Here is a 72,089-nt window from a genome sequence, read left to right on the forward strand (position 1 = left end):
TAACTGATGGCAAGACCCAACATTAAAATGTCATTCCTCTAGCTTATTGTGTGACCAATAATACTAAGCACTTATAGCAGGGTTTTCCATACTTTCACTCAGCTGTCATTTGAGTCTCCAAATGACAGTGTTAGGCAGGGCAGAAAGCAGCACACACACACACACGTGCACACACATGCACAACATAGTCTATAAGAAAGTGAAATGATTTGCCCAAGGCATGAGCAAATATCAATATTGTCAGACCCAGCTATATGGGAAGGAGCCTAGCTACTACCCCCAAGTGAAAGCACATAGATCTGGGAAATTCCAAATTCAAGCCCAAGGTGATCAGATAATCCTTTACCATCAAGACAAACTCTCTCTCAGGAGTGAGGCTGAAAGACACAGAGAAGGAAATGGGGAACGAGTCCAGAGAGTCAAACAAATACATTGCCCAGAAGTAGCATGAAGGGCAGGTGTCTCAGGTTGAGAGTATCTATCAAGATTTCCAATGTCCATAAACTCTAATTTAGCATTCCATATCTCAGAATCTATTCTACACTATAAAGTATGTCTCATGAGTGAAAAAAATTGTATATATACAAAAGATATCTGTTACAACACTGCCAGTGGGGGAAAAATCATTATGGGTAATATGAATCCATTCCTGTACATAGTATATGCTCAGATCTATGCACAGAAGAAAACTTTAAAACACACATGCAATGCTAGTTCTCCAAGAAGTGGTTTTTAGGGAATTTAACATTTTTAATTATAAAATTAATACCGATAAGCCTATGTCCATTATTTTTAAATATAAACAATTTAAAATAAAGTTAAATAAAGTTAAATAAGTTAAATATGGAAGTTACTCCATCCCTCTCATCTCATTTCACAAGGCAACCAGATACACATCACACACATAACACAACACAACATATAAAAGAAATACTTTTCTTACAAAAATGGGATTATTCTATATGCACTATTCTGCAACTTATTTTTGTCACTTAACAGATTGTCATAGACAGTGCTTTCACAGAGACAACATAGCTTAGCAACTAATAGCTCCCACTCTGCCATCAGACTGCCTGAATTCGAATCCCAGCTCTATCACTTACTGACTGTGGGACCTGGTAAGTTACTTAGCTTTGCTAAACTCTATTTTTTGTCTTTAAAATTAGAATAATTATAGTGCCTACTTTTTAGGATTTGGAGAACATAAAATGATGAAAAACATGCAAAGCAACTAACTCAGTATGTTGTATCTATTGAGTGCTAAAAAATATTGGCTAATATTAACCATCTTTTTTCTATTTCTTTAGAAACTGCATGATATTGAGCAATAACAATGCACTATAAATTGTTTAATAATTTACCTATTTGTGAATATTTAGGTTCCTCTGTGGTTGTTTTGTTACTTGTTGGTTTTGTCATGTTATGTTTGATAATGTAAACAATGCTATAATAAAAATGTTTCTACACATTTTTTGTTACACAAATATGACTATTTCCAAAGGAAAGAATTTTTTTAACTGAAATTACTGATTCAAGAGATGCAGAATATCAATTGTAATAGAGACTTCAAAAAGGCCTATAGTGAGGGTCTATTTCATTTTGGATATTGTCCAAAAAATGTAGTACAAATCTGATGGATAAAAATTGTATTTTGGTTCTTATTTTCTAATTACCAATTAGGCTAACTACCTTGTCATATGTTTTCGTTGGTACCTGTATTGCAGATATTTTCTATGAGTTAGTAGTTTGTAGTTTAGCTTTGTTTATGATCTCTTTTGGTGTAATTTTCAAATTTTTGAGTACAGTATTTTATCATTCTTGCTTATACATTTCATTAATTGCTTGGATGACATTCCCATCTTGAGAGCTAAAACTTATTTTATACTTACAATTTACTTTTAGATTTTGCATTCAACTGGGTTTTATTTCTATGTTTATTTATGTGGGTTACATAGAAATCTAGTCTATACTTTCCAATTATTCAACCAATTGTCACAAATATCATTAATTTCATACTCCATCCTTTCTCCTAAACTCTGAAATAAATCTTTATTATATATGCAGTTGCAGATAGATCACAATCTATATACATATATAAATCCAGATATAGAAAATTCTCTATGATGGGTCCATTGATTTGTTTTTCTCAGTTTCTGCCATTAACTGATTGTTTTTAATTATGTGCTTTAATTGGGGTTAGAAAAGTTCTCTGACATTATTCTACTTTTTTTCAAATTTATCTTGTCTGTCCTGAGCCATTTATTCCTCCAGATGAATTTTAGAAAAACCTTCACAGGTTTTATTTAAAATTCCTTTGGGGTCTTATTAGCAGTGCAATGAAATTTATTAACTTGAGAAGAATTGACATTTCAAAATATTGAGTCTTCCTTTATAGGCATATGGCATTTCCATTTATTTACATCTTCATTTTGTGTTTTGCTATAGTTTCTTCAGATAGGTCTTACCCATTCATTTTCCCCTCAGGTTTCCTCTTAAGTAATTTTTAGACTATCTTACCACTTTTTTTTTTTTTTTTTGCTTATTCAATAAGTTTATTGTCTGACATTTCTCAAAAATCCTCCTAAAAGATTACAGTTTGGTTTAGCTTTCAGCAGCCCACTCCTGAGCTCTGAGGAAGCTTGCCTTCTTTTGAGCTACCCAATCTTTCTTCTGGGCAAGGGACATTTTGGGACAGTTCCATCTCTTCTTCTTAACTTCTTTCTTAGGCTTCTTCTCATAGACTGGATTATCTTGTATAGCAGCATGGGCTTTCTTATACATCTCCTACATCATGTCTGGAGTAACGTTGTTCTTTATGTATAGAGAAAACTGTTTCTTGTAAGCATCTTCATCTTCTTCCATTAGATAAGGCATATAATCTGCAACATTCTGACCCATGATGTGCTTCCGACGTACTTCAACATTAAATTCCTTGCTTTCAGAATCATAACCAGGGAATCGTTTGGTACTGTGAGGCATAGACAAGCCTCCATCCACAGGTCCCTTCAGGGCCCCCAAAAATTTATTGCCAGTCGTAGTTCTGGCAAGGCCTGCATCCAAATAGCACGTAAAAGCACCAGGCTGGCAGTCAATGCTTTCCACGTTGTATTCCTCTCCTATCACTTCCACTTGGCCTTCATAGATCTTGTCCATGCCAAACCTATTGAGAAGCCTGCGGGCCAGCAGCAGGCCAGCACAATATGCTGCAGCATAATTTGTCAGGCCAACCTTCACGCCATATTTTGGTAGTTCGTGTGCATAAGCTGCGCAGACTATCACATCCCCTTCTATACAGGCATAAGCAATCTGACAAATGATGTCTGTTAGTTACACGAACTATCATTCTGTATTTGGGTGTGTTGTACTTATTTTTATTCTGTATCACCAAGTGTTTCCGAGCATAGTAATCAGTTTTACCCTCTCATCGACTTCTGAATTTCACTTGGTATCTCTTAAAGTAGGCCTTATTCTCGACAACTTTAACAGACCCCATCCTGCCGAACAGAGACCCACTTTCGCGGCTCCACACTGACTTGCCTATCTTACCACTTTCAATTAAAACTTTCTTCAAATTACATTTTTCTAATACAAGAAAGGTATTAATATTGGTACATTTATCTTTTATCTGGCCATTTTGGTAAAGTCTTCATAGATTTTACATTTTTTCAGATGACTCTGTAGGATTTTATATGTGAACAATCATATCACCTAAAAGTAATGACATTTTCATCCTTTCTGATGTTGATGCCTCCTATCTCTTTAGTTTTCCTTTTTCACTGGTTTAGACCACCATCTCAGCAATGTAGCTTAATAGTGATAACAGAAAGCATCCTTTCTTTATCTTTTCCATGATATTGGTGAACACAGGACTCTTAGACTCTGAGTTTTCTATAATGTTTCTGAATTTCTGAATGTTTAGAATGAGAACTTCATAGTTTATAATCCGAAAAATTCACACATTTAGAGAACTAATCTCAGTAACATAAGCTATTCCTGATAGTATTCCTATTTTGACTAGCATCCCTGGATGAAAACCTATCCAGATCATATTATCCAAACAGGAAGGTTTAAATAGACATTTAAGCATGTTTCTGAAGACTAAAGGAAGTACCATCTGAATTATGTAGCTATCAAGGAGCATTGATTAACTCTGATGTTCATTATTACACTGTCCCAACTATCACCACCACCTCTGCAACTATTAATATGAGCAGGAGAGGACCCTGAGTGAAAGGACCCATTCATGGGGCTGCCTTGTATAAAAGCATCCTGACTCAAGGTAAGATCCATAAACCTCTTCCTCAGGGACAAAAAAAGAGGCTAAAATTTGGTCAAGAGACAACCTAAGAAGAATCTTTAGAAAGAGAAATGAGAACTTAGATAAATTAGGCCACATGGAAGTTCCTAAGAACACATGAAAAACCTTTAGTTTCTAACTTGGAAGGCAGCTTGAAGATTTTCAACTGTCCTTTGTTGAATGTGTTCTGATCCTCAACCAATAAAATTTCAATTACTAAAAAAAATGTATTTATTTATGTATTCATTTGTGTCAATAGATTTAGGGAGTAAAATGGTTATTTTTGTTACATGGGTGAATTGCATAGTGGTGAAGTAGAGATTTTTAGCATACCCATCACCCAAATAGTGTACATTATACTCAAGAAGTTATTTTTCATGGTCACCCCCATACCACCTTCCCCCTTCTGAATCTCAAGTGTCCATTATTACACTCTATACAACCATGCATACCCAGAGTTTAGCTCTCACTCATAAGTGAGAACATGAAGTATTTGTTTTGCCATTCCTGAGATATCCACTTAGGATAATGGCCTCCAGTTCCATTCAAGTAGCTAGAAAAGACATTATTTTATTCTTTTTCTTATGGCCAAGTGGCATTACATGATATGTGTGTGTGTGTGTGTGTGTGTGTGTGTGTGTGCGTGTATGTCACATTTTCTTTTTTTTAATTGATAAAATCAATTTTATTAACTAATAATTAATAAAAATCCTACCCCGCACCAGGCATAAAAATTAATTTCAGGTGAATGGTAGACTTACATGATATCTCACATTTTCTTTATCTACTCATCAGTTGATGGGCACTTTGGTTGATTTCACATCTCTGCAATTGTGAATTCCACTGTGATAAACATTCTCTCTGTAGTTTCTTAAATATTCTTTGAGAAGCATAGCAAATAGCAGTGAGGTGTTTTTAGAGCTTGAGGATAGAGAAGAAGCTGTCTTGATCAAATTTCCCTTTGCATCTCTCCTAGAGCTTCTACAAACCCTGTCCAAAAAGTCCAGGGACATGGAATCAAAGAACTACAGCAGCAGCACCTCAGGCTTCATCCTCCTGGGCCTCTCCTCCAACCCTCAGCTACAGAAGCCCCTGTTTGCCATCTTCCTCATCATGTACCTGGTCACCATAGTGGGGAATGTGCTCATCATCCTGGCCATACACTCTGACTCCAGGCTCCATTCCCCCATGTACTTCTTCCTCAGCAACTTGTCTTTCATGGATATCTGCTTCACAACAGTCATTGTGCCCAAGATGCTGGTGAATTTCCTCTCAGAGACAAAGACCATCTCCTACGTGGGCTGCCTGGTCCAGATGTACTTCTTCATGGCCTTTGGGAACACTGACAGCTACCTTCTGGCATCCATGGCCATTGACAGGCTGGTGGCCATCTGCAAACCCTTCCACTATGATGTGGTTATGGGCCCACGGCGTTGCCTCCTCATGCTGTTGGGTTCTTGCACCATCTCCCACCTACACTCCCTGTTCCGGGTGCTACTCATGTCTCGCCTGTCTTTCTGTGCCTCCCACATCATTAAACACTTTTTCTGTGATACCCAGCCTGTGCTAAAGCTGTCCTGCTCTGACACATCCTCCAGCCAGATTGTGGTCATGACCGAGACCCTGGCTGTCATCGTGACCCCCTTCATGTGCATCATCTTCTCCTACCTGAGAATCATCCTCACTGTGCTCAGAATCCCCTCTGCAGCTGGGAAGTGGAAGGCCTTCTCCACCTGTAGCTCCCACCTCACTGTGGTGGTCCTGTTCTATGGCAGTATCATCTATGTCTATTTCAGGCCCCTGTCCATGTACTCAGTGGTGAAGGACCGGGTAGCCACAGTTATGTACACAGTGGTGACACCCATGCTGAACCCTTTCATCTACAGCCTGAGGAACAAAGACATGAAGAAGGGTTTGAAGAAATTAAGGGACAGAATTCAGTCATAGAATAAACAAATAATGGAATGTCATCATTGGTAGATGACCTAAGACATTATGAGGTTATCCTTCCTTCCTAACCATTTTCCACAGGGCATTCAAAGAGATCAGGACAAGTGGTGTTGGATGACAGTAAGATAATTGACCCAGGAGCCAAACACTTGGTTTCTATCAATGATATTAACCAAATACATATTGAATCCTAGCTAGGTACTGCTACGGATCCAGATTTCAGGAAATTGATTTCTACCATCCTCAATACACTGACAACCATAAAGAAATGTAAAATTATTTCCAAATAATTCTTCTATTAATATAAGCCTGGCAATGCCCAGCAGTCAAGAAGCTATAAACTCTACTAATTTTCAGAGCAAGAAACTAAATGGGTTTTATAGGTAATTGGGTAGGACTTCTTGGAAGATGACCTGAAAAGTCATCTTGAAGAATAAACTGAATTTTAACAGATGAAGTTTCAAGAGGTGAAGAAATGGACTGAGCATTTCAAATAGTGGAAATCATCCAAGCATATAGAGGCAATAAGCACTGCCATGTGATTGAGGGACAGTGAAAAGCCATGCAAGGTTTGTTCAATCTGCAAGTAAGGAAAATGAGGCTGGAAAAATAGAGAATATACAGGGAAGATTTACTCTCCACACCAACCCTCAAGTGTCATAACAGTGTCAATACTCAGTACCCAACTCTTTTCCCCTTCTCTCTTAATTCTTCCTCTCTCCAATAATTCAGCATTCTCACTAAGCTGCCCTTTATATCCTGGAAAAACCAAGTATATCAGTCAGGAAAATCTAGGTGGTTTCGTGGAGAAAAACAACCTTATAATCTCAGGACCCTAAAACCAAAGGTTTATTTCTCATTCACATTGAGGGCCCACCATAGAAAAGTGTAAGGGTGCTGCTCGTTTTCAATACTCAGCAACCCAAGATTATGGAGCGGTCATCCTTGAAAACATTAATTATCACTCGGTCAGAATCTGAGAAATACTCTTAAACATTTTACATTGGCAGTTGAATACCCTGTTCCAGAAGTGACTCACACCACTTATGACCAAAACTTATTGTCCAAAACTAATCTCATGACCCAACCAAACACAGAAATCCAGGAGGCACAATCCAACCATGTGCCTCTAAGATGGAGAGCCAGAGTATTTGGTAAACAGTGCTGGTGAATACTACACAACTATGTTAACATACAAACACTTCAGTGTGGATTAGCTGCTTTAACAATCCTCCCTGATTAAGTTATTGTCAACAGCAATAATAATATAAGACTTCTACTCCCTCTCTGGAATCCTGTGCCTCAATTATTTTATCAGGTTCTCACAACCACCAGCTTTTCTGGGTCAGAAGCTTGTTAATGGCAAAACCTGAAGTTGAATACAAGTCTTTAGGCCTTAAAGATAGAGCATAAGATGTATGAGAGTCTAATGGAACACAGGGGCACCTAGGCTCCAACCTTGAGCTCCATGTCATTGCCTTTACTGAGTCATCCTAATTATAAGGAAGTAATCAGCAAGCCGGAAAAGAAGCCCAATGCAGTAGCCTTCATAGTTTTACAGGCACACCTGGATTTCACCACTATCTCCCACTGATCACCTGGTTTAGGGGATGCTGGCCTAGACTAATGTATGTATTTTTTCCATTTACTCTATTTATGTGCCATAGTTTTCTAATGTTCAACCAAGTACGATAAGCTACTTTAGAATGTGACAGATTCTTTGTATATATTAAATAAATACTTTCATTAATTACAGCTGCCATTCACTTATTAAGCTAATTATGTCCTTTGGTTCTGAGACCACTAACTTTTTTATTTCTGACCTCACAATGTTTTCATCCCCAGACTTCTTTTTCTTAACAAATGCATGAAGAAAAGATTCACAAAAGATCTTTTATGAATAATTCTACAGATATTGTGAAAAGTTCAAACCAAAGGGAATTCTAGGTAACAAATAACGATGAAAGTACACTTTGGAATAAAAGAGTTCCCAGCCAACTCTCAGGTAAGTCCTAACCTACTCAGTCAAAGTGAGAGTGTTTTCTCTGTTAGATTATGGGGCCAGGATTTTTTTGAGAATTTTTGAATATATATTCATAAGAGATATTGGTCTGTAGTTTTTACTTTTTGTTGTGTCCTCTCCTGGTTTTGGCATCAGGGTGATGTTGGCTTCATAAAATGTGTTGGGGAGGATTCCTTCCTTCTTGATGTTGTGGAATAATTTCTGCAGGATAGGTACCAGTTCTTCTTTGTAGGTCTGGTAAAATTCTGGTGTGAAACTATCTGATCCAGGACTTCTCTTTTTAGGAAGCTTTTTAAATTATTAATTAAGCATATTATGGGGTAAAAATGTTTAGGTTACATGTGTTGCCTTATCCCCTCCTTCCCTGCCCCCCCACCCCCCAGAATTAGAGCTTCAAGTGTGCTGCTTCAATTTCAATACTTGATATTGGTCTGTTCAGGAATTCTATTTCTTCCTGATTGAGCCTAGGGAGTCTGTGTGTTTCTAAGATTTTCTCCATTTCCTCCACAGTTTCAAGTTTATGTGCACAGAGGTTTATATAGTATTGATAGATGATATTTTGTATTTCTCAGGCATCAGTTGTAATTTCTCTTTTTCATTCCTGATGGAGCTTATTAGAGTCCTTTCTTTCCTGCTTCTCGTTAATCTAGCAAGAGGTGTGTCAATTCTAGTTTTTTTTTCAAAGAACCAACTTTTTGTTTATTAATCTTCTGTATAGTTTTTTGTTATCAATTTCATTTAGTTCTGCTCTGGTTTTTGTTATTTATTTTCTTCTGCTGGGTTTGCGGTCAGTTTGCTCATCCTTTTCCAGTTCTTTAATATGATTCATTAGATTGCTTATTTGTGATCTTTCTGTCTTTTGTTTTTTTTCTTTTAGCGTATTATGGAGGTACAAGTGTCAAGGTCACGTATATTGCCCATGCCCCCTCCTCGAGTCAGAGCCCCAAGCATGACCATCCCCCAAATGTTGCACATCTCACTCATTGTGTTTGTATATACCCATCCCCTCCTTACCCCCTCCCACCTGCCCAACACCCAATAAATGTTATTCCTATATGTCCACTGAAGTGTTGATCCATTAATACCAATTTGCTGGTGAGTATATGTGGTGCTTGTGTTTCCATTCTTGAGATACTTCACTTAGTAGAATGGGTTCCAGCTGTATCCAGGAAAATATAAGATGTGCTATATCACCATTGTTTCTTAAAGCTGAGTAGTATTCCATGGTATACATATACCACATTTTATTAATCCACTCATGAATTGATGGACACTTGAGTTGTTTCCATAACTTTGCAATTGTGAATTGTGCTTCCATAAACATTTGAGTGCAGGTGTCTTTTTCATAAAGTGACTTTTGATCTTTGGGGTAGATGCCCAGTAGTGGAATTGCTGGATCAAATGGTAGATCTACTAGTTCACTTTAAGGTATCTCCATATTGCTTTCCACAGAGGTTGAACTAGTTTGCAGTCCCACCAGCAGTGGAGGAGTGTTCCTATCTCTTCATATCCACACCAGCATTTATTGTTTGGGGACTTTGATAAAGGCCATTCTCACTGGAGATAAGTGATATCTCACTGTGTTTTTGATTTGCATTTCCCCGATGATTAGAGATATTGAGCATTTTTTCATATGTTTGTTGGCCATTATTCTGTCTTCTTTTGAGAAGTTTCTGTTCATGTCCTTTGCCCATTTTTTGATAGGGTTGTTTGATTTTTTTCTTGCTGATTTTCCTCAGTTCTAAATAGATTCTAGTTATCAGCCCTTTATCGGATGTGTAGCTTGCGAAAATTTTCTCCCACTCTGTGGGTTGTCTGTTTGCTCTCTTGACAATTTCTTTGGCAGTGTAGAAGCTTTTTAATTTGATCAGGTCTCATGTATTTATTTTTGTTGCTGCTGTGATTGCCTTTGGGGTCTTCTTCATAAATTCTTTGCCTAGGCCAATATCTAGAAGAGTATTTCCAACATTTTCCTCTAGAATTATAATAGTTTCACACCTAAGGTTCAAGTCTGTAACCCAGCGTGCATTGATTTTTGTGAGCGGTGAAAAGTTTGGGTCTTGTTTCAGTCTTCTACATGTGGCTATCCAGTTTCCCCAGCACCATTTATTGAATAAGGATTCTTTTCCCCAGTGTATGTTTTGGTCTGCTTTGTCGAAGATTAGTTGGCTTTATGAGGAAAATAATCCATCACAACCAAGTGGCCTTCATCCCAGGAATGCAGGGATGGTTCAACATATGCAAATCTATAAATGTAATTTACCATATAAACAGAAGCAAAAACAAAGACCATATGATCCTCTCAATAGATGCAGAAAAAGCGTTTGACAAAATTCAACACCCTTTTATAATAAGAACACTCAATAAAATAGGCATAGACAGGGCCTCCCTAAAAATGATACAAGCCATATATGACAAACCCACAGCCAATATAATACTGAATGGGGAAAAATTTAAAGCATTCCCACTTAGAACTGGAACAAGACAAGGTTGCCCACTATCTCCACTTCTATTCAACATAGTGCTGGAAGTCCTCGCTACAGCAATCAAACAGGAGAGTGGAATTAAGGGCGTCCAAATGGGAGCAGAGGAGATCAAACTATCACTTTTTGCTGATGACATGATATTATACCTAGAAAACCCCAAGGATTCAACCATGAGACTCCTTGAACTGATAAATGAATTTGGTAAAGTCTTAGGATACAAAATCAATACACAGAAATCAGAGGCATTCATATACGCCAACAACAGTAAAAGCGAGAAACAAATCAAAGACTCAATTCCCTTCAAAATAGCAACAAAGAAAATAAAGTACCTTGGAATATATTTAACTAAGGAGGTAAAAGACCTACAGAGGGAGAACTATGAAACACTGAAGAAGGAAATAGCAGAGGATGTAAACAGGTGGAAGAATATACCATGCTCATGGGTCAGCAGAATCAACATTGTTAAAATGTCTATACCACCCAAAGTGACCTACAGAGTCAATGCAATCCCTATCAAAATGCCACCATCATTTTTCACAGATATAGAAAAAATAATTTTACACTTCGTATGGAACCAGAGAAGACCTCGTATATCAAAATCAATCCTAGGCAATAAAAACAAAATAGGAGATATCAATTTACCAGACTTCAAACTATACTACAATGCTATAGTAATTAAAACAGCTTTTTTACTGGCACAAGAACAGGGACATTGATGAGTGGAACAGAACCGAGAATCCAGATATAAAACCATCCTCTTTCTGTCTTTTGGATGTAGGTACTTACGGATATAAATTTTCCTCTCAAAACTGATTGCGCTGTGTCCCACCAATTTTGATTATTTGTGTCTCCTTTATTATTTAGTTCAAAGAATCTTTTGATTTCCATTTGATTTCTTCCTTAATGCAATACTCATTCAGCAGAAGGTTGTTTAGTTTTCATGACTTTGTTTAAAGATGAGAGTTTCTGTTGGAGTTGATTTTTAATTTTATTCTACTGTGGTCGGAGAAGATGCATGCTATAATATCTATTTTTTTTAAATTTTTTGAGACATGCTTTGTGGCCTAGGATATAGTCAATCTTAGAGAACATCCCATGAGCTGATGAGAAGAACATATATTCAGTGGGTTTTGGGTAAAATGTTCTGTAAATGTCAGTCAGCCCCATTTGTTCTAGAGTTCTATTTAAGTCCATTGTTTCTTTGTTTATTTTCTGTTTGGAGGATCTGTCCTGTTCCATCAGAGGTGTGTTGAAGTCTCTGGCTATTACCGTGTTGCTGTTTGTCATTTTGTTTATATCAAGTAGTATTTGCTTGGACTGTTTTATGCTTTTAGAAAAAAAAAAAAAAGTAGTATTTGCTTTATGAATCTAGGTGCACCTGAGTTAGGTGCAGAAATATTTAGAATTGTTATGTCTTCTTGATGAATTGCACTCCTCACCATTATATAGTGACCATCTTTGTCTTTTATTACTTTTGTTGATTTGAAGATTAAGTTATCTAAATCAGAACTGCCATGCTAGCTTTTTTTTGGCTTCTGTTTGCTTGAAATACTGTTTTCTATCCCTTCACCTTGAGTCTGAATGTATCCTTATGGATTAGATGTGTTTCCTGAAGACAGCAGATACTTGGCTTGTGTATATTTATCCATTCAGCCAGCCTATGCCTCTTTTAGCAGGTGGTTCAAGCCATTCACATTTATTGAGAGAATTGATAGGTAGGGCAGATTTCTGTTCATCCGGTTGAGTTGAACTTTGTTGCTTTGTTTCCTCACTTGAGCCATTGTGGTATCTGGCCTTTGACCTTTAGCTTAGCAAACAAAATTCAGGTGTTTATTAAAAAAAAAATCCATCACAATCAAGTGAGCTTTATCCCATAGGTGCAGGGATGGCTCAACATATGCAAATCTACAAATGTAATTCACCACATAAATAGAAGCAAAACCAAAGATCATATGATTCTCTCAATAGATGCAGAAAAAGCATTTGACAAAATTCAACACCCTTTTATGATAAGAATGCTTAACAAAATAGGCACAGATGGGACTTACCTAAAATTGATACAAGCCACATATGACAAACCCACAGCCAACATCATACTGAATGGGGAAAAATTGAAAGCATTTCCACTTCAAACTGGAACCAGACAAGGTTGTCCTCTATCACTGCTTCTATTCAACATAGTGCTGGAAGTCCTAGATAGAGCAACCAGACAAGAGAAGGAAATCAAATCCAAATCATGGCAGAAGAGGTCAAACCATCTCTCTTTGCTGACAATATGACTTTATACCTAGAAAACCTCAAAGATTCTACCATGAGACTACTGGAATTGATAAACAACTTCAGCAAAGTCTCAGGTTATAAAATCAATGTAGAGAAATCAGGAGCATTGCTATACACAAACAACAGCCAAACTCAGAACCAAATCAAAGACTCAATACTCTTCACAATAGCAACAAAGAGAATACAATACCTAGGAATATATTTAACTAAGGAGGTAAAAACCTCTACAGTGAGAACTAGGAAACACTGAAGAAGGAAATAGCAGAGGACATAAACAGCTAGAAAAACATACCATATTCATGAGTCAGCAGAATCGACATTGTTAAAATGTCTATACTACTCGAAGGGATTTACAAATTCAATGCAATCCCTATTAAAATATCAACATCATTTTTCACAGATCTAGAAAAAATAATTCTACACATCATATGGAACCAGAGAAGACCCCATATAGTAAAAGCAATCTTAAGCAAAAAGAACAAATTGGGAGGCATCAATTTACTAGATACACTTCAAGCCTAGACTACAATAATATAGTAACTAAAACAGCATGTTACTAGCACAAGAACAGGGACATAGACCAATGGAATAGAACTGAAAAACCAGATATAAAGCCATCCTCATATAGCTACCTAATCTTTGACAAAGCAGACAAAAACATACACTGGAGGAAAGAATCCTTATTCAATAAATGGTACTAGGAAAATTGGATAGTCACATGTAGAAAACTGAAACAGAATCCACACCTTTCACCTCTCACAAAAATCAACTAACAGTGGATAACAGACTTAAACATAAGGAGTGAAATTATAAGAATTATAGAAGATGCTGGAAAAACTCTTATGAACATTGGCCTAGGCAAAGAATTTATGAAGAAGACCCCAAAGGCAATCACAACAACATTAATAAATAAATGGGACCAGATCAAATTAAACAGCTTCTGCACAGCCAAGGAAACTATCATGAAGACAGACAACCTACAGAATGGGAGAAAATATTTGCATGTTACACATCTGATAAAGGGCTGATAACTAGAATCTATATAAAACTCAAGAAAATCAGCAAGAAACAATGAAACAACCCTGTCAAAAAGTGGGCAAAGAACATGAACAGAAGACAGACTAATGACCAACTAACAAATGAAAAAATGCTCAACATCTCTAATCATCAAGGAAATGCAAATCAAAACCACAATGAGATATCACTTATCTCCAGTGAGAATGGCCTTTATCACAAAGTCCCAAAACAATAAATGTTCGCATGGATCCTGAGAAATAGGAACACTCCTCCACTGCTGGTGGGACTGCAAACTAGTACAACCTCTGTGGAAAGCAATATGTAGAACCTCAAAGAGATACAAGTAGATCTACCATTTGATCTAGCAATCTCATTACTGGGCATCTACCCAAAAGAATGAAAGACATTCTATAAAAAAGATATCTGCACTAGAATGTTTATAGTAGCACAATTTACAACTGCAAAGATGTGGAAACAACCCAAGTGCCCATGAATACATGAGTGGATTAATAAAATGTGATATATATAAACCATGGAGTTCTACTAAGCCACAAAAAAAGAGTGGTGATCTAGCACCTCTTGTATTATCTCAGATAGAGCTGGAGCCCATTCTACTAAGTGAAGTATCACAAGAAGATAAAAACAAGCACCATATGTATTGACCATCAAATTGGTTTTAACTGATCAACACTTAAGTGCACATATAGTAATAACATTCATCAGGTGTTGGTCAGATGGGAGGGGGGAGAAGGGGATAGGTATATTCACACCTAATGGGTGCAGTGCACACCGTTTGAGGGATAGACACACTTGAAGCTCTGACTCAAGTGGTACAAAGGCAATATACATAACCTAAACATCCATACCCCCATAATATGCTGAAATAAAAAAAAATTTAATCTGAACTTGGAACCAAACCTGTGAATCATTGTAACACAACGTGAATATCCAATTACTTTTCCTTCATTAAAAATATATCAGTCATGATGATGAAATAAATAAATAAATCATGTTCCAATTTAGAATTACTTTGTAAGTTTTACTTCAAAAAGAAATTTAAAAAGAAATTCTGTGTCTGATACTTTACTTATTAATTTATCAAATAATTTTTGAATGCCTACTATGGGCCAGACTCTGTGCTACATGCTGGGGGAATGATCAGTGAACTAAGAAGATGATATGGCCCGACCCACATAGAGATGTTTGACCAGGGAAGAAATAGCTCGGTCAGCATTACCAGAATAAGGAAGGGTATGTAGCTAAATCTGAAGAACATCTAAGGTTGAGCTAGTACCTTGGAGGAGAAAATGAGAGAGAGCCATCCAAGACATTACCCAGTGTAGTCTTTGTGCAACAAAGTAGAATAAGTGCAGAATTTAGAAGCAAGGTCTGGATTTGAGTCTAGCTCCAGCACTTCCATAGCTCCATTCAGAGCAATGTGATTTTGGCAAGTTATTTAATATGACTAAGCCTCATTTCCCTCATCTATAAAAAACAAGGACACCACATTTGAAAAGCTGCATATAAAGTGTTATGTGAGCATTCAATAAATGGTTACTAATGGTTACTATGTGAACATATTCTGATCCTCGAGCCTATTTAATTCTCTAGGCATCCCTTGCTGGCATACCTGTGCTATTAAACCCATGTTGTAGATGAGAAACCTAAAATTCAGAGAGGCTAAGAGTTTGACCAAAATCACAGCTACACAAAGGTGGACTAGAACCCAGGAATCTTCTCTTCCAGAATTCTTTCTATAGCCCTCCTTCAACATTCCAGGGACAGCTCCAGGCCCAAGCCTTCTCTATTTACCTACTTTGATTTCTTTCAAAATCACAGTGATAACAAGCCTCTAATTATCTGAGATTTGAAGAAATTGTCACCCTGGAATCCTGAGGTTCCACCATCTTTACTCCTCCCAAGCCTCCCTTCTTAATGAGCTCCCGAGGGTGGTGGGTGGAAACACTGCCTGTGTCCCTGGGTGAAGTCACATGAAGGGCAGTCACTTCCTTCCAGGTCCCTACTCCTTCCTCATCATTCAATGAAATCTGAGGGGCCCAGTGATGGTAGCTGGAGATGGGAGAAAGCCTCATTTTCCTGATGCCTAGAATTGCACTAAAAGATCACTATAGGAAGAGGGAAGTGGCTGAGATAACAATTGCACACATAACTCCCAGGGTATAGCAAATCCTGCTACCTACCACACAGAGCTTGGGCCCTTTTCTTCCTCTCTTATTGGGAGAACTCTGCCTGCATCCCCATCCCCCATCCCTCCCCTAATCACCAAGGCCAATGAAGCTGAAGACAAGATGCCTGGACCCCTGAATGACCACCCCGGAGGTCACCATCCCTTTTCTGAGTAAGTAGCTATTATCTTCAATCCCATAACTACACCCACTTCCTATACTCCTGGAGTATTAGAAACTGAGAAGTTATTTTGTATAACATTCTCTTTTCATAAGAATGAAATCTGAGGCTCAACACAGCTGAGTCTGTGAACAAGGTCACCTGCCTATACTTCCTAAACTTTAAGCACGCTGACTAAACTTACAATGCCACAGTCTCCACACCCCCTGCTTTCTCCTTCTCCATTCACGTAACATGAGAAGGATTTGTTATTGGTGGGTAAGAGCCCAAAGGAAAGGGCTCTGCCCTTTGGGAGGGACAGGTGTAGCTTCCCTGATGCTGAGAAGCAGAACCCAGCTTCTGTTGGCCCAGCCTGGCTCCTGGTTGGCCCCCAAGCCAGGGCTGCTGAGGGAAAGCTCCAGATTCTGTGGCTTCACCCCAACCTCTGAACATCTTCAGAGCAGCATGGATCATAGCTGACACATGAGAGTATAAGCAGAGAGAAAACTCCTGGTAAGGCTGGGTCATTATACCGCATTCACTGACAACTTATTATAGTTGGTGGTATTGGGTAAATCACAGCCTCAGCTTTTCCCTACATAAAGTGAGTATGTTATCTTCAACCACATCTTCCTACTACTTATTATGCCATTATTCAATGTATAAAACATGTACATAGCAGAATTTCCCTGATTAATGAAGAAGACACCTGGAGACCCTCCCATTCAGCATTCCCCTCAGCCTTCTGACCCCTCTTGGGGTGGGCCCTAAGACCCCCAGGGAAGCATGGTTTGGAAACCTTGGAAATGAATAAATAATAAATGAAACTTTGAAATGAATAAATTCTAAGATTACTTTCATCTCCAACAATTTGGGATTTTACAAGTGTCATTCTGTTCCTCCCTTTTAGAATTTAAATTCTAAAAGGAAATATTATACTTAATTGTGGCACAGGGAGATTAAGCTGTGCTAGGCAGTAGCTTACAAAAGGTGCCTTTAGATTTATAGAGGGTGGGATGAATACCACATTCTGTGGGTAAGGATTGGAGTAGCTGGGGGAATTTCACCAAGAGAAGAGGCCTGAGGGTATAGTCACTGTTTTGAAACACCAGAATGGCTGGCTGTGCTTACTGGGTCTTCAATGCCTGGGTTACCTCCTGGCAGTCAGTGAAAGTTTGTTGAGTGAATTTTAAATCAGTCAGTCATTTATGGATTGACTAATCCATAAAAGAAAAGCATAACTAACATCACTAGCAAAGAGTGAGGTCGCCTAACAGTACTGCTAGGTTTAGTAGCATCCTTGATTGAATCCTCTTGAATTTCAATCCAGGATATATAAACATATCCAATAGTGATTACAAAGGGTCAAAGAGTACAATTTAGGAGACAGTGGACTTCCTTTACTGGCAGTATTTCAGCTAAATAACCTGGCCTCTGTGTTCCTGATGGGTTCATCCTTTGGTAAATGGAATGAAAAAGAAAGCCCCTGTTCTATTTAAGGCCTGAGATTCTTTTTATTATTCCTAGACTCCAAATGCAAAGGGTTGAATTAAGTACATGTCCCAGGCGATGGCATATTGCCAACACTGGGCCACTTTTTCTTTAATTTGTTTGCTTCCTCACTTACTCATCAACTTGTACTCACTCCCCACTCCTGTTACTCTCCCCCATTCTAATATGTTTAATGTTTAACTTTGTATCTGAATACACTTGTTCTGTTGCATTTTTTCTTTTATTTCCTTTTTTTTTTTTACTTCAGGGGGTACAAACATTTTGGTTACATGAAATATATTTGCCTCGCTCAAGCTAGGGCAATAAGCATGTCCTTTGCCCATACAGTGTGCCCCATTTCCATTAGCTGTGGGTTTACACCCCCACCCTCTCTACCTTCCACCCCCCACCCCACCTACCTGACCGGCACCCAGTGAGTATTACTACCATGGGAGCACCTTAGTGTTGATCAATTAGTACCAATTTGATGGCGAGTACATGTGGTGCATGTTTTTCCATCCTTGTGATATCTCACTTCAAAGGATGGGCTCAATCTCTATCCAGGATAATATAAGAGGTGCTAGTTCACCATTGTTTTTTGTAGTTGAGTAGTATTCCATGGTATACATATACCACATTGTATTAATCCACTCATGTATTTTTTTTAATTTCAGGGTATTATGAGGATACGAACATTTTGGTTACATTTTATGTCTTTGCCTCACCATAGTGAGGGTTAGAGCCACACCCTTCCCCTCTACAATGCTTGATGGGCACTTGGGTTTCCCATCAATTTCACATCCTTGCAATTGTGAATTGTGCTGCTATGACTTTTACGTCCCTCTGAGCACTTGTGTGCACATCAGTTAGTTCCAAATGCCCATCAATTCATCAGCAGATTAGCAAAATGTGGTGTTTGTATACTGTGGGGTACCTTTAGAGGTGCATATTTCCTTGCTCCTTCATGTTTGTTGTGTTCCTACATTGAATCTCTGCATGTAATAGAACAGTCACTTTGTCCAATTGTACAAAGTAGCTTTGGAAGAGATCCTAGGTATTGGTTGATTAAGGTGCATTCACTTTGGTTTTGGGTTGACACAGCAGTTTAGTCTTCATACAATTTTATCAGTTATGATCCATGTTAGCAATGTCCGTGAGTGCATCGGTGGCCTAATTTATGGTTTTTGTCAGTAGTGGGGCTTTGCTGAGGGTGGGCTCGCCAGACTGGTTCTCAGTCTGAGGGCACATGCATGCACATGATGGTTCAACTGGCTTGCCAAGGGTGGGGCCGCTGGGCTGCTTCTCTGGCTGGGGGCATGAGCATGCAGTGGTTTAGCTGTGTCAGGGATAGGTCCACTGGGGAAGGGTCCACTAGGCTGTTTCTCCAGCCGAGGACACAGTTGTTCAGCAGCCCAGGTGCAGGACCAGAGTCACAGCCATGCCTGGGCCCAGATTCAGGTAGCCAAGGCTGTGGCCTTGTAGCCACCCACATGAGGGTAGTGGAAATACCATGGAGCCCCAAGGCTGGAGAGACACAGTGGCTATGCACCTTGAGCAGGATGCACTTCGGCAGTGGCTCTGGTTTCAAGATGGTGCTGTGATCCAGCAGCTTGCATCATGGGTTCCAGGGGTAGTGCACAACATGTGTTCCTACTCTGAAGTAATGCAGGCGTGTGAATTCCATGCAGTTCCTCAAACTGGGCTCATGGCTTATTAGGACTGTGAGACTCTTCCTTGTGCTATTTAAGGCAACCACTGTGGTCAGGAGGCCCCTGCAGACATTTAGAGAGAAGCATACCTGCAAATAGAAAGCTCCCTAGGTTGTAATGCATCAGACCTAGGGGTGGAAGAAGTGGAAGAATCTTCACCCCAACAGTGCTTCTGAGCTGCATGACCATTATTCTATAATACGAGCATGGTTAATCTAGGCTGTTGCTGCCAACTTCTATAGTGAGGAATCAGCAGTGATTGTCCTAAGGTGATGATGTGAGAGGAAACGGCAGAACTTTTCTCTAATACATCCTCTTACAGCTGCTGCTCCTGACTACCCTTCATCCCAGTTCAGACTCCTACACATAAAGACCCCCACATAGAGACTCATACAAGTTAGACAGATTTCAGTTCTCTGGGGGATTCTCATATCTTTTCTGTTTTCCCTCAAATCTGTACTTTCCATATCTATAGTTTATCCAGGGTTACTACAACCCTACCGGTTTGACATTTTCACAGGAAAACTTCAAGCATAATTACATATCTTCATTAAAATTATTCAACATTTACAATAGGCACCTTCTTATATATACAAATCCATAAACCAGTTTTGTTATATAAAATATAATAATAGCTAACAGTTATTAAAGGCCTGTCATAGCCACTATACCAAGGGATAGTGCATTGGAAATTTTAAACTGCATAACTGTCCTATGAAGCAGGTAAAATTATCATTTCTGATTTACCAATGAAGAAACTAAAGCTTAAAGTTTCAATAATTTTTCCCAAAATACACTGATAGTGTGAATCAGGGCAGTGAGTTTAAATCAACATCACTGAGCATTAGAAACATACCATTGTTACTTATGGTTGCTTTTGACTCATCATAAAAAGTGCCAGGAAGATTATGAGCACACAGTTCAGAATGTGGACTTTCTCTAAGTCAAAACCCATATCCCCAACTCCACCCTCATTTATCTGGGGTTACTTGACCACTATCCATAGGCTCTTTTTTCTCCAAAGCCAACCTTGTGTCCAGGTAAGAAAGACATGAAGAATACATGTTTTGTTACTCATTGGTCTCATTTTCAACCCAGTTGGTTGCTGGCTTGTTCTGACATTACGCCCTTGTGGTTTTCTGGTCTTGCTCCATTTCAGTTGAGTCCCCACCTTGGTAGATAAATTATTAGGGCCTCAATTCCTGCCAGACTGGAGTCTTGGATTATTCTCCCTGGCTCTAGCCTTTTTAAGGGGGGGAAGTGACCAGTTCTTGAACCTCAGTTCCTTTCTATTCATACCTCTTAGTGGGGTTTTTTTTCTTTTTTTTTTTTTGCCATAATGTTATATCTTCTCACATTTCCATTTCCCACTGTACTCCTTTGACTCTTCTTGCCTGTAAGGGCACCCACCTCTTAGTTCCTCCTGTCAAGATAAGTTCCTCTTATCTTCCTTGATGCCACCCACCTGCCTGAAACATCAAGCCCAATGTTGGGTGAATAGGCTGCCTGAGATTGTTCTTCAACCTCCCACCCACTCAAGAAAGTTCCACACCATGATGGACATGCCAAATTTTCCTAGAACTTTCTTCACATAATAAACTCCCAAATGCATTATAAAAGTATGTTTTTTTCAAGAGGGGTTTGACTCAGGAATACAGAATCTACAATGTTTATGTGATTTCTATAGGGAAAACAGATGCCCCCATTTTTTCTTTCACAGGGGAAGAATAAAGAAAGAAATTATAGGTGGAGGCTGATACTCCACAGTGGAGGAGCAGCTGAGGCCAGACAGAGCAAAAAGATGTATCATATTTACACTACCTTTGGAAATTGATAAAAATTGTGACTTTCTGAATACCTTTTCTATAATCTTTACCATTTATCCTAAGAATATCGGTATTATAAGTTTTGTCTTTTGGGAAAAAAAAAAAGAGATGAAGTGCCTTGTTCAACTTCACAAAATTAATCAATTTCAAAGTGAAAATTGAAACCAAGGTGTGTCAACAACAAACTTATGAAGTTATATACTCTATGCAGTCTACATGCATGGCGACCCTTATGCAGTGCACGAGCTGAAATACCTCATGAGGTATCTCCTCTACCAGACTGCAGACTCCAAGCCAGGGTACACACCAAACATTCCTTCATATTTTTTACTTGCAGGACAGCAATGTCAAGGAGGAACCAGAGCCATGTGACTGAATTCCTTCTTCTGGGACTGACCACTGACCCCAAACAGCAGGCGTGGCTCTTTGCCAGCTTCCTGGCCATGTACCTGGTCAATGTGGTGGGCAACTCAGTCATCATTGCAGCCATCTGGGGGGATGCCCACCTCCACACCCCCATGTACTTCTTCCTCTCCAACCTGTCCCTGGTGGACATCTGCTTTACCACTGTCATCGTGCCACGAATGTTAGTGAACATGCTGACTCAGAGAAAGACCATTCTCTTTGCTCAGTGCCTCACCCAGATGTATTTCTTTGTGGCCTTTGGGATCACGGACAGCTTCCTCCTGGCTGCCATGGCCATCGACCGCTATGTGGCCATCTGTAACCCACTGCATTACACCACAACCATGAGCCCCAGGCGGTGTCTCCTGCTGGTGATGGCCTCCTGGGCAGTGTCCCACCTGCACTCGCTCACCCACACGATTCTCATGGCCCGCCTCTCCTTCTGTGGGCCCAATGTCATCCACCACTTCTTTTGTGATGTCCAGCCACTGCTAACGCTCTCCTGCTCTGACACCTCTGTCAATGAGCTTCTGGCCTTCACAGAGGGCTCCTTGGTCATCATGAGTCCCTTTATCCTCATTATTGTCTCCTATGTCTACATCACCCGTGCTGTCCTGAGGCTCCCCTCAGGGGGAGGCAGGTACAAAGTCTTCTCCACCTGCGGATCCCACCTCATGGTTGTGGCGCTCTTCTATGGGACCATAATATCCGTGTACATTCGCCCCTCATCCACCTACTCAGTGACAAAAGATCGTGTAGTCACTGTCATCTATACAGTAGTCACCCCAATGCTCAACCCTTTCATCTATAGCCTTAGGAATAAGGACATGAAACAGGCCTTGAGAAAGCTAGTTAAAAGAACAGAATAGAACATATATATTTTACTACCTCCAGGAGTTTATGCATCAACTCAACAATCATGTGTTAAGCACATAGTATCTGCAGGCAGTATGCTTAACCCTGTGAGGAAAGCAAAAAAATCATAGCTTCTGTCCTCAAAAGTACTTATATTCTAAGTAGCAGAAAGGAGATTGTCAACAGCTTGCTATAATAAGAATGTCATACTTTCTCATAAAAATTAGATGAGTCATGGTTATAAATATCTTAAATTATAAAGTAAAAATTCCCAACTTCTTCCTTCTTCCTCAGTATCTTTATCCCTTCTCTTTTGAAATATCTAGTTCATATATCTCATGTTGATTACCAATGTAGAGCAATATTTCACCACAAAAAAATTTTAAAAGCTTCCACACCTAGCATTTAGTGACTTTAGGTAATCTACTTAAACTCTCTTAGTTTTAAATCCCTACTCCTGTAGTATAATGCTTGGGCTTGAAGCCCAGATCCAATAATTACCAACCCCATAATCTTACATTAGTCTTTCTGTACCCTGGCTTTTTACATGTCAAGAGGACTGTTGTTAGGATGAAATGATATAAGTGTCCTAAGACATATATGAATTATGTATTAAGTGCTTACAACAGTGTCTCTCAGATAGCAAGCTCATAATAAATGTCAATCATTATGATAATATATGCAAATGTCTCTGTGGTCCCTTTCCAACTAAGATCCCATGTTTTAGAGTGGGGTGGGAAATAGTTATACTTTCATACATCCTCCTACTCCATTCAACCTAAGTGTTTCTGGAAATTCAGTATAATTATTCTATCTTTAGGACCTTATCACTGTGTTGTCAATTTTCTTAGGGTTTCCAGTGAGTATGGAGAAGGCCTCCCCCAATCATTATGACATGATGTCCATTGATCCTCCTTTCCCCATCCCCACTCCTCCATCTCACCCTCATTGTCTTCCAAATAATTTCATCACCAAAGCCTAAATAGGGAGGGAGCACTGTCCAGCACTTCAAACATCTGAAAGACAAACTATGGCTAAATCACATGAAGCAGACAAGTGAAAAAAATTGAGGTGAAACTAGAACTTTACACAGGAGGAACTAAGGGGGCTGGATATAAAAAAGGGGGGAATATAGCAATGTACCTCAATGAGGAAAAGAAAGATGTGGTAGAATATAAAATGAACTTGAACAGATCAAGAATTTTTCCAAGGGTCTGTCTTGAAGCAAGGTGCAAAAGGATGAGACAGCCACGCCAATAGGATAAAAGACTTCATCCAGTGAGCTTGCTCTTTGTTTTAGGTGACATATGCCAATGGAAAGCTATCACATGGTGCAGAAGGATCAGCTAAGGAACACAATGGCTTTGAATTCCAATTCTGGCTGCTACTATTTTTGTAATCATCAACAAATTAACAACCCTGCTAAACCTCGCTTGTCCCACCTATTAAATGTAAATAATAACAGTAGCTAGTTTCATGAAGATTAAGTGAGGTGACAATCTGTGTAAAGCAAGTAGCACACCACATGGCCTATTGTAAATGCTCAATAAAAGTTAGTTTTTATGATTGTGATAGTGTTTGCAACTTTTTAACTTGAGGCAAATAAATTGGTTTTAAGAAGAAATAAAATAAGTTTTTTAGGGAAGATTAGAAGGAACCAGTCAGTGGAGGTAAGTAGACATCAGTCCCAGGAAATCATTTTCCAAGACCAAAGTCAACTCTCAGAGTACGATTGCTTTCACTGGGTGGGAGGCAGGGAGTAATACACAGAACCCAGGTGATCTGCATGAGCACTTCGTGGAACTCCCTTCACAACTATAACTGCAAACGGACAACTACAGCAACCCTGGCCTGAGAAGCATATGCTTACCAAGGTCTCAGACCCCCAGTAGTAAATGTTTGGGTCTTACTACCAAGTAAATCCCCAAGACACCAAGGTGAGAGCTGAGGGTGGACGTGCATCGGGAACACACAGTAGTGAGGAGGAAGGTGAGGATGAGTAGCAGCTGCAGACTCAAGACCAACCGTGGCAAAGGGAGCTGTACTTCATCCTGCTTACCTCCTTCTTCTAAGTTTCCTCCAAAGAAGGGGGGCCCATCAAAACCATTCGCCACACCTGTGTGGGGACTTGCATCTGTGCAGTGCAAAGGGTAGACTATGGCAGCCAGGAAAGCGTGCCACTCGGATCTCCTGAAGAGAGAGCGTGATGGCTCCAGCTACTGCCCCCCATTGGTCCAGCACCACAATGGTGCCAAGGTCATGCTTATACAGGCTGCTCCTAGCCAGCGACCTCGCATGGCAAGTACCAAGACAGGCCCATTCCATAGAAATATGGGACTCTTCTGATGAACAACTTTGAATCCCCTGTTGGCCAAACCTTTCTTGGTATTTTGTTGTAGTTCAAGACTCTCTTCCTATCCCAAAACTCCTTCCTTCCCTCTTTTTTTCCATAGGTCTCAGACTGAGTCTGAAAGATTTATTCCACTCCCTTACAAATAAATCTGTTACACATTGTGATGATTAATTTTATATGTCAACTTGGCTAACAGTTTCCCAGATATCTGATAAAACATTATTTCTGGGTGTGTCTGTGAGGGTGTTTCCAGAAGAGATTATCATTTGAATCAGTGTACTGAGTAAAGAAGATCAACCTCACCAATGTGGGAAGGCATCACCCAGCCCATTAAGGGCCCAAATAGAACAAAAACACAGAGGAAAAGTGAATTCACTCTCTCTCCTTGAGCTGGGACATCCATCTTCTCCTGCCCTTGGCACTCCTGGTTCTCAGAACTTCAGACTCTCATTGAGACTTACACTATAGTATTCCCTGGCTCTCAGGCCTTTGGGCTTGGACTACACTACCAAGCTTCCCTGGGCCTCCAGCTTGCCAAATGGCACATCTTGGGACTTCTCAGCCTCCATAATCTTGTGAGCCAATCCTTCATAGTAAATCTCTTTCTCTATATCTATGTCTATATCTATGTAGCCTATTGGTTCTGTTTCTCTGGAGAACCCTAATACATACAACTAGACTCACCTTGCTTCACAAGACCATCTTGGTTCTCAGAACTAATGCCTGAATCAATGACCCAGTAAACAATTCTACTCCTTTTGACTGATTGTAGAGAATATTGAACAGGTGCACCAGGAGACTGTACAGGAATATTTATGGCAGATGTTCAAAATGGAAGAAAAATGATGTTCTATCTTCATTTATTGTAATTTTACTCTCTCATCTATAAAAATAATCTAACTTGATAAAAGAGAAATAGGAAACAAAATCTTAGTTTCTTAGCCATTTCTACTGAAATAATAAATCTGGGACTATTACTAAAATGTCACTAATAGAACAAAGGAAAGATGAAAGGTTGTTATTGTGAAGATATTCTCTTTAGAGAATGGTAATCTCAAAATGTTTCTCCAACTTGCATGCAGAAGATATTTTTAAGAAGAAATAAACAGTAGGGAAGGTAAGGCACATTTATTTAACTATCATTTATGCATATCAGAATAGGAGGAGTTTCACTTGGTATAATAAACAATTTCTTTTAAAAATAGTGGCAAAAATCTGACAACAAACCCAAATGTCCAGCAACAATAGAATGGAAAAATGCATTATGGTACATCCCACAATGGAAGGTAAGTCCACAATCCTGTAGCTGTAATCCTGAAATATAGAAATCAATGAAAAGCATTTTATGGAGTTTTAGCAAATTTACTGTCCAGCAAAACCTGATCTGGATTGATATGTATGTGGATATTCGTCCCACCTGGTATGAATATTCATACATTTACTTGCCAAAAGATCACCATGTTTTATCACAGTGTGCAATTCCAGAACCTATTGGTGGTATCACATAACAGATTATATATGCACATCTTCTTTTCTAAAATTGGAAACATTCTGAATTCCCAAAGGAAAAGTTCTAAAAGTAATGGGCAGTATAGAGTTAACCTTTACTACACAGTGGTAAAAATAAAAATGACCTGTAGCTACAAATATCAACATGAATATCAAAAACATTATATTGACCGAAAGAAGCTGAATGATTTCATTCATGAGAAGGTCAAAAATAGGCAAATATGAATAATAAATGCTTTATGCATATATTCATAGATAAGACTACAAGAAAACTATTCTTATATGTTTTAGACACATAGATAGTATGCATTTCACAATTTAAAAAAATTTAAAGTAGTGGGGGTCCAATATTAAAATTAATTGATCTCATGGAGACAGAGAGTAGAATGACAGTTACCAGAGACTGGGAGGATTCACAGGGAGGGGGGGCCAAAGTGGGTATGGTTAATGGGTGCAAAAAAATGATTAGATAGATAGAATGAACAATATTTGACAGCACAATGAAGTGACTATAATCAACAATAAGTTAGGGTATACTTGAAAATAACTCAAAGGGCAGAATTGCAGTGTCCCTGCCACAAAGAAATGATAAATGCCTGAGGTAATGGATACCCCAATTAGCCTGATTTGATTAATCCACATTGTATGCCTGTATCAAAACATCACATGTGCCCTATACAGATATACAGCTGGTATGTACCCATAATTTAAAAAAAGAAAAGAAAAAAATTTAAAGTAATCTTGTGTGCGGAAGTGAGTGTCACTTCTGCAGATTTTATATATAAGTCATATCTCTGCCCTCTGGAGTTACAGGGAACAAGTCTGATCACTTTTTCTACATGACAGAACGGTAGGAATTGGAAGGCAATGATTGTGTTGCCCATTCCACACCAAATTTGTTCTATTTGCTTATTACGATTTATTTTCCGGGAGGTGATGGGTTTTCTTCATGAGGATTGGAATCTGATTAGAATGTGTGGACTCCAGCGCAGGTTAGGGCAGGGGGAGAAGGAGCCCTCCCGCTCCCGTGCCCGGGGGAGGGATATGAGGAGGCGTGGTCTCAGGATCCCCAGACCTGGTCACTCTGAAACAAAGGTGTTCCTGATACCGCTGGGGACAGCTGGGTCCTGAGGGGGGTTGGACATTTACGCCATCTTGTCTTGAACTAGGAGGTCTGGGATTGGGTCCCGGGAGACACCGCATGTGAAAAGCCCGCAGTTTTCCCTGACTCCCGTGCCCAAGGACAGGCTGCTTCAGCCTGTGTCTTCAGCCTGTGCTGCTGCTAGGAAAGGAAGAGCACTGAGGATCCCGCCAGTGCGCTTGAGGAGGAGGAGGAGAGGCAGACCAAAGAGCGGAGGTGTGCCCAACACCCACTGATGGTGACAGGATCTCAGCATGGTCAAAATTTCCAGGTAAGAGTGGAGGGGGCCGAAATGGGAGCATTAGTCACACACACACACACACACACACACACACACACACACACACACACAGCTTCTCCCCATTCCTTCCTCCTTTTTTGCCCCTTTCTCCCTCTCAGCCAAATACAATCTGACTCTCCTGATGAGGAAGGACTCAATTTAAAATTCATGAACTCCCTGAGAATCCAGCCTGAAATCAACGTAGACCAGCCATTCCTAAGCTCCTAGCAGTGGCCAAGATATGGTAACCGAGTAGTGACATGCCCAGGATGCCTGCACTATGCATGGACAATTCACCGTCAGGCCACTAGATCGTGAGGGCCGTTCAGAATCATCCTATGTCACTATTAAAGCACAGTAAGAGTCTATAACAACTGATATACTTCAACAAGCCCTTTTTTTTTTTTATCTTTTCTTTTTTTTTCTTTTTTTTGAGACAGGGTCACTCTCTGTCAACCCAGGTAGAGTGCAGTGGTGCAATCACAGCTCACAGCAACCTCAAACTCCTGGGCTCAAGTGATCCTCCTGCCTCAGCCTCCCAAGTAGCTGGGACTACAGGTGTGTACCACCACATCCAGCTAATTTTTTTTCATTTTTGTTGAGATGGGAGTCTTGCTATGTATGTCCGTGTCTTAAAATGAGCAAGGCAAAAGCATTATATGTAACCAAAATGTTTGTACCCTCATAATATTCTGAAATAAAAAAATTAAAAAATGAAGAAAATGTGAGGCTCAGAGGAAATAAATAATTTACACAAAATATAAAATGTTATTGAGGGTTACAGCAGGGAGGTATGTCATCTAATATTTTTTAGCACATCAGAAACTCCAGGTTTCATTTGATCTACTACTACTGGCAACATTAATAACTATTATCACAACTTATTGAAAGCCTACCCTATACTAGCACTTTAGATATGTGATCTCACTGATTATCTACAATTTTATGAATTATGTACATCAATTACAGACCAGGAAAGTGAAGCTCAGAGAGGATACCGGGATGTATAAATTGCGGAGGATTACACAGCTAGGAAAGACAGAGAAAGGATTTCCATCTAGTCTATAAGATACCAAACCCAACAATCCTAATGATTGATGACATTGATAATGTTGTTGATGACAATGATGATGGAATCTTGTATTTGTAACACAATTTTGACTTTATAAAGTTAATTTATCCACATTACCTCATGTGAAGTGTCTTCAAAAGGAAAAGAGGGTAGATATTCCCATTATACCAAGAACTTGAGTTCCCTTGTCACCCCAACACACACACACACAACAGCATAATAATTTTCTAGTAAATGCATATACCCAAGGTATTTTATTCAAACTTCACAAGCCTATGACATTGATAACTTTCCTATTTAAAAAAAAGAAACAAGATGAAGAGGGGAAACTAAGATATAGGAAAGTCTTCCCAGCTGTTCTCCGGCTCAACTTCATCTAAGAGGTTGCCAGCACAACTTAATAGATAGCGAAAATGCAAAATGCAACACCAACAAGATCTCCCATTATCATTGTCCAGGATCTAGCATGCATATTCTCGTGTTTACAAGCCTACCAGCAAGACACACCAGTGAATCTTTGTGACCTTTAGGAAGATTGCAGAAAATAGACAAAATGCCTTGAATTATATAATGTTTTGGAGTTGATCTATATTAAAGCAAGATTTTCCTTCAATAGTTCTACTTTAAATGGGAATTAGAAACCAAACCACCATCTCAGACTTCCTACTCCTGGGCTTTTCTCACACCCCGGAACAGCAGCCTCTCCTTTTCAGGCTCTTCCTGGCCATGTACCTGGTCACTGCGTTGGGAAACCTGCTCATCATCCTGACCATTGCTTCTGACCAGCACCTCCACACCCCCATGTACTTCTTCCTGGCCAACCTGTCTCTCACTGAGATCTGCTTCACCTGCACCATAGTCCCCAAGGTGCTGGTGAACATGCACACACAACATTACACCATCTCCTATTCAGGGTGCCTCATGCAGATGTACTTCTTCATGGCTCTAACCCTGCTGGATGACTTCTTGCTGGCCGTGATGGCATATGATCGCTACGTGGCCATCTGCCTTCCTCTGCACTACACCATGGTCATGCATCCCAGACGCTGCCTGATGCTAGGGGCCATTTCCTTGCTCTGCTCCAACCTCCTGGCTTCCTCACTCACTTTTCTAATGACCCAATTCTCATTCTGTGCCTCCCATTCCATCCCACACTTTTTTTGTGATCTTCTCCCCCTGCTTAAACTTGCCTGTTCAGATACCCATATCTTTGAGGTCATGATGTTTGCTGAAGCAGCACTCTCAGGTGTGATCCCATTCACCTGTGTCCTGGTCTCTTATGCCCACATCATGCGCACCATCCTCAGGATCCCTTCTGCCGGGGGCAAGCACAAAGTCTTCTCTACCTGTGGCTCTCACCTGTCAGTGGTCACTCTCTTCTATGGGACCCTCTTTCTGGTGTATTTCCAGCCCTCATCCTCCTACTCAGCACATACTGGAATGGTGGCATCTGTAGTATACACAATGGTCACCCCCATGCTGAACCCTTTTATCTATAGCCTGAGGAACAAGGACATGCAGGGGGCCTTGTGGAGACTCCTCGGCTTAAGAAAATATTCTACTCAGTAAAGGTACTTCCCCAGAGGAGAAGCCCTGGCTCTCCTGTATGCCTTCCTAATTGGACTTCTCTATTACAATTTTGAAAACTCAAATTTAAAGAAGGATGGAAGCTCAGCATCATTAGCAGGTTTTACAAATGGAGAATGCCTGACTTTGGCAAGACAGGAGTAGGACCAACTGTCAAAGGACAGAGCTGCAGCCTGGAGAGAGGGAATGGCCAGTAACCCTCATAGGGTGACTGACTTACTTGGTACAGGTATCCACGTGGATTCAGCCAAAGAATGGAACCACCAAAAGACAACATCATATAGAACTTAGGGTCTAGAATGAAGCTCAGTTAGCATCTTGGTCTATGACTAAAAGGTCCCACCAATGACAAGGAATTCTGACAAGATCTAGGAAAGGTCACTTACTCTGAGTTCCAGGGACCATTTCCAAGCTGAGATTTGGAAGCAGCTCACTTATAGGAATAAACCTGCACATGCAGAAAGCTGAACCAAGCAGACACAGTTTTTGCCAGGACTAAGTAGACAAGCATAATTCTAGAAGAGGAAACTAGGCACAGGTAAATTAGGGGACTGATACAAGATCATCCCTCTGGGATTAGACTTAAGATTCTGACTGTGAGTCATTATTAGTTATTGGGACAAGTCCTTGATTGCTTAGTTTTTAAATGGTGGTGTATTTTGCTTCCCCATATTGCAATACATGTACATTACAGTAAATTTATAAAACATAAACAAGTAGGAAAAAGAAGAAAACTAAAACTCACCATCCCTCCATTTAAAAGTAACCACTGATAATATTTTACATCACTTCCCATCCATCTTTTTTGTTTCAGAATATGATGGAAGTACAAATATTTTGCCTACATAAATTGCTTTTGTACAGTTAGAGTCAAAGTTATAAGTGTGCCCATCACCAGATAGTGTGGTTTGTACGTGTTCGGTGTGGTTTTACCCATCCCCTCCCCACACCACCCATCTGCCTGATTTCCACAGAGTTTTACTTCCATATGTGCACTTGAGTGTTGATAAATTAGCTCCAATTTAATAGTGAGTACATGTGGTGTTTCTTTTTCCATTATTGTGATACTTCATCTTAGGAGAATGGTCCTCAGTCTACCCAGGTTGTTATAAAAGGTACTATTTCACCATTTTTTATGGCTCAGTAGTACTCCACAACATATATATACCATGTTTTATTAATCCACTCATGTACTAATGGGCACTTGGGTTGATTCCACATATTTGCAACTGTGAATTGCGCTTTTCACTTTTGCAGCCATCACTGGAGTGGCAGCAGGCAAAGTGAAGTTTAATCCCTTTGTTACTTCTGACTGAAGCAAGAACAGCTAAAGGCATTTCAATGCACCTTCCCACACTCCCCTCTTTGCAAACAGCTGAGACAGCAGTACAACGTTCCATCCATGCCCATCCGAAAGGATCATAAAGTTCAGGTGGTTCAGAGACACTATAAAGGTCAGCAACTAGACAAAGCCGTCCGCTTTTACAGGAAGAAATATGCCATCTACATTGAACGGTGTAGCGGCAAAAGGCCAAGGGCACAATTGTCCATGTGGGCACTCGCCCCAGCAAGGTGGTTATTACTAGGCTGAAACTGGACAAAGACTACAAAAAGATCCTTGAACGGAAAGCCAAATCTCACCAAGTAGGAAAGGAAAAGGGCAACACAAGGAAGAAACACTTGAGAAGATATAGGAATGCAGCAATCTTACGTACGACTTTGAGTAACAGTGTTTAAAAAAAAAAAAAAGAAACACCCAAGTGCAAGTGTCTTTCTCATTAAATGGCTTTTTCTCCTTTGAGTAAATACCCAATAGTGGGATTGCTGGATCAAATGGTGCATCTACTTTTCGTTCTTTGAGTTCTCTCCATATTGCTTTCCATGGAGGTTGTACTACTTTACAGTCCCACCAGCAGTGTATGAGTGTTCCTATCTCTCTGCATTGACACCAACATTTGTTGTGGTGGGACTTTTTAATAAAAAACTCCATTCCCACTGGAGTTAAGTCATATCTCATGGTGGTTTTGATTTGCATTTTCCTGATAATTACAGATGTTGAGCATTTTTTCATGTTTCTTGGCCATAAGTCTATCTTCTTTTGAAAAGTTTCTGTTCATGTCCTTTGCCCAGTTATTAATGGGATTGTTTGATTTTTTTCTTGCTGAATTTCCTGAATTCTATATAGATTCCAATTATTAGCCCTTTGTCAGATGTCTAGTATGCAAATATTTTCTCCCGTTCAGAAGGTTGTCTAGTGACATTTTCACTGAATTGTGTAGGCCTTTCTATATAAAGATGTTATATCATTCTCTTCCTTGCCTTACTAATATACATTCTCATTAATTCTTTATCTCATTATGATTTTTTATGTCAGGAGGTTTTTACTTTATCAAGTCAAGAGGTCTTCCTCTTTGTAACTTATTTTCCTGGAGTTAGAACTAGAAAATCCTTCCCTATGCAGAATTCATGCAAATAGTCAACACATACTTTTTTCATTTCTTGTAGAATACATTATTTTTAAAGTGATCATGTATTGCTTTAAATGAAATCTTGTGGTTGAAGCGGTTGTCTCTGAACATCTCTCTCTCACCTTCTGTAAGTTCTCTCTCTCCATTTCATGATATACAATTACTATCAATTATAAATGCTGACTGTCTCTAAACGGGAACCCCAAGAGGGATTCCAGATGCCGGTTGGATTCTGCCTTCCGATCTCGGTGCTGGTGGTGTGAGTGTGTTCTCTGTGTGAAAATTCATAACCTTATACATGTATGGTTTTTTGCATTTTCTGTATAGCTCAATAAATACATCTTCAATAAGATGGTTACTCAACAAATGTAGAATACAGATACAGAAGGATTGAGAATAAAAGTTGAAAATAATATACCATAGAAATGTTGGCATGGCTCTATTATTATCAAATAAATGGACAGTAAGGCATTTTTATAAATATAAAGGTTCGTGTCATAACAATGAAAGTTTTCATTCACCAGGAAAATATAACACCTCTAAATTATTTCAAAATGAAAAAACCACAAATATACATAAAGAAAAATTAATAGAACAGCAGGAAAACTACACAAATCCATTCTCCATGGGAGATTTCAACATGCTAGGTAACTGATAGGACAAATAGGTTTTTTAAATTCAGTAAAGATACAGAATATTTCAAAATCACAACTAATAACCTCATCTAAGGGATATATTAAATACATAGAACATCACACTTAATCCTTGCAGAGAACACATCCTTTGCAAGAACTCAAAGAAATTTTACAAAACATGCTCATCTAGTGAGCCTTAAAACAAACCTCCATAATGGCCAAGGGTTAAAATCATACAGACCACATGCAATTAAGCTAAAAACCAGAAAAAAATATAACTAGAAATGCCCACATATTTAGGAATTGGGAACTCCACTAGGAAGAATCTAGAAGTAAAAAGAAAAATCACAATGTCCATTAGAAAATATTGTATCTGAGTAAGAACCACTATAAACCATTATTTACAGAAAACGTATCCCCGTACATGCAAATGTTACAAAAGAAGAAGAAAAGATTGCAAAATAATAACTAAGTATCAATCTCCAGAAATTGTCAAAAGAAGCTAGGTGCAGTGGCTCACACCTATAATCCTAGCACCCTGGGAGGCTGGGCTGGGAGGATCCCCTGAGCTCTAGACCAGCCTGAGCAAGAGTGAGATCCTGGATCTACTAAAAATAGAAAAAATAGCCAGGCATGGTGGTGTGCACCTGTAATTCCACTACCTGATAGGCTAAAGCAGGAGGGTTTCTGGAGCCCCAGAGTTTGAGGTTGCAGTGAGCTATGATGACACTACTATACTCCAGCCTAGGCAACAGGGCAAGACTGATAAAAAAAATGCTAATCAGTATCTAAAAGCTACTTGATCTCATTATTAATCATTGAAATATAAACTCAAACCAGCACAAGATGCCCCAACACACCCACACAAACACACACACACTCACACACACACACCAGAATGACTATAATAAAAAGAATTCACACCAACTGCATCAAGGGTATGGTGCAAGCAGAGTCCTCACATATATTGCTGGTAGAAGTGTACTTTGGTACACTCTCTTTGGAAAACAGTCCGACATTGTGTGCCAAAACTGAAGATATGAATTCGAGAATCCAGCTATTATATTCTAGGTATGTGTGCAATAGAAAGGGATATACATGTATACCAAACAATATGCACAAGAATGATCATGCCAGCATTATGCCAAATAGCTCCCCCAAAACACCTGTTCCTTCAACAATAGATTGCATAGGTAATATGTGTCTTTATCATACAATGGAGCAGCTCACAGCAATGAACGTCAACAAACCATTGCTATAGACAGTATCTGGATATTCTCACCAATGTAGACTATTGAACATAGGAAGCCAGGAAAAATAAAGAATACATAATGTATGGTTGCATGAATGCAAAGTTCAAAAGGAGACAAGACTAATATAAAATGTTAGAAAGAGTATGGTGATTCTTGGCCTTCAAGGAGGAATAGTAATGATTAGCAGGGCGCACACAAGCTGTTCCCACATGCCAGCAGCGTTCCACTCCTTGATCTGTGTCTACTCTGTGACACACAGGTGATTAGTTTCTAATAGTTTCTTGGGTGGTATATTTCTAGTTTGTGTAGTGTTCTGTATGTATTTTACTTCCCTATTTAACCTTTAATATGCACACAAGAGAAAAATACTAAACATACTCACCAGAATATGTCTACATTTCTCTCATTCAAATGCTCTGACAGGAGAAAATTTTGTTAACGTTTTCAGTGAACTCACAGAGCTGCAAAACATGATCTGAACTTGCACGAGGCTATTTATACTCTTTACTAGGTATATTTACAGGGAATACTCATTTATTCCCTTATAGAAATACAATGTGCTTGATTATGAGGCATTACCCTAGAACCTGCTGAGAGAATCCTAGCTGACATACAAATAATTCCCAATCCAAAAGTTATGAGTTCTGCAAGTCCGAAGGCCAAAAATTTATAATAAGGGATTATCAACCTGTACAAAATAGCAACACATGTGAACATCCTTCGGCTACACGCATTCACATGAATGAATCTAAAAGAACATTGTTGAACAACATAAGCAACAGAAAAATGTAAAAAAGTATAATTCCATTTACAAAAAGGACATAAAAATCCCAAGCATGCTATATATTAAACATACATGCATATGTGCAAAACTACAAAGAAAAGTAAGAAAATGGTACACAACACACATGATACATCTTTTTTCAAAAAGGGATGAAAAGAATGCTATGGGAAAGAGGCACACATGAGACCTCAAAAGGATAGAGCCAATTGCTATTTACAGCAAATAGTGGGAGAATGGGCATTAATTTTACTAGCATTATTTAAACACCACATATGTATTCTATACATTCCTTAATATATAAGATACACTTATGACATAAATAAATACATAGATATACCAGTGCCCAATACACAGTCTAAATATCAGTCTTATCTCTGCTTTCTGTGGTCAGAGAGAAGAAGAATGTTCCTTCTATATAGCATTTGAAGGTAAAGATTTTGACATCTAATATACTTTATTCTCTACTTTTTCTTATTTTCTGGAACATACTGTATTTCATCCATGAAGACTGGGCTCTATTAGAAAGTGTGGGCTCCATGACTAAGTCATGAAAAGGGGATGGAAGATGATGAATCCAGCCTGCAGCTCACCTAAGGGAGAAACCACGGTCAGTGGCTCTCTGGATCCCAGCCCTGGTCACCCTGAATGGAGGCATCACTGACACTGCAGGGACTCAGGGGACCACAGTCCAGAGGGGACAGCTGGGAGGTTGGACAATTGCCCCATCTTGTGTCTAACTAAGAGGTCTGTGATTGGGTCCCAGGAGACTCCACATGTGAGAGTCAGAACCTCCTCTGGCTCCTGGGCCTGAGTTGTCATTAAAGATCTCGTTCAGTCTGTGCTGCTCCTAAGACAGGGACAGGCTCTCTGACTCCAGCCATGATTTCCTGGGGAGACAACAGGGCAACGAGCAGAATCTCCCTGGTGGTAGTGGCAGAGTCTGAGGTTGGCCGGCATCTCCAGGTAAGAACTGAGGCATAAGGTGGGGACAGTGAATACAATCTACCTAAGGCCATGTGCACCTGCACACACACACACACACACACACACACACACACACACACACACACACGGAGCCCATAGAGCCTCTCCTGTTTTCCTTCTTCCCATTCCTTTCTGTTCTCCCCCTCCACTAATCATTTTCTGCCTCTTTTCATCACCATGAGGGGTGCCGGGCTCTGCTGCTCATCGGGTCTCTGATGGTGCCACCTGAGGTCATTGTACAGCATGAGCCTCACGCCCTTCTTCTCTAACCCTCATTTCTCTAAGCTGCATCAGTGACCTTCACACAGCACCTGAGCAATAACAAGACCGAATTCACTCACAGTGAACAGGGACAGGTGTGGCTCCCAGAATCTCTCTCAACCACCGCACCAGGTCAATACCAGTAATTTACACTCTACATCCATTTACACTTTACCAACCTCATTCACATCATTTCTTCTTCTTAAAATTTTTACTGGTGGATAACTATTTAAGATGGTCTATTTATTCCCATTATAAAATTACTAACAATCATACTCTACTGATTAATTTACCAGGTTTCCACCTGGTCCCCAGATGCCAAAAGAGATGCTTTGCATTGATAGTTTGGAGTGTTCTGAACTGTTCAAGGTGGTTCTGATGATGATGATGACTTGCAATATAAATAGTTCACAGTATATAAGGCCAACATGCAGGCAAGAATCAGGACACAAAGACAAGGACAAAGCACCCTCGATTCATTAAAAACAGCAATAACCAAAATACATAATTTTATTGAGCACTTATTATGTGTCAGCCCTCTTGGAAACATTTCACAATTATCAGGCATGGTGGCTCATGCCTGTAATCCCACCACTTTGGAAGCCCAAGGAGAGAGGATCGCTTAGCCCAGGAGTTCAACGTCAGTCTGGCCAACTTAGCAAGACCCCATTTCTACAAAAAATTTAAAAAGTTACCCTGACATGGTGGTGTGTTCCTGTAGTCCCAGATACTTGGGAGGCTAAGGCACGTGGATCACCTATACCCAGGAATCCAAGAATACAGGGAGCCATGATTCCACCACTGCACTTCAGCCTGGGCAACAGAGGGCAACAGAGCAAGACCCTGCCTCTAAACAAATTATGATGGAATAAACAAATAATTTACAATCACTATGGTATTTTATCTCATATCTACCCTAATACAGTAAACTCTGTTATAATCCTAATTAAAAAGTGTGGACAATGAAGCCAAGAGAGGTTAAATGATTTTCTCAAAGTCACATAAAGAGTAAGAAGGGGGAAAATTCTGTCACACTCCAAAGAAAATAGTATATTTTTAATCACTACACTAAACAAACAGTAGCACACGCTGCCTTTCAGTGCTCATTGCATTTGTTCCTCCACACCATCAAACAGGAATGTTGGAATTTCTCATTTTGGTTGCCCCTGATGCTGCATGAAGACACTTCAATGCCTCCAGCTTTGGGTCCCCGCAACAAAACTATCAGGTAGGGTTATTAGCTAACTCTTATAGGTAGGAAAAGCAAGGCTGAAAGGAGGTGAATATTTCCCAAAGTTTAAATATATATGAGCAACAGAGCTGGAAAGGCACATCATTCAAACCTTCCCCTGACATTGTGTCCTGGGTCACATTTCATCAGCTGTTACAAATGACGACCTAACAGTCACTACTCTTAGAGAAGGCCTGCTCTCCACCTCCGTTATCTCTACAATAGTTTAGGTGGTGCCATGAAAAGTTGCACATGGTACAAACAGGTAGGAAACAGAGATTCACACAGGTTCAATAACTGATCAAGGTCACACTGAGGAGAAGGAACAGGGAAGGGATTCTCATGAGGTCTCTGATGCCAGCCCAGGTTTTAACATGAAATATGTTGATGGCGAAGTTGACGATAAAGATGAAAACGATGGCCCCTTAATGGCAAAGTGCCTTCAGTTTGCCACCTTCTCATATCCACACTGACACACTGCAATGGCGATCAAAGGCAAAGGGGCACTGCCAGCACACCCAGAAAGCCCTAAGGCTCAGCTGGCTCCTCTCTGAAGAAATTATCTGTCTTCCATCTCCCTGAACTCCTGTGCACACACAAACTCACACATATACGCATAGAGAAACTTGTATTGCCCATTAATCCTAGTCTATGTGTCACCCCATGCATGAGCTCCTCATTAAGGCAGTGAGGTTGGAAACTGTTTCTCTAAGACGTTTTATGTAAGTGGAAATTAAAACTTCTAGAGGTTCTTCAAGGTGAATTGCAGTTCAGTCTCACTCTGGTGATCTATGCAGAAAACATACCATATTCAGGAATCTAGAAACAAAATTACACCCTCATCCCAATGCCTCATTATCATGGTCCACAGTCCTGACATTTGTACATATTTGCCAATGTGCAGTTACACTCAGTAGTGAATCTCAGTTACCACCCAAGGAACAAAGAAAAACATGCTAAAGTCTTTGGACTCTGTAATTTTTAAAGGTTAATTTGTTTGACCAGGATTACCTGCTAATTTCTCTGCCTTAGAAGGAATTTAGAAACCAAACCACCATCTCTGACTTCCTACTCCTGGGCTTTTCTGACACTCCGGAACAGCAGCCTCTCCTTTTCAGGCTCTTCCTGGCCATGTACCTGGTCACTGCGTTGGGGAACCTGCTCATCATCCTGACCATTGCTTCTGACCAGCACCTCCACACCCCCATGTACTTCTTCCTGGCCAACCTGTCTTTCACTGAGATCTGCTTCACCTGCACCATAGTTCCCAAGGTACTGGTGAACATGCACACAGAGCATCACACCATCTCTTACACCGGGTGTTTCATGCAGATGTATTTCTTCATGGCTCTAACCCTGCTGGATGACTTCTTGCTGGCTGTGATGGCATATGATCGCTACGTGGCCATCTGCCTTCCTCTGCACTACACCATGGTCATGCACCCCGGACGATGTCTGATGCTGGTGGCAGCATCCTGGCTCTGCTCCCACTGCCTAGCTTTCTCACTCACCCTCCTGATGACCCAATTCTCATTCTGTGCCTCCCATTCCATCCCACACTTTTTCTGTGATGTACCCCCACTCCTCAAACTTGCCTGTTCAGACACCCATATCTTTCAGGTGACAATGTTAACTGAAGCAGTTCTCTCAGGTGTGATCCCTCTCACCTGTGTCCTGGTCTCTTATGGCCACATCATGCGCACCATCCTTGGGATCCAGTCTGCCGGGGGCAAGCACAAAGTCTTCTCTACCTGTGGCTCTCACCTGTCAGTGGTCACTCTCTTCTATGGGACCCTCTTTCTGGTGTATTTCCAGCCCTCATCCTCCTACTCAGCACATACTGGAATGGTGACATCTGTAGTATACACGATGGTCACCCCCATGCTGAACCCTTTCATCTATAGCCTGAGGAACAAGGACATGCAGGGGGCCTTGTGGAGACTCCTCGGCTTGAGAAAATATTCTACTCAGTAAAGGTACTTCCCCAGAAGAGAAGCCCTGGCTCTCCTGTATGCCTTCCTAACTGGACTTCGCTATTACAATTTTGAAAACTCAAATTTAAGGAAGGATGGAAGCTCAGCATCACTAGCAGGTTTGACAAATGGAGAATGCCTGACTTTGGCAAGACAGGAGTAGGACCAACTGTCAAAGGACAGAGCTGCAGCCTGGAGAGAGGGAATGGCCGGCCAGTAACCCTCATAGGGTGACTTACCTACTTGGTACAGGTATCCAAGTGGATTCAGCCAAAGAATGGAACCACCAAAAGACAACATCATACAGAACGTAGGGTCTAGAATGAAGCTCAGTTTGCAGCTTGGTCTATGACTAAAAGGTCCCCCCAATGACAAGGAATTCTGACAAGATCTAGGAAAGGTCACTTACTCTGAGTTTCAGGGACCATTTCCAAGCCGAGATTTGGAAGCAGCTCACTTATAGGAATAAACCTGCACATGCAGAAAGCTGAACCAAGCAGACACAGATTTTGCCAGGACTAAGTAGACAAGGATAATTCTAGAAGAGGAAACTAGGCACAGGTAAATTAGGGGACCGATACAAGATCATCCCTCTTGGATTCGACTTAAGATTCTGACTGTGAGTGATTATTAGTTATTGGGACAAGTCCTTGATTCCTTAGTTTTTAAATGGTGGTGTATTTTGCTTCACTGTGTTGCAATACATGTTCATTATAGTAAATTTATAAAACATAAACATATAGGAAAAAGATGAAAACTAAACACTCACCATCCCTCCATTTAAAGGTAACCACTGATAATATTTTACATCACTTCCCAACCATCTTTCTTCATTTCAGAAGATGATGGAAGTACAAATATTTCGCCTACAGAAATTGCTTTTGTACAGTTTGAGTCAAAGTTATACGTGTGCCTATCACCAGATAGTGTGGATTGTACCTGTTCGGTGTGGTTTTACCCATCCCCTCTTCGCCGGATTTCCATTGAGTTTTACTTCCACATGTGCACATGAGTGTTGGTCAATTAGCTCCAATTTAATAGTGAGTACATGTGGTGTTTCTTTTTCCATTATTGTGATACGTCATCTTAGGAGAATGGTCTCCAGTCCATCCAGGTTGTTATAAAAGGTACTATTTCACCATTTTGTACGGCTGAGTAGTACTCCACAACAGACACATACCACATTTTGTTAATCCACTCATGTACTAATGGGCACTTGGGTTGATTCCACATATTTGCAACTGTGAATTGCGCTTTTCACTTTTGCAGCCATCACTGGAGTGGCAGCAGGCAAAGTGAAGTTTAATCCCTTTGTTACTTCTGACTGAAGCAAGAACAGCAAAAGGCATTTCAATGCACCTTCCCACACTCCCCTCTTTGCAAACAGTTGAGACAGCAGTACAACGTTCCATCCATGCCCATCTGAAAGGATCATAAAGTTCAGGTGGTTCAGAGATACTATAAAGGTCAGCAACTAGGCAAAGCAGTCCGCTTTTACAGGAAGAAATATGCCATCTACATTGAACGGTGTAGCGGTAAAAGGCCAATGACACAATTGTCCATGTGGGCACTCGCCCCAGCAAGGTGGTTATTACTAGGCTGAAACAGGACCAAAACTACAAAAAGATCCTTGAACGGAAAGCCAAATCTCACCAAGTAGGAAAGGAAAAGGGCAACACAAGGAAGAAACACTTGAGAAGACATAGGAATGCAGCAATCTTATGTACGACTTTGAGTAACAGTGTTTAAAAAAAAAAAAAAGAAACACCCAAGTGCAAGTGTCTTTCTCATTAAATGGCTTTTTTTCCTTTGAGTAAATACCCAATAGTGGGATTGCTGGATCAAATGGTGCATCTACTTTTCGTTCTTTGAGTTCTCTCCATATTGCTTTCCATGGAGGTTGTACTACTCTACAGTCCCACCAGCAGTGTATGAGTGTTCCTATCTCTCTGCATTGACACCAACATTTGTTGTGGTGGGACTTTTTAATAAAAAACTCCATTCTCACTGGAGTTAAGTCATATCTCATGGTGGTTTTGATTTGCATTTTCCTGATAATTACAGATGTTGAGCATTTTTTCATGTTTCTTGGCCATAAGTCTATCTTCTTTTGAAAAGTTTCTGTTCATGTCCTTTGCCCAGTTATTAATGGGGTTGTTTGATTTTTTTCTTGCTGAATTTCCTGAATTCTATATAGATTCCAATTATTAGCCCTTTGTCAGATGTCTAGTATGCAAATATTTTCTCCCATTGAGAAGGTTGTCTAGTGACATTTGCACTGAATTGTGTAGGCCTTTCTATATAAAGATGTTATATCATTCTCTTCTTTGCCTTACTAATATACATTCTCATTAATTCTTTATCTCGTTATGATTTTTTATGTCAGGAGGTTTTTACTTTATCAAGTCAAGAGGTCTTCCTCTCTGTAACATATTTTCCTGGAGTTAGAACTAGAAAATCCTTCCCTATGCAGAATTCATGCAAATAGTCAACACATACTTTTTTCATTTTCCTGTAGAATACATTATTTTTAATGTAATCATGTATTGTTTCAAATGAAATCTTGTGGTTGAAGCGGTTCTCTCTGAACATCGCTCTCTCTCACCTTCTGTAAGTTATGTCTCTCCATTTCATGATATGCAATTATTATCAATTATAAATGCTGACTCCTCTAAACGGGAACCTCAAGAGGGATTTGGGATGTCGGTCAGATTCTGCCTTCCGATCTCGGTGCTGGTGGTGTGAGTGTGTTCTCTGTGTGAAAATTCATAACCTTATACATGTATGGTTTTTTGCATTTTCTGTATAGCTCAATAAATACATCTTCAATAAGATGGTTACTCAATAAATGTAGAATACAGATACAGAAGGATTGAAACAAGCACCACATATACTCACCAGCAAACTGGTATTAACTGAGTAGCACCTAAGTGGACACATAGGTACTACAGTAATAGGGCATTGGGGAGGGGGGAGGGTAGAGGGGGCGGGTATATACATACATAACGAGTGACATGTGCACCATCTGGGGGATGGTCATGCTGGAAACTCAGACTTGTGGAGGGAGTGGGGAAAAGGGCATTTATTGAAACCTTAAAATCTGTACCCCCATAATATGCCGAAATTAAAATAAATAAATAAATAAATAAATAAATAAAAATAGGAAACTGAAAAAAAAGAAAGAAAATAAAAGTTGAAAAATAATATACCATAGAAATGTTGACATGGCTCTATTATGATCAAATAAATGGACTATAAGGCATTTTTATAAATATAAAGGTTCATGTCATAACAAGGAAAGTTTTCATTCACCAGGAAAATATAACAGCTCTAAATTATTTCAGTAATGAAAAAACCACAAATATACATAATGAAAAATTAATAGAACAGCAGGAAAACTACACAAATCCATTCTCCATGGGAGATTTTAACATGCTAGGTAACTGATAGGACAAATAGGTTTTTCAAATTCAGTAAAGATACAGAATATTTCAAAATCACAACTAACAACCTCATCTAAGGGGTATATTAAATACATAGAACATCACACTTAATCCTTGCAGAGAACACATCCTTTGCAAGAACTCAAGGAAATTTTGCAAAACATTCTCATCTGTGAGCCATAAAACAAACCTCCGTAATGCCCAAGGGTTAAAATCATACAGACCACATGCAATTAAGCTAAAAACCAGAAAAAAATAGAACTAGAAATCCCCACATATTTGGGAACTGGGAACTCAGCTAGGAAGAAACTAGAAGTAAAAAGAAAAATCACAATGTCCATTAGAAAATATTGTATCTGCGTAAGAACCACTACAAACCATTATTTAGAGAAAATTGATCCCAGTACATGCAAATGTTACAAAAGAAGAAGAAAAGATTGCAAAATAACTAGCTAAACATCATTCTTCAGAAGGTGTAAAGAGAAGCTAGGTGCGGTGGCTCACACCTATAATCCTAGCACCCTGGGAGGCTGGGCTGGGAGGATCCCCTGAGCTCTAGACCAGCCTGAGCAAGAGTGAGATCCTGGATCTACTGAAAATACAAAAAATAGCCGGGCATGGTGGTGTGCACCTGTAGTTCCAACTACTTGATAGGCTAAAGCAGGAGGGTTCCTGGAGCCCCAGAGTTTGAGGTTGCAGTGAGCTATGATGACACTACTATACTCCACAGGGAAGACCAATCAAAAAACATGCTAATCAGTATCTAAAAGCTACTTGATCTCATTATTAATCATTGAAATACAAACCAGCAACAGATGCCCCATCACACACACACACACACACACACACACACACACACCAAAATGACTGTAATAAAAAGAATTCACACCAACTGGTATTAAGGGTATGGTGCAAGCAGAGTCCTAGCTTATATTGCTGGTAGAAGTGTACTTTGGTACACTCTCTTTGGAAAACAGTCCGACATTGTGTGCCAAAACTGAAGATATGAATTTGAGAATCCAGCTATTATATTCTAGGTATGTGTGCAATAGAAAGAGATATACATGTATACCAAACAATATGTACAAGAATGATCATGCCAGCATTATGCCAAATAGCTCCCCCAAAACACGTGTTCCTTCAACAGTAGATTGCATAGGTAATATGTGTCTTTATCATACAATGGAGCAGATCACAGCAATGAACGTCAACAAACCATTGCTATAAACAGTGATCTGGATATTCTCACCAATGTAGACTATTGAACAAAAGAAGCCAGGGAAAATAAAGAATACATATTGTATGGTTGCATGAATGCAAAGTTCAAAAGGAGACAAGGCTAATATAAAATGTTAGAAAGAGTATGGTGATTCTTGGCCTTCAAGGAGGAATAGTAATGATTAGCAGGGCGCACACAAGCTGTTCCCACATGCCGGCAGCGTTCCACTCCTTGATCTGTGTCTACTCTGTGACACACAGGTGATTAGTTTCTAATAGTTTCTTGGGTGGTATATTTCTAGTTTGTGTAGTTTTCTGTATGTATTTTACTTCCCTATTTAACCTTTAATATGCACACAAAAGAAAAATACTAAACACACTCATTAGAATATGTCTACGTTTCTCTCATTCAAATGCTCTGACAGGAGAAAATTTTGTTAACGTTTTCAGTGAACTCACAGAGCTGCAAACCATGACCTGAACTTGCACGAGGCTATTTATACTCTTTACTAGGTATATTTACAGGGAATACTCATTTATTCCCTTATAGAAATACTCTGTGCTTGATTATGAGGCATTACCCTAGAACCTGCTGAGAGAATCCTAGATGACATAACAATAATTCCAATCCAAAAGTTATGAGTTCTGCAAGTCCACAGACCAAAAATTTATAATAAGGGATTATTAACCTTTACAAAATAGCAACAGATATGAACATCCTTCGGCTACACACATTCACATGAATGACGCTAGAAGAACATTGTTGAACAAAATAAGCAACAGAAAAATGTAAAATGTATAATTCCATTTACAAAAAGGACATAAAAATCCCAAGCATGCTATATATTAAACATACATGCATATGTGCAAAACTACAAAGAAAAGTAAGAAAATGGTACACAACACACATGATACATCTTTTTTCAGAAAGGGAGGAAAGGAATGCTATTGGAAAGAGGCACACATGAGACCTCAAAAGGATTGAGCCAATTGCTATTTACAGCAAATAGTGGGAGAATGGGCATTAATTTTACTAGCATTATTTAAACACCACATATGTATTCTATACATTCTTTAATATATAAGATGCACCTATGACATAAATAAATACATAAATATGCCAGTGCCCAATACACAGTCTAAATATCAGTCTTATCTCTGCTTTCTGTGGTCAGAGAGAAGAAGAATGTCCCTTCTATATAGCATTTGAAGGTAAAGATTTTGACCTCTGATCTACTTTATTCTCTACTTTTTTCTTATTTTCTGGAACATACTGTATTTCATCCATGAAGACTGGGCTCTATTAGAAAGTGTGGGCTCCATGACTAAGTCATGAAAAGGGGATGGAAGATGATGAATCCAGCCTGCAGCTCACCTAAGGGAGAAACCACGGTCAGTGGCTCTGTGGATCCCAGCCCTGGTCACCCTGAATGGAGGCATCACTGACACTGCGGGGACTCAGGGGACCACAGTCCAGAGGGGACAGCTGGGAGGTTGGACAATTGCCCCATCCTGTGTCTAACTAAGAGGTCTGTGATTGGGTCCCAGGAGACTCGGCAGGTGAGAGTCAGAACCTCCTCTGGCTCCTGGGCCTGAGGTGTCATTAAAGATCTCGTTCAGTCTGTGCTGCTCCTAAGACAGGGAAAGACTCTCTGACTCCAGCCATGTTTTCCTGGGGAGACAACAGGGCAACGAGCAGAATCTCCCTGGTGGTAGTGGCAGAGTCTGAGGTTGGCCGGCATCTCCAGGTAAGAACTGAGGCATAAGGTGGGGACAGAGAATACAATCTACCTAAGGCCATGTGCACTTGCACACACACACACACACACACACACACACACACACACACACACACACGGAGCCCATAGAGCCTCTCCTGTTTTCCTTCTTCTCTTTCCTTTCTGTTCTCCCCCTCCACTAATCATTTTCTGCCTCTTCTCATCACCATGAGGGGTGCCGGGCTCTGCTGCTCATCGGGTCTCTGATGGTGCCACCTGAGGTCATTGTACAGCATGAGCCTCACGCCCTTCTTCTCTAACCCTCATTTCTCTAAGCTGCATCAGTGACCTTCACACAGCACCTGAGCAATAACAAGACCGAATTCACTCACAGTGAACAGGGACAGGTGTGGCTCCCAGAATCTCTCTCAACCACCGCACCAGGTCAATACCAGTAATTTACACCTCTACATCCATTTACACTTTACCAACCTCATTCACATCCTTTCTTCTTCTTAAAATTTTAACTGGTGGATAACTATTTAACATGGCCTATTTATTCCCATTATAAAATCACTGTGCACTGGTGATTAAATTATTTAACCAGGTTTCTACCTGATGTCCAGAAGACAAAACAGATGCTTTACCATTGATAGTTCTGAGCACAGTCATAACATTCAAAGGTGGTGCTGATTATGATGATGACTCTTAATATAGATAGCTCACAATTTATAAGGCCAACATACAGGCAGGGTCAAGACACAAAGATAAGGACAAGGCACCCTCATTTTATTAAAAATAGCAATAACCATAATAAATAATTGTATTGAGCACTTACTATATGTCAGCCTTCTTCTAAATATTTTACAATTGTTGGCATGGTGGCTCACTCCTGTAATCCCACCACTTTGAGAGGACAAGGAGGGAGGATCACTTGTGCCCAGGAGGTTGAGACCAGTCTGGGCAACATGGCAAGACCTGATTTTTAGAAAAAGTAATTTAAAAAATTAACCAAGCATGGTGGTGGGTGCCTGTAGTCCCCTACTTGGGGAACTGAGGAATAGGATCACTGATACACGGGAATTCAAGACTGCAGGGAGCCATGATTCCACCACTGCACTGCAGCCTGGGCAACAGAGCAAGACCCTGTCTCTAAACAAATTACGATTGAATAAATAAATAATTTACAATCATTATAGTATTTTATCTCATCTCTAATACAGTAAACTCTGTTATAATCCTATTTTAAAAGGTGACAATGAAGCCAAGAGAGGCTAAATGATTTTCTCAAAGTCACATACAGAGTAAGAAGGGGGAAATTCTGTAAGACTCCAAAGAGAATATTATATTTTTAATCACTACACTAAACAAACAGGACAGTAGCACACGCTGCCTTTCAGTGCTCATTGCATTTGTACCTACACAACATCAAACAGGAATGTTGGAATTTCTCATTTTGGTTGCCCCTTATGCTGCATGAAGACACTTCAATGCCTCCAGCTTTGGGTCCCCTCAACAAAACTATCAGGTAGGGTTATTAGCTACCTCTTGTAGGTAAGAAAAGTAAGGCTGAAAGGAGGTGAATATTTCCCAAAGTTTAAATATATATGAGGAACAGAACTGGAAAGCACATCATTCAGACCTTCCCCTGACATTGTGTCCTGGGGTCACATTTCATCAGCTGTTACAAATGACGACCTAACAGTCACTACTCTTAGAGGAGGCCTGCTCTCCATGTCTGTTATCTCAATAATAGCTTCAGTGACGCTATGAAGAAGTTGCACATGGTACAAACTAGGAAACAGAGATTCACACAGGGTCAATAACTAAACATGGTCACACTGAGGAGAAGGAGCAGGGAAGGGATTCCCATGTGGTCTCTGATGCCAGCCCAGGTTTTAATATGAAGTATGTCGACGGTGAAGTTGACGATAAAGATGAAAATGATGTCCCCTTAATGACAAAGTGCCTTGCAGTTTGCCACCTTCTCATATCCACACTGACACACTGCAATGGCGATCAAAGGCAAAGGGGCCACAGCACTCCCAGAACACCCAGAAAGCCCTAAGTCCCAAAGGCTCCTCTTTGAAGAAATTATCTGTCTTCCATCTCCCTGAACTCCTGTGCACACACAAACTCACACACATACACATAAAGTGACTTGTATTGCCCACTAAATCCTAGTCTATATGTCACCCCATGCATGAGCTCCACATTAAGGCAGTGAAAATTTTTTATATGTTTGCTGGCCATTGGTGGGTAAACTCGCAACTAATGGACACACTGAGCATTGTATATGGGAAGGCCACGCTTCTAATCCTGGCTTGTGTAGGCAAAGTCATAACATATAAGCAAAATGTTTGTACCTCCATAATATCCTGAAATAAAAAAAAAAATTTAAGTTTAAAAAGCAGTGAGGTTAAATCTGTTGCTCTAAGAGGTTTTATGTAAGTGGGAATTAAAACTTGAAGTTCTTTAAGGTGAATTCCAATTCAGTCTCATTCTGGTGATCTATGGGGAAAACATGCCATATTCAGGAATCTAGAAACAAAATTACACCCTCATCCCAATGCCTCACTATCATGGTCCACAGTCCTGACATTGTGAATCTCAGTGACTCTCCAAGGAACAAAGAAAAACATGCCAAAGTCCTTGGACTCTGTAATTTGTAAAGGTTAATTTGTTTGACCAGGATTACCTGCTAATTTCTCTGCCTTAGAAGGAAATTAGAAACCAAACCACCATCTCTGACTTCCTACTCCTGGGCTTCTCTGAACACCCTACACAGCAGCCTCTCCTTTTCAAGCTCTTCCTAGCCATGTACCTGGTCACTGTGTTGGGGAACCTGCTCATCATCCTGACCATTGCTTCTGACCAGCACCTCCACACCCCCATGTACTTCTTCCTGGCCAACCTGTCCTTCACCGAGATCTGCTTCACCTGCACCATAGTCCCCAAGGTGCTGGTGAACATGCACACAGAGCATCACACCATCTCCTACACCGGGTGCCTCATGCAGATGCACTTCTTCATGGTCTTGGCCCTGCTGGATGACTTCCTGCTGGCTGTGATGGCATATGATCGCTACGTGGCCATCTGCCTTCCTCTGCACTACACCATGGTCATGCACCCCGGACGCTGCCTGATGCTGGGGGCCATTTCCTGGCTCTGCTCCAACCTCCTGGCTTCCTCACTCACTTTTCTAATGACCCAATTCTCATTCTGTGCCTCCCATTCCATCCCACACTTTTTTTGTGATCTTCTCCCACTCCTCAAACTTGCCTGTTCAGACACCCATATCTTTCAGGTCATGATGTTTGCTGAAGCAGCACTCTCAGGTGTGATCCCTCTCACCTGTGTCCTGGTCTCTTATGCCCACATCATGCGCACCATCCTCAGGATCCCTTCTGCCAGGGGCAAGCACAAAGTGTTCTCTACCTGTGGCTCTCACCTGTCAGTGGTCACTCTCTTCTACGGGACCGTCTTTCTGGTGTATTTCCAGCCCTCATCCTCCTACTCAGCAGATACTGGAATGGTGGCATCTGTAGTATACACGATGGTCACCCCCATGCTGAACCCTTTCATCTATAGCTTGAGGAACAAGGACATGCAGGGGGCTTTGTGGCGACTCGTTGGCTTGAGAAAATGCTCTACTCAGTAATGGATACTTTCTCAGAGTAGATGCCCAGACTTTCAATATGGTTTCCTCCCTTGAACTGTCCATTATAAATGTGAACAACTCACAGTCAAGGCAGGATAAATGCTGAGAATTACAGGTGTGTGTAAAGAAATGAAGATTCCTTCGCAGCAGAACTGTTTTAAAAGCAATGGACCATATACAGAGCTGCAGCACGAAGAGAGGGAGTTACCAGCCATCTCACAGGCTCACAGTAAGTACATATCTGTATCCAAGCAGTTTCTGTCCAGACAGTTGGGAAACACCAGAAGAATGCCAGCAAACACTTGGCTTCTAGGAGAAAGCTCAGTAGAAGCACAGGGTAGTTCTACATAGTCATGCCCAGGTACACAAGATTCTGAGAAGATGATGCAGCTTTCAGTACCTCGGTCACAGTGCTGGGTTTCAGGGACTAATTCTGACCCTGCCTTGGGAAAACCTCACTCCTGGAGATTAGACTTTCAACGTGGAGAATAGGCGCCAAGTCAGCAGATTGTGTGTGTAGCCTGAGAGGACAAGAATATTCTAGAAAAGGAACCTCGGCACAGAAAGATGAAAAGACTTTTTGAGTACTAGAATTAGATCTTTGACTCTGACGGGTGATTTGTGGGGTAATTTTGTTGTTGTTGTTGTTAATTGTAGCATCTTCATTCTTTATTTTTAAACTGATTTATTTTTTTCTCTAACTGAATAATCAGTCATGCTTAATACAGCAAATATGTAAAATATGAAGAAATTTTAAAAGTTCTTTCTTAAAAAAATCACTGTGAATATGTTCCACAAATTCTTATGGTCTTTTTCTCTGTGCATTTATTTTACATTGTTACGATGATGATCTTTCACTTACTCTTATAAGTGTTTTTCACAATTCTTTTTATAGCTGTATAATTTTTTTCTTTATATGCATATTCTATAAGCTTTTTTCTATTTAAAAAAGTTATTTTACTTTTTAAACTTTTTTGTTAAAAATTAAGGCCCAGTCCATGTACAGTCACTCACACCTGTAATCCTAGCACTCCACGAGGCTTAGGAGAGAGGATCACTTGAGCTCAGGAGTTTCAGACCAAGGTGAGCAAGAGCAAGACCTCATTTCTACAAAAAATTGAAGAATTAGCCAAATGTGGTGGCGTGCGCCTGCAGTCCCAGCTACTCTGGAGGCTGAGGCTAGAGAATCACTTGAGCCCAGGAGTTGAAGGTTGCAGTGAGCTATGATGATGCCACTGCAGTCTAGCTAGGGTGACAGAGCAAGACTCTGTCTCAAAAAAAAAAAAAAAAACCAACAAAAATCCCTTAGACACAAGGACACACATTAGCCTAGGCCTACACTGAGTCAGGACCATCAGTATCACCCCTACGTCTTGTCCCACTGGAAGGGCTTCAGGGACAATAACACCCACGGAGCTATCATCTCCTATGACAATGATGTCTTCTTCTGGAATACCTCCTAGGGGATCTGCCTGAGGCTGTTTTAAACGTAATGCTTTTTGTATTAAGTAAAAGGAGTATACTCTAAAATAACAATAAAAAGTGTAGCATAGCAAATACGTAAGTCAGTAACACAGTCATTTATTATCATTATCAAGCATTATGTACTGAACATAATTCTGTGTGTTATACTCTTATACAGCAGCACAGTAGGTTTGTTTACACCACCAGCATTCACCACAGATATGTGCATAATGCATTGGTACTGCATTTCTGTGGCTGTGATGTCATTAGGCAATAGTAATTTTACAGCTCCATAATAATCTTTTTTTAATATCAAAAAGACATCTGCACTCATATGCTTATTGCAGCACAATTCATAATTGCAAAGATATGGAATCAACCCAAGTGCCCATCAACTGATGAGTGGTTAAAGTAATATTCCTAATATTCCATGTGGGGTGTGTTTGTGTGTATGTGTATATATATATATATATATATATACACACACACGATATATATATTTGTGTATATACACAATACATATATTATTTTATTCTTTTATATATATAAACACAATATATATATTCCTCAGCTATAAAAAAAGAATAAAATAATGTCTTTTGCAGCAACTTGGATGAAACTGGAGGCCATTATCCTAAGTGAAGTATCTCAGGAATGGAAAACAAATAACTCCATGTTCTCACTTATAATTAGGAGCTAAACAATGGGTATATATGGTCATACAGAGTTTTTTGGAACAATTCCAACTCAATGCAATCTCTACTAAATTCTCAGCTGACTCTTTTATAGAAACTGGCATACTGAATCTAAAATTAAAATACAAATGTAAGGGATACAGAATAGCTGAACATTCTTGAAAAAGAAGCTAAAAGTTGAAAGACTCACAATTCCTGATTTCAAACTTACTGAAAAACTATAATAATCAGGACAATGTCAAAATGGACACAAAGATAGACATATAGATCAAATTAATAGAATTGAGAGTCTACAAATAAGTCCTTACACTTATGGTGAATTTATTTTCAATAAGGGTGCCAGGACAATTCAATAGGAAATGAATAGTGTTTTCACCAAATTATGCTGGGACAATTGGATAGCCACATGCAGGATGGGAGACAGTGGGATGATAAATTCAAGATAGTGAAAGAAAAAATCTAACAACTGAGAATATTATAACTGGAAAGCTGGCTTTCAGAAATGAAGAGATTAAGACTCTCCAAAACAATAAAAAAGCTGAGGGAATTTATTACCACTAAACTTACTGTATAAGGAATGTTAAAGGGAGTTCTCAAGCTGAAATGAAAAGATGCTAATTAACAATGTAAAAATATATGAATGCATAAAACTCACTAGTAAAGGTAAATGTATACTTGAATTCAGTATTCTCTAATATTATAATGATGATGCAAAAATCACTTTCAACTCTGATATGAAAGTTTAAAATAAACATTAAAAATCACTATAGGTCAGACATGGTGGATCATGCCTTTAATCCCAGCACTTTGGGAGCCCAAGGCAGGAGGATCACTTGAGCCCAGGACTTCAAGATCAGCTTGGACAACATTGTGAGATGCCATATCTACAAAAATTTTTTAAAAATTAGTGAAGCATGGTGGTGCATGCCTGTAGTCATACCTACTTAGGAGACTGCAGTGGAAGGATTGCTTGAGCCTAGGAGTTCAAGCTATGATCACATCACTGCACTCTAGCCTGGACAACAAAGCAAGACCTTCTTTCTAAAAAAATAATAACAATGAAATGAAAATTAAAAATCACTATAATAACTTTTTAAATAAATAATGTAAAATGTAAACTGTAAACTGTAATATCAATAAATGAAAATGTGAAGGCAAATAAAAGTATAAAGTTTTTGCATGAGATTTAAGTCAAGTTCTTATCAGCTAAAAACAAGATGTTATAACTGTAAGATATTTTTGTAAGCCTCATGATAAACAAAAAGGAAAAACTATAGTAGATACACAAAAGATAAAGAGAAAGGAGTCAAATATCACTACAAAATGTTATCAAAGGACAAAGGAAGACACCAAAAGAAGAAGAAAGGAACAAAATAAAGCACTCAGAAAACAACAAAATGGCAATAGTCCTTTTCTATCAATAATTACTTTAAATGTAAATGGATTAAATTCTTCAATCAAAAGACATAAAGTGACTAGATAGATTTTTAAAAGTCAAGATCTAAAGATTTGCAGCCTGTAAGAGACTCACTTTAGCTTTAAATACACAAATAGGTTGAAAGTGAGGGATGGTAAAAAGATATTCCACCCAAATGGTAGCCAAAAGAGAGCAGGGGTGGATATATTTCCATCAGACAAAATAGACTTTAAGTCAAAAATGACCACAAAAGAAAAAGGTCATTATATAACACTAAAGGGTGCTGGGCTTGGTGGCTCATGCCTGTAATCCTACCACTCTGGGAGGACGAGGAGGGAGTATTGCTTGAGGTCAGGAGTTCAAGACCAGCCTGAGCAAGGGTGAGATCCCATCTCTATTAAAAATAGAAAAATTAGCTGAGTGTTGTGGCACATGACTGTAGCCCCCCTTACTTAGGAGGCTGAGGCAAGAGGATCACTAGAGCCCAGGAGTTTAAGGTTGCTGTGAGCTAGGCTGATGCCACAGCACTCTAACCCAGGTGACAGAGCGAGACTCTGTCTCAAAAAATAAAATAAAATAAAGGGGTCAATTCATCAAAAATATATAATAATTGTAAATAGTTATGCATCACAGATCAGACAGCTAAATGTATAAAACAAATACTAACAGAACTGAAAGGAGAAATAAAAAACAAAAATACTAGAATATTTTAATACTCCACTATCACAAATGAATAGATCATCCAGATAATCAAATATACCTAACAGATACATAAAGAATATTCCATCCAACAATAGTAGAATACATATTCTTTTCAAGCACACATAGAACATTCTCCAGGACAGATCATATGTTGGACCACAAAAAAAAAGTCTTAACAAATTCAAGAAGATTAAATCATGTCAAGTATTTTTTTCCAACCACAATGTTATAAAACTAGAAATCAATAACAATGGAAAAATCATAAACTTCAAAAAATGTGGAAATTAAACAACACACTCCTGAACAATCAATGGATCAAAGAAGACTTCAGAAAGGAAATAAAAAAATAATCTTGAGACAAACAAAAATGGAAATGCAATCTACTAAAACTTACAGAATGTAGCAGAAGTAGTTCTAAGACGGAAAATTTATAGCAAAACACCCACATTAAGAAAAACAGGGGGCTAGGGGCCAGATGACTGACTAGAATACACATTGCTTACTGGACCCTCCCGGAGGGAAGGAAGGGTTTCAGATAAAAGAGGGGAGAAAGGTCACAGTTCAGATGTAAGTCAGTGGAAGAAGTACCGGACCCTGCTGGGGAGCTCACAGAGGAAAACTGCAAAGCAGAGAAGGAAGAGGAAAAAGGAAAAAAAGATATCGGCATGGAAAAAACCCAGAGTCTCAGAGCCCAGTGAGGGGATAAGTGGGGATCCCTTTCTCCTTCCCACGCTCCTTTGGTGATCAGTGGGCTACCAAGTTACTTGGAAGCTTTTCCACCCCCACGAGCCCAAGCACTGTGGCAACCACGGAACTGTGGGAAGAACTTGTGTTTGCAGTCCCACCCCACAGCCATCTAGTCCCCCGAGCCTGAGCCACTTGGCCCTATTTGCATCTCTTAGTGAGTGGCTCTCAATCCTAGGTGAACATTCCAAGTAGTTCTAAGTCCTGACAGCTTTTGAAAATCACCTATGATTGGACCCACCCCCAAGAGTTCTGATTTAATTTCCTGAGTGTTTACTCCATGCCTGGCCTTGGCCTCAGGTTGCTTTGAGTCTAGCACAGTGTCAGACACATTCAGCTATTTCCTTTCTGTCTCAAATTCTGCTCTTATATGCACATGTCCAAGACGCGCAGAGGGAAAGTGGCTCTGCCGCAGAGGCAGGTAGGCTTCCTGCAGATGGTTCTACAACAAAAAGGAAGAGTTGACCAGGTAGACAAGGAAGAGAGAAGACCTTTCAGGCAAGAGGATCAGTGTGGCACATTAGGAGGACCACAAGAAGAATTTGGGTTTGTGCAAAATGGCTTCAAATATTCTAAAGCATAATAAAAAAAATTGAATCCCAAAGAATATGAGGAAAGTGAGCCAAAGGAACTCCTCTCATCTAGAAGTATGATTGTCTTCCCCACACAGAGCCCAGGGACCCACTCAGCCGAACTTCTCCAATCTCCCCAGGCACCAAAGAGTGAATCATCCCTGGCATTCCCCTGCCACCAGTTGTCAGAGTCCTCATAGGATGTGAGGAGAGTCTCCACGGACTCTGGGACAGCAGGAAAAAAAAGGAGGATGCAGGAGGAAAACAGAAAGAGGCCATTCCCTCCGGGCCCACGAAGACTACAAGTCCGCTCATTCCTACCTCTGGGGTGGGGCACGTCCCTGCTACCTCCCATGCCAGTCTCAGCCCCATGGCTGCACTGAAGCTGCTGTGCTGGAAGAGCTCCCCACCCACCTCCACTTTCTAGGTATGTCCTAGCAAACCAATAACACACCAGCTGTCCCACTAAGGGCAAATACTGAAGGGGTAGTAGCAGGAGGAGAAACAAAGGCCAGAAGCCAACAGGCATTGATCCAGACTGGGCCAGGCTGTGCTCAGTAAATTTTGCAAGAGATAGAAACTCGGGCACATGAAGGCAAAACCTTTCTTCAGTTAGAGAAGCAGGTCCTGACACAGGCGTCTCCCAAGAATGCTCCTTGGGTTCTTGGGGAAGGAAGAATTATCCCAGGTATGGTGACCGACTGTCCAGGTTTGCCTGGGACTGAGGAGTTTCCTGGGACAGAGGACTTTCCAGACTAACCCGGGACAGTCCCAGGCAAACTGGGACAGTTGATCACCCTAAACCTAGGGGTGAGGGTGGGTGGACTGAAGTCTCTCTGTTGCAGAATGAGATGCATAAAAGGCTTCAGCAGTTCCAGGGAACATAGAAGGGGACTGCTCTCTTATTCCACAAAGATTCACTGAGCACCTATTGTGAGCCAGACTGTGCCAGGTTCTTGGCAATAACAGTGAAAGAGACACTGTCTCCATCCTCATAGAGCTTTACAGCCAAGAAGAGGGTACACTGCACAATTTTATCATGACATTGAACTCTGAGTTACCTTCTGACTCCCATTTTATCTGTAATTTTTTGATGAAAAAAAGTTAAGTTGGATCCTCACTTTACAACTTGTACCAAAATAAATTCCAAATATACTAAATATTTAACCATTAAAAAAAGTATGAAAATAGAAGAAATACATGGGAAAATATTTTTATAATCTTAGAATGGAAAGGGGGCTTCTATGTGTAATATAAAAGCTAAAACTTATAAAAGAAAAATTATAAATTCAATTATGTAAAACAAAAAGGTAATTTTTATAGAGGAAAAGAACCATAAAGACTAACGACAAAATATATAATTATGTAATTATCACAAAGCCAATTTCCACAATATATAAAAAATTTCTCCAAATTAATAGCAACAAAGACCAAAAATTCAACAAAAAGTTGACAAAGAATGTGAGCAGAGAATTCACAAAAAAAGAAATACAAGTGATTCTTAACCTTATGAAATAATGTTCATTCTCATTCATAATAAGACAAATGTAAATTAAGACTACAATGAGGTTCTTTTACATATCAATTTAGCAAAGATCAAAAAGTCTGAAAATAATATTGTGGAGAATGTTGGAAACCATGTACCCTTATGTATGGCTAGTGGAAATATAAATTGGTACAGCATAATTTAAGAGCAATGTGACAATATCTACAAAATAAAATGCATATACTCTTTGGCCTGGTATTTTCACTTCTAGGAAATTGTCCAACATATATTGATCACCTAACCAAAGGATAACAAATGTGATTCATCTCTCCTGCCAACCCCAACCCTCAGGCAGTGACTTCCACAAGCACTAAGATAAGGAATGGAAGGCTAGTCTGAGTTCAGTGAGAATGAGTAGCATGACTGATTAGCCATGTCTGGCTTGGTCACACAATGGGAACATGATACAAATCTCCATCTCTGACCTAATGGCTCCAGCCATGAGTCTGTGTTACATCACCCCATTGGATGGCAGCCTGTGTTAAATTGCAGAATCCAACTTCTTTTAAAATACCTTTTGGGGAGGTGATTATACAAAACTAAAGCAATACTGTGGGAGGATATATCACAAGTCCCTTAACATTTAGCCAAAAATAGATTTTGATGGCTGGAAATAGATTCAAAGAGAAGACAGAAATTAAATTGGGCATAAAAGGATAGATCTGTCATATTGACACCTGTATCTCTTGTGTTCATAGAGTGTCTTAAACAAGAATGTTGGAAGGATTAGAAAAGACAAGAGGGCTAAATGGAACCAGGAGCCTGAAAGTCCAGGAACCTGCAGTCTTCAGTTCCTTTCTAGCACCAGTTCGCAACTAACGGCAAACCCAGAAATTGCTCCTTGTGGAAACCTGAGTCCTTCTGTTCCAGTAGCAAGTCCCACCCTGACCTAACCAACCCTAGAATGTCAGGGTTGCTTCTCCTGGGTAGCAAGGCAAAAGAGAGAAGTTAATGTAGAATTAACTCTATGTTTTGTGTCCATGCATGAACGCACAACACACTCCACAATAACTATTTAACTGAAGTTTTGGGGTCCTTGTACACAAAAATGTCAAAGCAATTTATAATCCCTGAAATCTCGTTGCTCCCATTTTACAGATGGAGAAATGGGAAGGCACTCAAAGCAGCTCTGCTCCTCACTTTGTAAAGGTGAGTGGTGTTTGCTTTCCATGTGGACAGACTGAAACACATAAGGAGTTGGCCGCCCACCTGACTCCCAATGTGCGTTCTCCTTCATGATGGCCATGACCTTTCTCTTGTCTCCCTCTGGCTCTGCCTCTCCTCAGTCTCTGTCCAGCAGGATGAACCCAGAAAACCTCACCAGGGCCTGGGAGGCACCTGCTGAGTTCATACTCTTGGGCATCACAGATCGCTGGGACCTGCGTGTGACCCTCTTCCTGATCTTCCTGCCCATCTACCTGGTGAGCCTGCTGGGCAATGTGGGCATGGTGCTGCTGATCTGTGTGGATGCCCGGCTGCACACGCCTATGTACTTCTTCCTGGCCAACCTCTCCCTGCTGGACGCCTGCTATTCCTCAGCCATCAGCCCCAAGATGCTAGTGGACCTGCTGCTGCCCTGTGCCACCATCCCTTACGCAGCCTGTGCCCTGCAGATGTTTGTCTTTGCAGGGCTGGCTGACGCGGAGTGTTGTCTGTTGGCAGTCATGGCCTACGACCGCTATGTGGCTATCGGAAACCCACTTCTCTATACAACAGCCATGTCCCGGCGTCTATGCCTGGCCTTGCTGGGAGCATCGGGCCTGGGTGGGGCAGTGAGCGCCTTTGTCCACACAGCCTTCACCTTCCGCCTGAGCTTCTGCCACTCCCGGGAGATCAATAGCTTCTTCTGCGACATCCCTCCACTGCTGGCCATCTCGTGCAACGACACCAGCCTCAACGAACTCCTCCTCTTTGCTGTCTGTGGCTTCATCCAGACAGCCACCGTGTTGGCTATTGCCGTGTCTTATGGTTTCATTGCTGGCGCTGTGATCCGCATGCGCTCGGCTGAGGGCCGCCGGCGAGCAGCCTCCACCTGTGGCTCCCACCTCACAGCTGTGGCCATGCTGTATGGGACACTCATTTTCATGTACTTGCGTCCCAGCTCCAGCTATGCCCTGGACACTGACAAGATGGCCTCTGTGTTCTACACCCTTGTCATCCCAGCTCTCAACCCGCTCATCTACAGCCTCCGCAACAAGGAAGTCAAGGAGGCCCTCAGGCGGACGTGGAGCCGATTCTGCAGCCCAGAGCAGGGACACCGGTGACTGGTCCAGGGAGGCTGGTTAGGTCTGACTATGAAGACATGGGTAGGACACCTTTTACGGCTCCTGTCACTGTGGGTAAAGATGGATGTACCTCTGGCTCGGATGTCTCTTGTCATTGTTTAAGGGACGATAAGGGTGAGGAGGGAGAAGGAAAGCATTCAGCATGGAGGCAAGAACTTGGGAGTAAACTAGGGCTACACCTAGAGCCATATCCAAGTGGGTTAGTGTTGCTGTTGAGCTGCCTTATGTTCCTCAACATTCAAAGCACAAAAGCTCCTCCATGTTACAAGAAGGAGCACAGGTTTGTTTACCACCTGTGCTTATAAGAGGCTGATCCCCAGAAACGCCAAGTGAGAGCCCTGTTGGTTCCAAGTTTTCTTAGATTCTTGCCCTTGCAAGGTTCTTTATGGCCAGTGAGTCTGCTTCCCCCTGGCGTCAGGAGAGTGCCTTCAGACCCACTCATACCAGAGAATGGGACTGAATCCGATGAGGCAAACATCCCTTCCTTGCGGCCTATGGATTCTATCTCCCAGGGAAATGGCTCAAACCAGAACACACACAAGCTGATTTCTAAAATATCAATAACTGGGCTTGGATTTGGCCAAGGTTAGACTAGTCCAGGCATATAATAGAAGTTAGGAAAGGGTCAGAATTATGGTTATGGTTGGAATAGGGTTAGGATTAGGGTTCAGGACATGGCTAAGAGTAGGATTAGGATTAGGGTAGGTTAGGGTTAGGTAGAATTAAGAAGCAATCAGGCAAATTTAAGATTTGATTTAAATGATGTAAATTTTATGATGTGGTAGCCAATTTTATGATGTTGGGTTTTAGTAGTAGTAGATTTGGATAAACTTGAATCTTGTTAGAAATATTTTTAGGGTTAGTATTAGAGTGCAGGACTAAATAAGATTAGAGTTCAGGTTTCATTTGTATTGCTAAATTAAACTGGAGTTAGAGTTCAGTTTGTATTAAATTTAAGTTGGTGTGTGGGAAATGTTTGTGGTAAGTTTAAGTCACAGTCTAATTATTATCGTTAAGCTAGGATAAATAAGAGTTACATACAAGAATATTTTAGGTATCAAATTGACATGTTTTGGGTCACTTTAAGACTTAGTTGAGGTTATAGATAATGGTTGATGTTTCTTAAAGCTTAAAGGTACCTGTTAGTGCCTGGTGGATTTAAGTTAACTTTCATTCAGAGTTATAAGCATGCTTGGATAGCATGTGCGTGAGGAGGGTTAATATCCTGATGGCCTTCTGGTAAGATCACAGCCTCCAGAGGCAGGGTTGGGGTTAGGAGATGGAATACCACAACCCTGACCTCTTGGGCAATGCTAACTACAGTGCCCCAAGCCTTGGATCATGACTAACTACATGTGCCCCAAGTCTTGGACACCCCTCCCCCAGACCCAATGCTCTTGGGACCTTCATCTACCCAGAGTTCACAATTTTGACAGATTTCTCTGGTCTCCATGAATCATTTACACATGGGCAAGGCCCAAGGCACTGTGTTCTGCCTGGGAAGCCCCATGCATGCAGGAGCAGGCAGGAGTGGACCCTGGGAGTTACAGGCAAGAGCTTCTAAGAAGAGGTGGAGCATGGCCAGAGCAAAGGTCAGCCCTGCCCAATTCCCATACAGTTCCCCCGATTGCGGCTGAGGTGAGGCCATGGGTGGGTGGGAAAGGTGTGGGACTCAAACAATGCTTCTCAGAGGCTCAGCACAGAGACTCTTCCCAGGGCTCCAGACAGGGGCTGGCCTCACCCTTCCACACTCCCCCTTCAGACAGAAATCAGCCACCTGGCACTTAGACTGCAGGAAGACTGAAGGCTTCAGCCTGGCTCCCTGGAAAGGTGATTCCCCTTGTCACTAGGACCAGGACCCTCTGTCTTAGCAACTATGGCCTTCTTGGAGGTCCCAGGCCAATGGAGAGAAGAATATGGATAAGACCATCTCCTTCAATCTTAGAGAACTTTGTAGGTTTCCTGATGGAGTAACCATCTTGTTCTGGTTTCCCCAGAACTGTCCCAGTTTTAAAACTCCAAGTGTCATATCCCAAGATCACCCTCAGTCCTAGGCAAATCAAGATGGTTTGTCACCCTATTTTCTGATGAACCAGCATCTTAAGAGCAGAAGTATAATACAATATCCCAAACTCAGCACATTTGACAAAGGCTTAAACAGATTAAAACCCCTTCTCCTACGACAAGGTTTGATCATCCTTTCCCTCTTCCCCAACTCCTCTTTCTTTTGTCACCATAACAACTCAGATTCCACGACAAAAGTTGGAGGCTTTGCTGGAAGAGTTGGCAGCTGTAGGACTGCAAGTGTAAGGTTTATCCCCAATTCAGTGATGTTTAAACTCAAAGAGCTCCTTTTTCCTTTTTGTTGGTTCTTGGGCTCTCATGACATACAGCACCCACCATTATCAGGACAAAGTTCCCAGAGTGATATGGCCCCTTCTGTCATCTTAGCCCTACAGGACATCCATGGGTCTTCCCATGTATTTAGCATCCATGGAGCAGCCAGACGCAATAATTACATAAATCTTAGGAATCAACTAGATGAAAGAGAAAGTTGCAGGCTATTAAATGGGGGCCTACTTGATAGATAAGAAAACAAACAAGAGTGAAGAGGGAGGGATTGGAAGACAGAGACAGAGTCCAACACAGAGAATGAAGGAAGAGAAACAGTCAGACCCCTACTACAGTGAGATGCTCAGTAGAACTTGCCGAATTCTGAGAAAGCATTTCTCTTCAACACCCTTTACTAAGATAGGCAGAGAGGACAGGAGCAGGTTTGGGGTGAGGAAGACTGAGGCACTCATTGCACAAAATAAGCTGGGCCCTGCAACATTGGTGGAAATTGCAGGGAAGGGGTATTCCATTGTGAGCAGCAAGTGTACACAAAGGTGTGGAAATGAAATAAGCATGTGCAGAAGACTCTAAGGAGACCAATGTAAGTGGCTAGAGAGAGGTGTATTGGGAACAAAGTAGGGGAAAGTTTGAAGATTGAAAAATCTGGGAATGAGAAGGACACCCTTCTCGGATATTAGGTAGGATATTGGCTCGGATATTAGGTAGGGAACTTGGACTTTGTTCAACAGACAATAAGGAATCACTGAAAATTCATATATTCAAAATCTTCCTTTATGGTTGTCCCAGCACTGTGCCGGGCAAAGCCATTCCCACCTAGAATGCTACATACAGGCTCAGTTCCCTTATACCGCAACGCATACACAGAAACACACACCCTCTCAATACAGACCCAATCTCCTACCAGAAATATCCATTGCCAAAGAAACGCTCTCTTAGACCTGGCCACCCACACAGACACAGATGCAGGTGTACACTCAGACACACATCCGAGCTCATGGGCACGTACCGTGGCACAGGGACACAATCACTCTCACAAACACAGCTTTACATATTGCCACCGTCACTGAGGCACAATCCCTCCCACGCTCCTGCACTTCCTACAGCTGAGCAGGAGGGTTGTCCCCAGAAGCTAAAGCTGTAAACCCTGGGTTCCTCAGTCACTCTGCTGGGGGCCCAGAGGTCAGCCCGACCCTTCTATCTGGTCTTCACAAGGCAGGGACGGAGGAGCAGCAGCTTTGCCATGCACAGGGCTCCTGAATGTTCCCTGAGTTGGAGGCAGAACCAACCACCCCTCCTCCATCAAATTGGGCCCTCGGGAGGAAGAGTAACAAGCCCCAGAGCTGAGCTGCCTCGTGCCCCAGGGATGGAGGCCAGGGAAGGGGGGTGTTCCCTCTGGGGAGAAGCTACGGCACTCCCAAGCCCCTAAACCCCGTAAGTATGGCCAGTCACTCCTCCTCAGACCCTCCAGTGACAACCCACTCCTGGCCCCTGCTGTGGCCCCCTCCTGTGATGTGCAGATGCCAGGGAATACACCTGAGCACAAAGGGCCAGGCTGCAGAGTGCACAGATCAGTCTTCCTGGGTGTGACTGTGGGCACGAGTCATACGTGTGAGTAGGAGAGCGTGTGTTGTTTGCAAGGCTGTAATTGTGTGTCATTGTGGTGGGTAGCAATAGTGTGTATGTGGATGTGCCCCTTTTGGGTGGCACATCTCTGCTGTGATCCATCATGAGCCTATGTGAGTGAAACCATGTACGTGAAGTGGTGAGGCTGTACACAAAGATGTGATTGCATGATCAATGAGGGGACTGGGTGTGACTGGGTGTGCATGAATGGGCACCAGGTAGAGTCCTCACACAGAGCAGGGGGTCAACGAATGTGTATAATGGGTCACATTAGTGGTGCATGGTACCATGTGCCTCCTTGCACAGGAGGATGTGAATGATTGTTACCCTCCAGCCTCAGTGCTATGTTGTGCTTGCATTTCTCCTTGCGTTTATGTGTGTAATCTGGGTCTTTGGATCCTGTGAGTATGCTTGTCTGCTCACTTGGGTGTGAGTGCACGTATGCATTTCTGCAAATGATTGAGAGTTCTTATGTATTTGCAGAGCCCAGCTTCAGTCTGCACATGTCTGCACACCCACATGTATGTGTGTGTGTTAGTACCTATTAAAGTTTCTGCAAAACGCTCAGTATACTTGAATGTTTATTGGTAACAATTTAGACACAGATCAGAGCAGGTCCAGTTCCCAAAAGTGGTTATATAAACAGGCTCCCTCTCCACCCTACCCAATTACCTAATCCTCTTCCCCTCTTGGAAAGTGGGACATGATTGGGAGTTTGAGAAAAGATGCTCTACAAGGAGCCAAATCCAGAAGATTCCTCTTAACCAATGGAGGAATAAAGGAAGACGGTGGGGTAGTGAGGCCCATCACTTGATTTTTAATTTTCTTTTTTACCAGAGAAAGATGTGGAAAGAAATTAGGAGTCCATTCCCTCCAGAGGTAGTGTCAGCATAGTCTTCAGCAAACCCGCACCCTAAAATCCCTCTCCTTTAAAGACCTCTTCTTAGAGAATTTTCCAAGATGTCTGCATTGAGATTCTGTTTTTTTCTGATAAAGCAGAAGCATGAAAACCAAGTTGCCCTGTCCTTAAGAGTTAAGTCTCTGGGCCTTAGCAAACGGGTCAGACTGTTAGCACAAGTTTCTCACAAAGGGATGTGCATCTGCTTAGTGCTCAGTGAGTGTTCAATTTCGTGGAGGAAAGTTTTCCAGAGATATGGGGAGGCATCAGATTCTTCTGTTCTTTTTTATTTTTTACAAGTCTGAAAATATCTTTATTCTTTCCTTGATTAATTTTTTGGCTTAGTATGGAATTCTTAGTTCAAAATCATTTTTCTTCAGAATTTGAAGATATTGGTCAACTGTTTTGAAGATATTGGTCAACTGTTCATCATCCTGTTGATGATGAACATTTGGCAGCAGTCTGATAACCTGAACATCACTAGCTCATGGCACCCCATGCCCTTGGGAGGTATTGGATTCTTCTCTTTGTCACCAGTGTTCTAAAATTTCACTGTTTGTGTCTAGGTGTTGTATGTTCATGTTCATTTTAATATAAACATACATGCTCTTTAGATTTGGATTTTTTTCTAGTATTTCTTTGGTATGTTTCTGTCCTCTATCTTGGTTTTGTTTGGGGCTTTTTTCTACTCTTTCTTTTCTGAAGTAAATGTCCAATGATCAGATCTTTCTATGTTTATCCTCTCTCTGTTTGATCTTTCATATTTTCCTCCTTTCCTAGTCTACATACTGGTGATATCTTTTGTTCTATTTTTGCTTAACATCACAAAGTATCGAAGTTGGAAGTGGCCTTGAAGATCACCTTGTTCAAATCCCTTATTTTACAGATTGGGAATCTAAGACCCAGAGAGGAGGAAGGTTCAGGGAGGTGAAATGACTAGGCACAGTCACCTGTATGGAGCCAGAGGTATCCAACCCGTGATTTTTCTCATAGCCAGGAAGCCTGGAGCAATGTAGCCCTCATGTTTGCCCTTAGAAGTTAAGAAGATGACCCTCAATAAAAGGAGCTGCTGAGGTTCCAGGTGAACAGCCAGCCTGGCCATGGATGCTGCCAACGAGTCTTCAGAGGGAGCCCCATTCGTCCTACTGGGACTGACAACAAGACCTGGGCAGCGGTGGCCTCTGTTTGTGCTGTTCTTGGTCTTGTATGTGGCAGGCATCCTGGGCAATGGACTCATTGTGGCTGCCATCCAGGCCAGTCCAGCCCTTCATGCACCCATGTACTTCCTGCTGGCTCATTTGTCCTTTGCTGATCTCTGCTTTACCTCTGTCACTGTGCCCAAGATGTTGGCCAACTTGCTGTCCCACGACCGCTCCATCTCCCTGGCTGGCTGCCTGACCCAAATGTACTTCTTCTTTGCCCTAGGGGTAACTGATAGCTGTCTCCTGGCCGCCATGGCCTATGACCGCTATGTGGCCATCCGGTACCCCCTCCACTATGCCATAAGGATGTCCAGGGCCGTGTGCATGGCCCTGGTGGGGACAGCATGGCTCGTGTCCCATGTCCACTCCCTCCTGCATATTCTGCTCATGGCCCGCCTATCATTCTGTGCCTCCCACCAAGTGCCCCACTTTTTCTGTGACCACCAGCCTCTCTTAAGGCTTTCATGTTCTGACACCCGCCACATCCAGCTGCTCATCTTCACCGAGGGTGCTGCGGTGGTGGTCACTCCCTTCCTGCTCATCCTTACCTCCTATGGGGCCATCGCAGCTGCTGTGCTCCGCCTGCCCTCAGCCTCTGGGAGGCTCCGGGCTGTGTCCACCTGTGCCTCCCACCTGGCTGTGGTGGGCCTCTTCTATGGGACAGTCATCGCAGTCTACTTCCAGCCCACATCCCGATACAAGGCAGAGCAGGGCTCTGTGGCCACTGTCATGTACACTGTAGTCACGCCCATGCTGAACCCCATCATCTACAGCCTCCGGAATCGCGATGTGCAGGGGGCACTCCGAGCCCTTTTCACTGGGCGGAGGGTCTCAGCTCGTGACTCCTGAGAGCCAGACCCCACCAAGGACAGACTGCAGCACCCGCACTGACAACCATGAATGTGACCATCTCTCTTCTGTTATTCCCCCAAATCACAGTAATAACCATCATTTTCTGAACACTTACCATGAAACAGATCATCGCCTGATCTCACTGTATTCCCACAGCAACCAGGGAAGCAGAAATCATGAACCAGTTTTACATACAAGGAAACTGGGACTCAAAGACAAGAAGTGACTTTCCCAAGTTCATGCAATTCTTACGGAGCAAAACCTGGACCCTCTCTGCCACATTCCCCCCCTTCTCATGGTCACCCCTAGGCATTTAGAAAGCATTCGATCATTTTCTAAGGACTGAAGGCCACCCGGGAGGGTTTGCTATCCCCAGGACTTGCTTTGTGTGCAGGAGCACTTTATTCTCGGTCATAATGCCATGTCTTCTCAAATAAGTTGACTTCTCAACTGGGACGGGAGGGGCATGGAGAAACATGGACGTAAAAGCTTCCCGGGCAACAAAGTTCACATACTCATGTGTGAAGGGCGGGCCCCTCCTCGTGAGCACAGAGTGGCACACAAGAGGCACTCTGCACCTCTGACAGGAATAAATGGCTGTATTTTCATGTTCATGGGCAATTAGACGCAGTGCATTTTTCTTATTCTTTGTTTTTGTACTTGTTTGCTATGTTGTCATCTGTTCCACCTCACCTGGCATGCTGTAGAAGGAGTGTGTCTTGGCCATGCACAGTAACAAACAAATAAATCAAGCAAAGCCAGGAAGAAAGGAGGGGGCGGATGGAGGAGGAATTGTATAAGTCTTTCTCACATGCCATCACTTCACTCATTTTTACCCACAAAAAGCACAGGTATTCTTATTGCCACTTTATGAATGAGAAAACCAAGGCTCGAAGCTAGCGACCTGGTCAGCATCAGAGCCAGAGCTAGACCTTACCCTAATGGGGTCACTCAGGTGTGTTTTACTGGGACTCAGAGAATCCAGGCCCCAGCTTTTGGCATCTCAGTGGAAGAACTTGCAGGAAGAAGTCTCAGATCGGGGTAGGTACACTGTCTCCGGTAATGACATGTTTGGGCATCTGAAAGGCCCTCACAGTGTGCCTGAGTTTTTCCCAAACACGGTTGTGAGGCAGAAGCTTTTACGTCCATGTTTCTCCAAGAAATCCAAATCCACTCCCCAAACCCCCAGCCCTACCCCACTCCCACCCTCCCACCCCAAGAGGGGAGGAGAGATGCAGCCATCCTGGAGCCGGGCCAGCCGTGGGCCTTTCCAGATCCCGCAGTCAGTCTGCCACTGCCTGGTCTCACAACTGCGGTACTGTGCTGTTCAGATCAAAAGGGATCTTAAGGCCGGGCCCAGTGGCTCACGCCTGTAATCCTAGCACTCTGGGAGGCCAAGGCGGGCAGATTGCTCTAGGTCAGGAGTTCGAAACCAGCCTGTCTCTACTATAAATAGAAAGAAATTAATTGGCCAACTAATATATATATAGAAAAAATTAGCTGGGCATGGTGGCACGTGCCTGTAGTCCCAGCTACTCAGGAGGCTGAGGCAGAAGGATTGCTTGAGCCCAGGAGTTTGAGGTTGCTGTGAGCTAGGCTGATGCCATGGCACTCACTCTAGCCTGGGCAATAAAGCAAGACTCTGTCTCAAAAAAAAAAAAAAAGAAAAAGGGGGGGGGGATCTTAAAGGTCTTTAGACTGGTAGCTTTAGAAAAACATAAAAAACAAACCATTTTTATATAGAAACACAATATATAAAACAGGAAGGAGAAAAAGCAATCCAGGCCAGGTGAGGTTCAAGGCCTAGAACCCAACTATCCAACCTCCCAATGCTTCTCCCCACCCCCAACTTGAGGGGTCCCTGATCTAACCCAACCTTCTCATTTGATAAGTTGGGAAACTGAAGCCCAGAGTGGTTAAGGGACCTGCCCAAGATCATACAGTGTCCATGGCAACCTTCAGGCTTCCTTTCTCAGTCCACCAGTACCCCACAGCTCGGCCCTGCCCTGATATGTGGGCCACCCTGCTCTACCTCCTCCCAGCCCATGCCCAGGTCATCTGTTCAGGCTGTGATGCCAGATCCTTGCTTCTCTATTGACAGCTTGTCCCCTGCCCCATGAACCACTTCCTCCCTTTGCCTTCTCTAAAGCTTCAAAAACATACTGGTCCTGAAACCGTCAGCCTGTGCCTGGAAGAGCTTAGACTTACTCCTGCGACACAACTGGAAGGGATTTTGCAGCCCCTCTTCGAAGGCCTTTGAGCCACATGAGGAATCAGATCTGCCTCCTCTCATCTGTCACAGTCCTGAGTTTGTCCTCAAATCACTTACGGCCATTTCAGAGTCAATCCATCTCGCCCTGTCGGCATCAATATTTTCTACATCAATATTTTCAGGGTATTCAAAATAATGTGCAACACCATGAAGCACCTCATCCAGAACAAATAAATAATTGCATTTCAAGAGAAGATCTTCAGAGTCTGCCTCTACAGCCTCGTTTCCAATGTAATCTTTGTGCATTGTAAAGTAAGGCAGTCTTCATTTCGGAGGTATAGCAACTAGAGAGATTTCAGTAGTGAAAGCAGCTCAGATCATCAATGGCAAATTGATTACTCCTTCTAAGGGTACACAGAGAATTTCTATAACCTAAGTCTTCTTTCACGCAAAGGCTTCCACAGGGAAAATGCAGCCATTAGAGATGCCAAATAAAAACATAAATACTCTTTCTCCATACAGAAGTGACTGCTTTAAAATCCTAGAAATAGATCGATAGCCCAGGAAGCTGACAAGCAGGTGGTTTAGCTCAGTCTGAACCATTGGTGCTTTCTCCAACTTACCCTACCCACATCTCTCCTAAGCTGTCTCCTCCACTCCCTTTATCCTACTTGCCTGTCCCGTCTTCTCTTTTTTGTTGCCTGTCTTCCTACTTCCTTCCCTTTTTGCTCTCTTCTCTCTCTCATGTACTATTACTTGCCGGGTACCAGCCCCTGTACTAGGCTCTGGGACCACAGACAAAGTCCTTGTCCACACATGCAGGGCAGCAACACAGGTTGTGCTCAAAGCCAGAAGAGAGGCACAAAGTGCCACAGAGGGAGTAATGACTCCAGATTGGGAGGGAAGGGAGAATTGAGGAACACTCGGGCAGGAGTGTGGTAGAGCACACCCGTGGCCCTAGTTCCTCCCCCATTGCTGAATCCATGCCCGTGGCCAGATAACTGTGTCCTCCAACCATGACTCTGGGCTCAGCCATGCCACTTGCTGTGGCCAATGGACTATTAGGGTGCCTGACACAGGCAGAGACATTTGAAAAGTGTCTGTGATGTTGTGCTTGTTCACTTGAGTTTCTTTCACTGTCAGGAGGACATATCTACCAAGCCCACTGGTCCCAAGAGGAGGATGAGAGACGCACAGGGCAGGGCTGCTCGAGCCAAGGTGACCCAGGCAGAGCCCCCAGCTCCCCTGCAGATGCAAGAGCAAGATCAGCCAAGATCAGCCAAGCCCCAGCTGTCCCACTGACATGTGCGTGATAATAAATGATTCATGTTTTAGACCACTGAGTACTGGGGTGCTTTTTTACACACTAATAGCAAACTGATGCAGCTCCTACAGCTGTTTCTGATATTTGCCTTTTTCTCCAATGCAGCCTGTCCTGATCCCTTCAATGTCCTGAGGACTGTTCCATTAACATATACTTGCTCTCTCTGTTTGCTCTGGGGGATTTCTATTATTGTTCTGAGCTTCCAGCCTATGCCAATCAATCAGGATTCTTTGAGGGTATAAGCCATGATTTTCAGTTGGCCTGGGAACTTCTCAAAGTTAGAGTAACATCTCTCCTTTTAAAAGCTCATGATCAAATCCATTTTCTCATTATAGAGACCGTTTCCTCTCTTGGTTGCCTTCTTTGGAGACTTTGTAATCACACCCACACCCAGATTCAACCTACGCTGGAAGATTTTCAGATCTTCAAATCAAAATCGGCAAAGGTGGTGGTTGCAGGAAGATGACATGAGCAAAACTAATCAACTAACCCTTTGCTTGGCAAGGAGCCAAGCACACACAGACACCACCACCAACCTCTTCCTCCCTCCACAGGGACCACAGAACAACTGGCAGGTGGAGAGACCACGACCAAGATCATTACCACACACCTGAAATCAAGTAACCACAGACCTCAGAAACCACAATGACATGGTAGGAAGTTAACTCAACATAGGCCAGATTTGGTATCAGCGGCTTTGCATTCCTTGTACCATTTAATACTCATAAAAATCCACTGTGGCACACATTATTATCCCCATTTTACAGATGAGGTAACTGCGGCTCAGTGAAGTAACCTGCCCAAGGCTCCAAGCTAGAAAGTGGCAGAACCAATATTCGAGCACAGGTTTGTGCCTGGACAGAAATGAGGGATAGCAAAAGCCCTCCCCACACCCCATACTTATTCTAGATCCACTTACCATGCCTCAGAAGCACTTAAAATGCTCCTCTAAAATATATATTCTATGCATTACCCGCAAATGTTCAGAATCAGTATATCTGGGGTGAGGGCTGGGACTGCATTTTGAATAAGCACCTTAGGTGATTTTGGTGCAGGTGGTCTGCAAGCCACACTTAGAAAATCACTGACCTAAATCGTGCCACAGCCAGACAACTCAAGATTGCCAAAAGGGAGATTGCATTCTTGCCTTTGGAATATATGAGCTGGCTGGGAATTGTTCAGAGGTGACACAAAGGCTATAAGAAATATATGACTCTGTGGGACTGCAAACTAGTGCAACCTCTGTGGAAAGCAATATGGAGATACCTTAAAGTGATACAAGTAGATCTACCATTTGATCCAGCAATCCCACTACTGGGCATCTACCCAAAATAACAAAAGACTCTATATAAAAAAGACATCTGTACTTGAATGTTTATAGCAGCACAATTCACAATTGCAAGGATGTGGAAAAAACCCAGGTGCCCATCAATACATGAATGGATTAATAAAATGTATATGTATACCATGGAGTACTATTATAAGAAATATAATATATTTATATTTATATATATATATAAGGTATAAGAAATAATGGTGATATAGCACCTCTTATATTTTTCTGGATAGAGCTGGAACCCATTCTTCTAAGTGAAATATCCCAAGAATGGACAAATAAGCACCACATGTACTCACCTGCAAATTGGTATTAATTGATCAACATCTAAGCGGACATATACAAATAACATTTAAAGGGCATCGGGCAGATGGGGGGGGGAGAAAGGGATGGGTATATACACACATAATGAGGGTGAGGCGCACCATCTGGGGGATGGACACGCTTGAAGCTCTGACTCTGGGGTGAAAGGCGGGGAAGGCAACACATATAACCTAAACATTTATACCCTCATAATATGCTGAAATAAAAAAAAAAGAAAAAAAAGAAATATGACCCTGGAAAAGATGGACGGCAAGTAATCATGCACATTGGGGAGAAGAGGCT

The 72,089-nt window shown here is 41.3% G+C and overlaps 7 protein-coding genes and 3 pseudogenes across 7 annotated transcripts; 9 read left to right on the plus strand and 1 right to left on the minus strand.

Moving 5' to 3' along the window:
* Positions 1-2,550: 2,550 nt before the first annotated feature.
* On the minus strand, positions 2,551-3,493 carry LOC105875158 (large ribosomal subunit protein uL18 pseudogene; annotated as a pseudogene).
* Positions 3,494-5,236: 1,743 nt separating this feature from the next.
* Positions 5,237-6,244, plus strand: LOC105875157 (olfactory receptor 1L4). The gene has a single exon (XM_076009237.1). The coding sequence runs from the start codon at positions 5,309-5,311 to the stop codon at positions 6,242-6,244; it is 936 nt and encodes a 311-aa protein (XP_075865352.1). The 5' UTR covers positions 5,237-5,308.
* A 15,525-nt stretch (positions 6,245-21,769) lies between these two features.
* On the plus strand, positions 21,770-22,699 carry LOC105875313 (olfactory receptor 1L6-like). The gene has a single exon (XM_012772249.2). It carries the CDS (start codon positions 21,770-21,772, stop codon positions 22,697-22,699), a length of 930 nt encoding a protein of 309 aa, XP_012627703.1.
* Positions 22,700-29,667: 6,968 nt separating this feature from the next.
* On the plus strand, positions 29,668-30,609 carry LOC105875314 (olfactory receptor 1G1-like). The gene has a single exon (XM_012772250.2). It carries the CDS (start codon positions 29,668-29,670, stop codon positions 30,607-30,609), a length of 942 nt encoding a protein of 313 aa, XP_012627704.2.
* Positions 30,610-30,813: 204 nt separating this feature from the next.
* Positions 30,814-32,321, plus strand: LOC142874248 (large ribosomal subunit protein uL24 pseudogene; annotated as a pseudogene).
* Positions 32,322-39,374: 7,053 nt separating this feature from the next.
* On the plus strand, positions 39,375-40,217 carry LOC142874249 (olfactory receptor 1G1-like). The gene has a single exon (XM_076008435.1). The coding sequence runs from the start codon at positions 39,375-39,377 to the stop codon at positions 40,215-40,217; it is 843 nt and encodes a 280-aa protein (XP_075864550.1).
* A 134-nt stretch (positions 40,218-40,351) lies between these two features.
* On the plus strand, positions 40,352-41,922 carry LOC105875315 (large ribosomal subunit protein uL24 pseudogene; annotated as a pseudogene).
* Positions 41,923-49,413: 7,491 nt separating this feature from the next.
* Positions 49,414-50,256, plus strand: LOC105875316 (olfactory receptor 1G1-like). The gene has a single exon (XM_012772252.1). It carries the CDS (start codon positions 49,414-49,416, stop codon positions 50,254-50,256), a length of 843 nt encoding a protein of 280 aa, XP_012627706.1.
* An 8,441-nt stretch (positions 50,257-58,697) lies between these two features.
* On the plus strand, positions 58,698-59,660 carry OR5C1 (olfactory receptor family 5 subfamily C member 1). The gene has a single exon (XM_012772268.2). The coding sequence runs from the start codon at positions 58,698-58,700 to the stop codon at positions 59,658-59,660; it is 963 nt and encodes a 320-aa protein (XP_012627722.2).
* Positions 59,661-65,657: 5,997 nt separating this feature from the next.
* Positions 65,658-66,608, plus strand: OR1K1 (olfactory receptor family 1 subfamily K member 1). Its single transcript, XM_012772269.2, has one exon. The coding sequence runs from the start codon at positions 65,658-65,660 to the stop codon at positions 66,606-66,608; it is 951 nt and encodes a 316-aa protein (XP_012627723.2).
* The last annotated feature ends 5,481 nt before the right edge of the window (positions 66,609-72,089 follow it).

Source organism: Microcebus murinus, chromosome 12 (genome assembly GCF_040939455.1).
Source record: "Microcebus murinus isolate Inina chromosome 12, M.murinus_Inina_mat1.0, whole genome shotgun sequence".
Lineage (NCBI taxonomy): Eukaryota > Metazoa > Chordata > Mammalia > Primates > Cheirogaleidae > Microcebus > Microcebus murinus.

What these genes read in the sequence shown, in the direction of transcription:
- LOC105875314 (XM_012772250.2), top strand. Translation starts at nt 29,668, where the DNA reads ATGGGAATTAGAAACCAAACCACCATCTCAGACTTCCTACTCCTGGGC.
- OR1K1 (XM_012772269.2), top strand. Translation starts at nt 65,658, where the DNA reads ATGGATGCTGCCAACGAGTCTTCAGAGGGAGCCCCATTCGTCCTACTG.
- LOC105875157 (XM_076009237.1), top strand. Translation starts at nt 5,309, where the DNA reads ATGGAATCAAAGAACTACAGCAGCAGCACCTCAGGCTTCATCCTCCTG.
- LOC105875316 (XM_012772252.1), top strand. Translation starts at nt 49,414, where the DNA reads ATGTACCTGGTCACTGTGTTGGGGAACCTGCTCATCATCCTGACCATT.
- LOC105875313 (XM_012772249.2), top strand. Translation starts at nt 21,770, where the DNA reads ATGTCAAGGAGGAACCAGAGCCATGTGACTGAATTCCTTCTTCTGGGA.
- LOC142874249 (XM_076008435.1), top strand. Translation starts at nt 39,375, where the DNA reads ATGTACCTGGTCACTGCGTTGGGGAACCTGCTCATCATCCTGACCATT.
- OR5C1 (XM_012772268.2), top strand. Translation starts at nt 58,698, where the DNA reads ATGAACCCAGAAAACCTCACCAGGGCCTGGGAGGCACCTGCTGAGTTC.